Here is a 72089-nt window from a genome sequence, read left to right on the forward strand (position 1 = left end):
GGACCGTTTCGTCCGGGTTTATAAATCAATGCACTGGTGTCATGTGTACTGCTGCACAAGTTGTACAGGTAACTAGTGGACTGGTGAGCCTTGCATAGTGTTCCGTCATGGACAAATTGCTGGGTTGTACTGAGGCTGGTCTGCACAGTGCTCCATAATGAGCACATAGCTCATGTGAGCTTATATATGCACGGGCTGAATCTGTGAGATAGATTAGTATCTGATATAACTCCGAATATAACTATCAAGCCTCTGGCTCGCCCATTCTGCTGTGAAAACCCAGTAATCCTGCAACATGCTGTTGATTATGTACATATCCATTTGAAAGATGGATATCTATCCCCCTTGATATGGATCAGTCAGATCTCCTTAAAATAGACACGAATGTAGCATCGACCAGGGTTATTTAATTACTGAGTTGTAATTGCTCCAATATGGGAACATTCCATAAACGCACATTTGTCAAAAAGAAAATTCAAAAAATAGATGGTGTCACATGCACTTCTCCAATCCAGGAGGAAAGAATATCCAATGTACCATTCTAACATCAATCACCGAGCGAGAGTGCAGCAGCCAGGAGAGATTTACTGCCTTACAAAATTGATGAGACCCCAGAAGAAACTCGCAAAAAGCAAATCTAAGAATCCTGGTTCTGTGAAGCAGATCACCACTCCAAAGGCCCTGAACGGGACCACAATGCCCACAGGGAACCGGCAGTACTCACTCTGCTGTAGAGTGGTGCTGGAAAAGCACAACAATTCAGGCAGCTTCCGAGGAGCAGAACTGCTATGCTTTTCCAGCACCACTCTACTCCAGAATTTGGTTTCCAGCATCTGCTGTCATTGTTTTTACCTTTACTCACTCTGCCTCCGTCATTGTAGGACTTTCGCAAAAGAGGCCTCTACACACTCAAGCCGTTCAATGATGGTTAAAAAAAAACGTTAAAGTTAAATATAAAAGAATAAAACAAAAGGATGCAGAAGGCCTCGAGAGTCCAACACTTCCTCCCCTGCCATAACACAGTAGAATCATCTAGGTAGTGAAAAGAAAGCATCATCTTCTAACAATACACTTGGAGATATTTCATTCGCCCAATAGCCATCGATATCAACATCACGTTCAGACCAAGTAATCTTTGTTGTCATGTATTTAGTGAAAAAGGGTTAACTAGAACGGTTTGTTCAGCGACCGTAATTCATGTCCGTCTCCATGGATACTAACTGTGTCACTGGAGGATTTCCCTCTTCTATAATTAAGAGGCTTCTTTAAACTTGTTATTCCATAATATCAGGGACAGCATCATCCTCAACACGTTTGCTCTCAGCAGCTATAGAGAGAGGGAGAAGAAGAGAATCTTACAACAACAGACTGGAATGTTCCAAAATGGATGAGAATCTGAGAACAACAGACTGGCCTGTTCCAAGAATGGACAGAGGTCTATCCATGGGTCTTTCTTTGATTTCTGCGGATTGGCCATGGTTAGAGTTGCGGATACAGGCCGTACTGATGATTATTCAGGCGGGTTACTACCCCGCCCTCGCAATTGTTGGTTTTCCTGGTAAGCCTATCTGTATTAATTCGATTAACGATGGTGAAGGCTTCGGTAATTTATATTTAACAGATACGTGATGTATTATCTCCAGTTTCAGTCAAAAACTCAACTTCCTGTCCATGAATTTCAGACTCTTCACTGATAATCATCTAAGAAGGAACAAGACTGTTGTGAAACTCGAGGTGAATTTCGCCCCGAACTGTTTTATGTTTTTGTATTCCCTCTGTCCTCAAACCATCCTCACCCTTCAGCTCTGCTTCAGTGATGTTGCTGACTTAACTATCGTCTACTCTTTGTTAACTTCAGGTTTTCTGGCTAGAGTTCTCCTCTGACCACCCTTCCAGTTACAAATATTTTGAACACAAACTTGCTCTTGTCTCGACAGTTACTTCGCAATAGAGACTCATATTGAGTAATAATGGAAATGGATGTGTTCTTCAGAGGCACAGGTTATGACTCTAAAGGCATTGAATCAAAACTACTACAGACAATGACAGAACATAAATTCGAATGGCAAAAAAAAGAGGAATGTAACCTAATTTCACTCTTAGAAATCATAAACCATCAGGACTGATTTAATAATTTTACTGACATCCTTTGGTAAATAATCTTCTTGCCACGTCTGGACTAAATGTGACTTCAGACCCTGAGTAATGTGTCTGTATTAATGCGATCTTGACAATTGCCTTCGCAGTTAAGAGCAATTAGGATGGCCAAAAAATGCTGCCCTTGGCGGGAATGCTGACATCTCGTGAAACAAAAATAGCGAGCGTGAAATAAACCCAGGAACTGTAATGATAGAGATCTGAAATAAAATTATCCAGCGTCTACATGCGTTGGAGAATGAATTGAAAGGAAACGAGAATGTGAGGATATTCTACCATTTTCACTTTTCCCATGTTCCTGAATATCACATCCGTTTCGGGATGCCTCTGCTTAATGTGACCCGTGTTCTCTCTGTCTCACTTCTCTGAGTGCGGTGACCAACTCCATGGGCAATGCTGGTGCTGCTTTTAAAGTTGCTGAGATACAGAGAAATGTAATGTTAAGATGTCAACTGCTTACTTGGAGAGAGGAACTGTAACTGTGGGACTGTGTGGAATGGTTATGGCTTTTTTCTCAGTGTGTAAGAAAAACTGAGGAGAGGGAGGCATTATCAACACTGAATGGGTGCATGATATATGTGAGGATTGGACCTTCTCCTGTCATTGGAAAGTCAGTGGAGGTGTTGTTGATGCATTCTCCGGTTTGTATGGTCAGCTGTTACATTAGGTTAGGGAGACTTTAGGTTCTGGCGACCCAACTTTAGAAACTGCATTTATAGAGTATCTGACTCCATATTAAACAAATGGAGCTGAGACTACACAGAAGGGAACCTCTGTAAACAACGAGGGGCAGGGCCTTGGATTATCCTCCCTGGGATTTCCAGAAACATATTTTCGAAGCTGGACCCATTCAGGTCTAAATTTTGAAACTGGTTTGGTTCAAATATTGGGTCGTCACTAAGCTGACGGCCCTCCATCAGTACAACCTTTAGGAAGAAAACAGGGGCAGGACTGTGCTGACACTCACCATGAAGTGAACTGGATTGATTCTGAGTTTTCCAGGCAGGAGTGGGTGACATGTTCATCATCGCCGACGTTCATTCCTTCGATGTATACGAGCTGACAGAAGCCATGTGGCCACTGAGACGAATGCATGTGTTCTCTCGCACCACCCCTCCCCCCAAGGAAGGCACAGAATCTATATCCAGAAATTCTACAGAACAGAGCAACGGGTAAATGAGGAACTGCAGGAAATTAGAATTAATAAGATGTATGTTTTTGAAATTCTCATTGAATTGACGATTGCTGTGTTGCTGCATCTGATGAGCTGTGTCCCAGAGTATTGTGGAGATGACAATACAGCCCGTGAAAGAATTACTGATTAGTTTTCAAAGCTAGTAAGATTGCAGAAATGATTGTGTCGAGGACAAAGCAGCGATTGCGAACAGAAATTTTTAAGCAGTGCAGAGAGGAAAAACAGAATGCTAAACAGATTAGTGTCAGCTGTGAGAAAAAATATTGGAACATTTTACAAGGAATGTGACAACAAGACACTTCTCGAAATAATGACATTTTCGGAAATTTGACGTGGTTGAATGCAGGTCAGTGGAGAATGTTAGAGCCCATGGCTCCGTTGTGGTGTAATGCATGCCGAATTGATTAAAATTTGGATAATGGGCAAAATTAAGAGAGTATTGTTGTTGTGGTACTTTTCGCCGAGCTGGGAATTTGTCTTGTGAAAGTTTTGTCCCCTGTCTAGGTGACATCGTCAGTCCTTGGGACCCTCCTGTGAAGCACTTCTGTGCTGTTTCCTACGGCATTTATAGTGGCCTGTCTCTGCCGCTTCTGGTTGTCAGTTCGAGCTGTACACTGTCGTGGCCGGTATATTGGGTCCAGGTCGATGTGTTTGTTGATAGAGTCTGTGGATGAGTGCCATGCATCTAGGAATTTCCTGGCTGTTCTCTGTTTGGCTTGCCCTATAATGGTAGTGTTGTCCCAGTCGAATTCATGTTGCTTCTCATCTGTGTGTGTGGCTACTAAGGATAGCTGGTCTTGTCGTTTCGTGGCTAGTTGGTGTTCGTGTATACGGATCGTTAACTGTCTTCCTGTTTGTCCGATGTCGTGTTTTGTGCAGTCCTTGCATGGGATTTTGTACACTACATTAGTTTTGGTCATGTTGGGTATCGGGTCCTTTGTTCTGGTGAGTTGTTGTCTGAGCGTGGCTGTTGGTTTGTGTGCTGTTATGAGTCCGATTGGTCGCAGTAGTCTGGCTGTCAGTTCAGGAATGTTCCTGATGTATGGTAGTGTGGCTAGTCCTTTGGGTTGCGGCATGTCCTCTTTCCGTTGTCTCTCCCTTAGGCATCTGTTGATGAAATTGCGAGGGTATCCGTTTTTGGCGAATACTTTGTATAGGTTTTCCTCTTCCTCTTTTTGTAGTTCTGGTGTGCTGCAGTGTGTTGTGGCCCTTTTGAATAGTGTCCTGATGCAACTTCGTTTGTGTGTGTTGGGGTGGTTGCTTTCATAGTTTAGGACTTGGTCTGTGTGTGTGGTTTTTCTGTAAACCTTTGTGGTGAATTCTCCGTTCGGTGTTCTCTGTACCATCACGTCTACGAATGGGAGTTGGTTGTCCTTTTCTTCCTCTCTCGTGAATCTGATTCCTGCGAGTGTGGAGTTGATGATCTAATGTGTGTTCTCTATTGCTGTGTTTTTAAGTATTACAAAGGTGTCATCCACATATCTGGCCCAACCACCTTTGTAATAATTAAAAACACAGAAATAGAGAACACACATTAGATCATCAACGCCACACTCACAGGAATCCGACCAACCAACTCCCATTCGTAGACGTGATGGTACAGAGAACACCGAATGGAGAATTCACCAAAAAGGTTTACAGAAAAACCACACACACAGACCAAGTCCTAAACTATGATAGCAACCACCCCAACACACACAAACCAAGTTGCATCAGGACACTATTCAAAAGGGCCACAACACACTGCAGCACACCAGAACTACAAAAAGAGGAAGAGGAAAACCTATACAAAGTATTCGCCAAAAACGGATACCCTCGCAATTTCATCAACAGATGCCTAAGGGAGAGACAACAGAACGAGGACATGCCGCAACCCAAAGGACTAGCCACACTACCATATATCAGGAACATTTCTGAACTGACAGCCAGACTACTGCGACCACTGGGACTCATAACAGCACACAAACCAACAGCCACGCTCCGACAACAACTCACCAGAACAAAGGACCCGATACCCAACATGACCAAAACTAATGTAGTGTACAAAATCCCATGCAAGGACTGCACAAAACACGACATCGGACAAACAGGAAGACAGTTAACGATCCGTATACACGAACACCAACTAGCCACGAAACGACAAGACCAGCTATCCTTAGTAGCCACACACACAGATGAGAAGCAACATGAATTCGACTGGGACAACACTACCATTATAGGGCAAGCCAAACAGAGAACAGCCAGGAAATTCCTAGAGGCATGGCACTCATCCACAGACTCTATCAACAAACACATCGACCTGGACCCAATATACCGGCCACGACAGTGTACAGCTCGAACTGACAACCAGAAGCGGCAGAGACAGGCCACTATAAATGCCGTAGGAAACAGCACAGAAGTGCTTCACAGGAGGGTCCCAAGGACTGACGATGTCACCTAGACAGGGGACGAAACGTTTGCAAGACTAATTCCCAGCTCGGCGAACAGAACCACAACAACGAGCACCCGAGCTACAAATCATTGACCAAACTTTAAGAGAGTAGTGTTTCTTTTTGCTAGACTGAAGGCTCGTGGACTGTCAGAAGAATCAGTGCTTGGGCAACAGCTGTTCCCAACTTGTAAAAATTTTTCAGATGTGAACCATAGATACAACAATGTTAATCTATATCTATTAAACGGTGAGAATTTGGGAATTGCTATTGTTCAAAAGGACCTCGATGACCTTGGTCAGAAGTCATGAAGAGAATTCATTCGGGGCACTAAGTAATTATAGCTGTAAATGATAAGTGGTCCTTCGTGCAAAATAATTAAAATATCAGAGTTAATACATCTCATTCAGTAGAAATATTTTGTTGATACGGTTTTTCGGGTACTGTGTACAGACTGAGTCTGCTTTATAAATAATAACCTCCATGTCACCGAGACAGTGCAAAGGCATTTCACCAGACTAACCCCTGGCATGATGGTAGCATGAGCAGAGAGTGCAGTAACAATGTGTTCTATCCGGAGCGCAGTGATATAAGAAGAAGTTGAAACTTGATGATTATGTACGCACACTCATTATGTCTCAAAAATACGGTGAGGAATTCCATACTTTCTGGAGGATACTGTGTTACCGATAGTTTATGTGCCTGTGCAGAGATGACAGAGAGGAACATGCTATGAATGAACGATGAACACTTTAATGCACGGTTACTGAGTGAACCTGGACTCAGTGCTACGTTGTTCAGAATCCTATAAGCAGCCACAAAAAAATTCGTCCTGAAACAGTTACCCCTTTCCATCAACTTGTGACATTCAGAGAAAACATGGGTCTGCACCCTCAGAGGTGGAAGATGTCTTTGGAATTAGTTTTGAAAAAGGCGTCATTCCCAATGTCAGAACACCATGCGACAGTTACACGTATGTACTGTGACTAATGAGGCAAGATGTAAAACATGGAGCAGTGCATCTGTGCAGTTCGTGCGCAATTAATTTGTGATGTTGAGCATCTCTGATGCCTACCTGTTCCTGTGCTGGTGACTTGAGAGGACGAATGACTTCTTTCTGCTCCTTAGTAAATGATCCCAGGTTGAAAATGGTTTCTTTCTGATCCCTTGTAATAATCACGTGGATTGAGCAGACTCCTTGTCTTCCTGTGTAACCGGCAGGAGGAATTGAATGGGCTGTTCCTCCTCTTGTCCAATAGATTTCTTGAGCTGAACGGATTCCCCATATTCTTATGAACCCAGTTTGAGGTACTGAAAGAAAACCTCCATTTACTGTGGAAATGTGAAGCCCTATTACGTCAATGTTACGGACATATTACCAGCATGGGCTTAAATATTGTCCAGGTCTTGTTGCACATGGGCACAGACTGCATCAGGAGCTGTAGGGGGTAAACTGTTCTGAAAGTTCTGTAATGTTCAGTGAGCATCCAAACTTCTTTTCAGTGTGGACTCAATACGCTGAATCCCCTGCTTGCACACAGCAGGGATTCGTAGTTGACAAGCTGGAGATGCCTGGGCTGAGGAAGCTTTCCTGAGGATCTCCTGCAGAGATGTCTTACTGCTGAGATGATTAATATTCACTGACAATTAAAATCTTCCCTTGGCTTATGAATGACTTGTAAGAGTGGAGAATTACAATGAATTCTGATGACATGCAATTTTTCTTAGGCATTTTGATGTCATCCTCAGATAAATATCAGGAACAGTCGCTCTTACCTAAGCCCTTATATTCACTTTTATTTGGCCGAGTGGTTTTCTGTGGTGAGGAAGCTCTTATGTAACAGGAAGATGCAGATGGGATGGTCAGATAGCTGATCAATTACAGATGGAATGTAACACTCAAAGGCATGTACTGATGCACTTTGGCAGAAGGAACCAGAATTGCAGCACACGAGGAAGCTCAACGGGTGCTTCTCCACACACCACTGAGTGTAACGCATCACGTTAATAGCTTAGTTAAGAAGTCACACATGACTGCAGGCATTGCCTTTATTCATCGAGATATAGTTTATAAGAGCTATACAGGATTGTATTTCGGACCGATGTATTCCCAATACATGTCAAACCTTTGTTTGTGGGAATCAATTGCAATATTTCCAAGCCTGCAGATGGCACTAATCGTTGGATTGTGAGTGAGTGTGGAGGATGTAAAAACGTTCCAAGGTGTCTGTGACAACTGGAGTGAATGGGCATAGACGTCGCAAATGAAGAACAGTTTGGGTAGATGTGAGGTTGTGCACTTTGGTAGGACCAAATGAAGGGGTGCTCACCTTTAAAAAAAAACATTGGTTGAAACATGTTTAATTGTAATGGGACTGATGATTCTTTTATTTTGTTTTCTTCTGTTGAGTCCTCCGAGATCTATTTAGGACAATGGGGTCTGAAGCTTGAATTCAATACAGGGAAGATAATTGACACACTGACCAGTATTAATAGGCCCACTAAGTGAGTAGCTGTTAAGTTGGAAAGGATCGAGACCTCCCTATACATCAGTCACTGAAAGCAATATTACAGGAGCAGAAAACAGCTCGGAAGATAAGTGTTGCGTTGACCTGCATTTCAAGGGGATTTGAGTGCAGGAGTAAGGGTATAAGCCTACAGCTGTACAGGGCCTTGGTGAGACCCCATCTCAATCACTGTGCGGTATTGTGTGCAGTTTGGGTCTCCTCACCGAATAAAGGAGAAACCTGAAATTGAGGAAAAACAGCAAAGGGTGACCCGACAGATCTCGGGGATACAAGGCTTGTTACGTGAGCAGAGCTTGGGTTGACTGGTTATGTATTCCATGAGGTTTAGGCAAATGAGTGGAGATATCAGTGAAATGTATCAGAAACCTGACAGAAAGACACATTTGGGAAGCAGGTATGATAGTTTCCCTGGTGGGAATGTCTTAAACAAGGGCCCATATTTTTAGGTAGAGCCAAGTCACTCTGCATTGACATGACAATAAATGTCTGCTCTCAGAGACCAGTGAACCTGAGAAAGTCACTCCCACCTCAGGCAGTGGAAGCCAAGGCACCGAATATGAATAAGGAATTATAGGCACTAAAAGGATGGGGAGAGAGCAGGAGTATGGTGTGGAGGTAAAGATTCAGGTATTATTTGCGGTAATTCTCCTGTAACACAGCAGATGTGTTCGCGTGCGACATTGCTGTTATAGAAAATCATGCAATATAAATAATGCGGCCTGTGGAGTAATAAAAAGGTTCTGTGAAAACTGCCAAAAATAACAGTAAAAAGCGAAACAAATCTCATAGTTAGCCTAACACAAAGGACAGCACAGTCTCTGTACATCATTACATCACATATTCTCTTGAAAGAGTGCAATAAATGTAACTCTTTAACACTGCAATCAATGACATCATTACTTTTCCTTTCACTAAGTTATTCAGCAGAATGCGCATGAGCCAATTGACGAAGTGATACTCACGTGGAGTTCCGGTTCTCCCCAAGATACTCCCTCTGGATTGAAATAAAGTTCCTTCTAGGTGTGCACTACAATTCCTCGTTACAGCCTCAGTTTCAAGGCAGAGCGGATTGTATTCCTGTTTTAGCTGAACACACAGTTTGTGCATTTTGCAAACAGAGAATCCTGAGTTGGGTATCGCTGTTCAGCTCCTGCTAGGGTTGGAATTGCGTAAGAGTGAACGACCGTTTGCTTAATAAATATACTGACTACAATTTACTATTCACGTTGCAGCCACATCGTGTAAAATGAACGCCCTTTAAATGACAACTACCTCTGTATTGAATGGGGAAGCAAGATTGATGGAGCAAAGGGACTATTACAGTTGCTACTTTTTATTTCTTGATGCAAATGAACATTGAGTGAACATTCACACTGCACATTAGAATTGCTGATGGAGACAGTGAATGGGTGACCAATAGACATGAAAATAGTAGGAAAGCAGTGCAGGTGTCCCCTGCAGTTATCACCCTCCAAAACAGGTATACCAATTTGAATAATGTGGGGGGAGATGGCTCACCAGGAGATGGCAGCAGTTGTCAAGATCATGGCAGCGTGGCGGGCACTGCTGTTCAGAAGGGCAGGAAAAGGGCTCGTAGGGTCATATTCATAGGCGATTCTATTGTGAGGGGAGTGGATAGGCGGTTTTGTGGCCGAAAACTGGACTCCCGGATGGTGTGTCGCCTCCCAGGTGCTCAGGTCAGGGATGTCACCGATCAGCTGCAGAGCATTCTAAAAGGGGATGGTGAACAGCCAGTTGTCTTGGTGCATATAGGCAACGCCGATATATGTATAAAACGAGATGAGGTCCTGAAAGAAGAATTCAGAGAGCTAGGAGAGATGTTAAAGAGGAGGACCTCAAAGGTAGTGATATCGAATTACCACCAGTGCCACGTACTAGCCAGCATAGAATGGAAAAAAAAAAGGCATGATGAACACGTGGCTTGACAGATGGTGTAGGAGGGAGGGTTCACATTTGTAGGACATTGGGACCGTTTCTGGGGAAGGTGGACTATTACAAAATGGACAGTCCACATCTGAACCAGACTGGTACCAGTGTTCTTGGGGGAGATTTTGATACTGTTGATGGGGAGGCTTTGAACTAATATGGCAGCGGACTGGGAACAAAAAGAGAAAACAAGTTGGCAGCGAGGTGGAGACTGGAGACTGCAAGAACCACGAAGATAGCATGAATAAAAGGAGGAGTAGGCAGAGAGTAGATGAGTGCAAAATAACTGGTGACCTGAAATGCATCTCCTTTAATGCAAGAAGTATAGTGTGTAAGGCAGATGAACATAGGGTTTGTATTGGTGCCTGAGAGTATGACGTTATGACAAGCATAGAGACTTGTTTGAAGGAAGGGCATGATGATTGGCAACTAAATGTTCCAGGGTATCGATGCATCAGACAGGACAGAGAGGGCAGTAAAAGTGATGGGGGCGGGCGGTGGCTGGAGTTGCATTGCTGGTCAGGGATGTGTTAAAGGAGGACACTATGGAGGTCTTGAGTAGTGAGGCATTATGGGTGGAGCTGAGAAATAAGAAGGGTGCAGTTACATTGTTGGGGTTGTATGTGAGGTAGAAGAAGAAACACGATATCAGATTATGGAAGGATGTAGAGCGATAGGGTATTAGTGATGGGAGATTTTAATTTTCCCAAAAATGACTGGGATACACTTAGCGTCAGTTGTCTTCATGGGGTAGAAATTGTACGAAGCGTCCAGGAGAGTTTTCACGAGCAGTATGTAAATATTCCGACGAGGGAAGCGGCCATATTGGACATGGTACTGGGGAACGAGCCAGGACAGGTGGTAAATATTGCGGTGGAGGATATCTTTGAGAACAGAGACCATAATTCTGTAAGTTTTAGAATAATCGTAGATAAAGTAAACTGTGGCCCTAAGGAACGATTACTAAACTGGGCCAAGGCCAGTTTTATTAAAATTATGCAGGAGCTCGGTAACGTGTTTTGGAGGCAGCTATTTAAAGGGAAGTCCACATTCGTGATGTGGGAGGCTTTCAAAGATAGTTTCAAGATAGTGCAGGATGGACATGTCCTGTTGAAGGCAAAGGATAGGACGGGCAAGATTCGTGAACCGTAGATGACTAGCCAAGAGGCAAAGGGAAGCATACACACGTTTAGGCAGCTTGGAACAGCACGGGCCCTGGAGGAAATTCGGAAGAGTAGGACAAGTCTTAAACGTGTAATCAAGCGGGATAAAATGGGTCATAAAATACATTTAGCAAGCCGAATTAAGGAGAATCACAAAGCATTTTATTCTTATATCAGAGCAAGCGGGTAACTAGAGAAATGATTGGTCCACAAAACGATAAAGAAGGAAGGCTGTGCGTCGAACCTGAGAAAATTGGCGAGATTCCAAATGATTGCTTTTCATCCGTGTTCACTGAGGAGAGGAACATGATGAATCTGGAGAATAGAGATAGGAGTTTGATTACTCTGGATCGCATTGACATAAGTAGGGAAGATGCGTTGGGTCGGCTAAAGATTATTAAGGTGGACAAATACTCAGGACACGATGGAATCGAACACAGATTGCTGAGGGAGGCGTGAAGGAAATAGTTGGGGCCCTGATAGATATTTTTGAGTCATCCTTAAATACAGTTGATGTGCCAGAACGTTGTTCATGTTGTTTCCCTGTACAACAAGGGTAGTAGGGATATTCCGGGTAACTACAGACCAGTGAGCCTTACATCCGTGCTGGAAAAGTTACTGGAGAGGTTACGGAGGGATAGGATCTATTGATATTTCGAAAAGAATGGGCTTACCAGTGATAGGCAACATGGTTTTGTGCGGGGGAGATCGTGCGTCACCAATTGAATAGAGTTTTTCGAGGAAGTGAAAAAATTGTGAAATGAAGGAAGGGCTGTTGATGTCATATGCATGTACTTTAGTAAGGCGTTTGATAAGGTTCCCAATGGTAGACTAATGGGGAAAGTGAAGTCACATGGCGTGCAGTGTGTTCTAGCTCGGTGGATAAAACCTGGTTGAGCAGCAGGAGACAGAGAGTAGGAGTTGAAGGAAGTTTCTCTAAATAAAGAAAGGTGACCAGTGGTGTTCCATAGAGGTCAGTGTCGGGGCCACTGTTGTTTGCAATATACATAAGTGATCTGGAAGAGGGCACTGTTCGTATAATCAGCAAGTTCACAGATGACACGCAGATTGGTGGATTAGCAGAAAGCATAAGGCACTGTCAGAGGGTACAGAAGGGTATGGATAGACGGGAGAGTTGGGTGGAAAAGTGTCAGGTGGATTTCGAATCAGACAAATGCGAGGTGATACGTTCAGGCAAAGTTAATTCGAGAGCGAATGATGCAATGAACGGAAGAACCTTGGGAAAAGTTGACGGGCAGAGAGGTCTGGGAGTGCAGGTCCATTGTACCCTGAAGGTTGCTGCCCAAGTGGATAGAGTAGTCAAAAAGTCATATAGTATGCTTGCCTTCGTTGGACGGGTATTGAGTAAAAGAGCTGGCAAGTTATGTTAAAACTGTACAAGACATTGGTTCGGCCACATGTAGAATATTGGGCACAGCTCTGGTCGTCACATTACCAAAACGATATGGATGCATTGGAGATAATGCAGAGTAGGTTTACGAGAATATTGCTTTGTGTGGAAGCTGTTATCTATGAAGAGAGTTTGAGAAGGTTAGGTTTATTTACATTAGAAAACAGGAGATGGGTGTCCTGATTGAGGTTTACAAAATCATAAAGGGGGCAGACATGGTGAAAAGAGATAAGCTTTTTTCCCAGGATGAAGTCTCAATAACGAGAGGTCACGCTTTCAAGGTGAGAGGTGCAAAGTTTAAGTGGGATTCACGCAGTAAGTATTTCACACAGACGGTAGTGGGCGTTTCGAACGCGTTGCCAGCAGAGGTGGTAGAAACAAGCACGTTAGCTTCATTTAAAATGCGTCGGGACAGATGCAAAAGTAGGTGGAGAGCAGAGGGGTACAGATGCTTAGGAATTGACAAGCAGTATTAGACAGTACATTCCGATCGCCTCAGGCTTGGAAGTCAGAAGGGCCTGATCCGGGCTTTAAACTTTCTTTGATCTTTCTTCTCACTAAGGGATATGTACAATGCTTGGGAAAAGTGCATTGAGGAGATCTTCGGCCATGAACCAGAATGGGGGAGACTCAGTGTGCTGAATGGCCTCCTATTTTGCCATAATTCTGTACGTTCATTTGGAAATCTTTGTAAAACTTGTCACAAGGTTTCCAATGTTAGAAAGGAAATCTCTGGAGGATCGACATTCCCCTTCTATTTTCGAATACCAAGGCTGGTGCTGGAAATGTGCCTGCATTTATCCTTTTAGAACACGGAGCAGTGTGATAGAATTCATTGTCTGGATTGGCCGTTTGAGACACCATTGAAAAGTTATCACGTGTCTGTGTGACTGGAGTAACTTTTAGGCAAGATCGGGAGAGCAGAGGTGATTAGCTTCCATGAAAGTACATTGGGGAAGCTAATCGTTTTTTAAAATCGACATTCGCTTCAAGGTCACTGTTACTGACACAATATTTTTGATCTCGATATTTTATTCATGGTTTTTAATTTCCACCAGTTGCCAGAGCATTTGCCTGTCTGGATTCGTAATCCAGTGAGAGTTCCACAACAGCACTCTGTCTACATGAGGACTTTTCGGAAACCAGACTGAGTACGTTATTTCTGTGCTGCCTGACAGCTCTGTCAAAACGAACTCCCACCAATTTGACTATCGTGCTGGCGCTGAGGGGGTGCGAAGTGGTCAAAATGTAATTATTCTACTTTTGAACGACTGGACATAGTCACATAAATTTCCACTTTGCCAGATAGAAACCAGAGTTGCAGTTGGAATTAAGCAGCTTCCCGATGCATACGGCTTGTTGTACAGCACAGGGCTTCAGTCCTATGGTACTGATGGTGTCAGGGGCCATTGGCTTTGTCGTATCAATTGTGTTCAGTTGTTTTTTCATGTCATGTGCAGTGAATCAAATTGGCTGAAGACTGGAATCTAAGTTTCACTGGGCATCATTACGAGGGTGAGGTGGATCATCGATTCAACACTTCTGGCTGAGGATAGTGCAGATACAACATTCTTGTCGTTTACACTAATGTGCAAGGTTATTCAATTATTGAGAATAGGGATATTTGTGGACCATCTCCTCCAGTGACTTGTTTAATCATCCATCACCATTTATGCCTGGATGTGAGAAGACAGGAGAGCTTTGATCTGGTCTATTGTGCTTGGGACAATTTTGCCCTCTTTATGAGATGTTAGTCCTGCTATTTGGAATGTAAGCAGTCAAATGCGGTAGCTTTCACGGCTTGTCATCAGAGTTAGGTACACATGGTTCTGACCGTGGTATGTTCACCTACACTCGTCACTGAACCACAGATCGGCTTGATGTTATATGTAGATTGACGGATTATCCTGGACTGGATTAGTGGTGCTGGAAGAGCACAGCAGTTCAGGCAGCATCCAACGAGCAGCGATTGCAGCTGGTCCTTCAGTACAACTCTGCTTCTGCTATCGTCTGCAGTCCCACATCAATATTAATAATACTCTATTCAAGCAAAATCGGAGAGGTAGATCATTACAATTATTTACAGAGGGTTATTGACCTGGAATGAAGTTCAGCGCAACGAAGATGACTAACGCGGCATAATGTGGTCATAAACTATTCGAGTTATAACATATGCAAACAGACCCTTCGGCCCAGATTGGCTATGCTCACAATGTCTATGGTTTCCGAAACTGAAGAAATCCTATTTTACTGCTTTTGGCACATGTCCCTCAAAAGCTTTCCGTTTCATGTCCCCATCCAATCGTCTTTTATATGGTGTAATTGCACTCACCTCTACCACTTTCTCTGACACATCATGACATATAAAACTGCCTTGGGAAGCAAAGAGAAACAAATGCCTCTTTGATCTTTTCTATATCTCTTCCCTCTCAACTTAATCCTATACTCTCTGGTACTGAACAGCCCACCCTGACGAAAGACCAAAGCTGTTCATCCTATCCATGGCATTCTTGATTTTTTCAACCTTTTTAAGGTTACCCCAGAACCTTCTGTGCCACCAAATCCCAGCCTATCCTTTTATTTCAAAGCATCCTTTCTGTTCATAATATCCTTGTTACAGCGGGGTGACAAGGACTCTTTTGTACAGCCGCAACCTGATGTCCCAACTCCTACACTCAATGCTCTGCTCTATAAAGGTAAACATTCTAAACGCCTTCTTCACTGCCCTACCCCCTGTGACTCGACTTGCAAGGAGCTATATAAGTGAACCCCTCTGTCTGTCTCTTAAACAACATTCTCCACAGTCCGACAGTTAACTGTCCAAATCGTTCCCTGGTTTTTCAAACAAAATGCAACACCTTATATTTATCAACATGAATCTCCATCTGCCATTCCACGGCCCACTGCGCAAGTTGTTCAAAATCTCATGATCATTTTAAATTGCCTTCTTTACTGTGCACTATTACACGAAAATAATCCTTGGTATTTATCTACGTTGTGCATTTTAAAAGTACCAGCAATTCCTGTTCTCTATTGAGGTCTCGTTTCACAACATCTTTCTTATTTGTTTCTCCAAGTTCCCTCGCTTCAATGTCTTTCTCCACAGTAAATACTGAAGTGATATATTTGTGTCAGATATCACATATTCCACAAATTCCACTGCTGTGGTCTGCATAACACACCGTGATGGATAGATGTCGAGTCCCGGTTTAGAGATCAATGCACTGCTGTGGTCAGCATACATTTCTGTGCAGGACAGATGTCTAGTCCGGGTTGATAGATCGAGCAGAAACAGGCGGTGAGGCAATGGAGCGGGCCCGATCGACTTCTTGAGATGAGTGTGAACTCAGCATGCTGGGCATTAATGGACTGTGTTGTTAAAATGTTTAATGTGTTTCTGTGTTTCTCCAATTGTGCAGTAAGGCAGAAATGTTTTATACTTCAAGTTTGTTTTTTTCGTTATTCCACAAGAATAATGCACCAAGGTAATGTACCCGGGGGCTGGGGTAACATGTGATGATTGTGAACTTTTCATTGTACTCATTTGAGTATATGCGACAATAAAGCTAGTAAAAATAATTCGCCTTCTCTGTGTCCACACACAGAAGGCTCTTTGACTTTTAACGGTGCTCTGTTCTCTACCTAAGTAGTCTTTACTCGTTAATATCATTGTGGAAACTCTTTTGATTCTCCTTAACCTGATCAGCTAAAGCTGTATCATGCCGCGTTTTTCACCTTCTGTTTTCCTTCGGTTGCCTTTCTCCACCCCGTATGCTCCTTGATGAATTCCTTGATCCCAGCTGCTTAGACCTGGTATATACCTCCTTTGTACTTTTTTTTCGTGACCAAGTTCCAAAATCCCCTGTCATGTCCAGTTCCCTACTCCTACTACCACTGTCCTTCAAAATAACAAAAACACGCTGTAGCTGAACTCTCATTATCTTGCATTTGGACGTCTCCCACTTGCTTGACATACCTCGACGTGTGAACCGCTTCCCCACTCATCTTTTGAAAATTCCTGCCTAATAACATCAAAATGGGTCTTGACCAATTTTGTAACAATGTAAAGCTTCTGGACCAGGCCTATTCTTTTCCAAAACTATTTTCGAACTAAACGAATTACAAACACTGTTCTCAACGTGTTAACACTCTCACAGCACAGTCACCTGCCCTGCATTACTTCACAAGAGGAAATACAGTTGACTGCAGTATCAGACCAGCCAAGATCTTTCTGAATAAGAAGGTCGGCAGAAGGGACAGAATGATTGCAGATTCCTGTGTGTTTATGGTTGTGTGTATGTTTGAGTGGGTGTGTGTGTATCTGTGTTTACTGCGGATTTATGTGTGTGCTTCAGTGCATTAATCTGTGTACCTCTGAAACTGCATTCCTGAGCATTTGGGTTTATGTTGTTTTGGGAGTGAATGCATTGAAATGGGGATCAAAATGCCCCTCTTCACTCTCATTCTTCATCGCTCTCACTCCCTGTTGTATTCGAAGGGATCGAATACCACCCTTTGTTGGCCACCACACACGACTGCAGAAGGCGCAGCTTTGTTTGTACAGCTATCAAAGACAGTGATTCTCTCACATTTGAATTGGATTGGCATCATTGCCACGTGCACTCTAATGAATGCAGTGAAAACTTTGTAATGTCTTCGCTTATGGCATCTAGATATAGATTCTTAAGTATTTGATACAAAATGGAAAGATAATAAATGAAAGTCATAGAGTCAAAGAGTCATAGAGATATATAGCATGGGAACACACCCTTCGGTCCAGCCTGTCCATGCCAGTTAGATATTCCAACCCAATCTCGTGCCACATGACAGCATCCGACCCATATTCCTCCAAACCCTTACGATTCATATATCTATCCAAATGCCTGTTAAATGGTGCAATTGTACCAGCCTCCACAACATCCTCTGGCAGCTGATTCCATACTAGGACCACCCTCGGTGAGATAACGTTGCCACTTAGGTCTCTTTTATATCTTTTCCCTCTCACTCTAAACCTATGCCCTCTATTTCTGGAACCCCTGACCCCAGGGACAAGACTTTGTCTATTTACCCTATCCATGCCCCCATAATTTTCTAAACATCTTTCAGGTCACCCTTCAGCCCCCGATCCTCAGCGGAAAACAGTCCCAGCCTGTTCAGCCTCTCCCTATAGCTCAATTGCTCCAACCCTTGTAACATCCTTGTAAATCCTTCAAGTTTCAGAACATCTTTCGGATAGGAAGGAGACCAAAATTGCACGACATCTTCAAACAGTGGCCTAACTAATGTCCTGTAAAGCCGCAACATAATCTTCCAACTCCTGTAAACATACTCTGACCAATTTCAAGGAGTTATGAAACTGCGCTCCAAGGTCTCTTCATTCAGCAATACTCCCTAGAACCTTACCTTTAAGTATATAAGTCCAGCTAAGATTTGCTTTCCCAAAATGCAGCACATTGCATTTATCGGAATGAAAGTCCATCTGCCAGTTCTCAGCCCATTGGCATCTGGTCAAGATCCGGTTGTAATCTGAGGTAACCCTCTTCGCCGTCCACGACACCTCCAATTTTGGTGTCATCTGCAAACTTACGAACTGTACGTCTTATGCTTGCATCCAAATCATTTACTTAAATCACAATCAGTCGAGGATCCAGCACCGATCGTTGGTGGCACTCCACTGGTCACAGTCCTCTAGTCTGAAAAAAACACCCTCCACCACCACCCTCTGTCTTCTACCTTTGAGCCAGTTCTGGATCCAAATGGCTCGTTCTCCCTGTATTCCGTGAGATCAAATCTTGCTGATCAGTCTCCCATGGGGAACCTTGTCGAACGCCTTACTGAAGTCCATACAGATTAAATCTGCTGCTCTGCCCGCATCAATAATTTTTGTTACTTGAAAAATCTCAATCAAGTTTGTGAGATGTGATTTTCATGCACAAAGCCAGTTTGACTATCCCTAATTAGTCCTTGCCTTCCCAAATACATGCACATCCTGTCCTTCAGGATTCCCTCCAACAACTTGCCCACCAGTGAGTCAGGCTATCTGGTCTATAGTTTTCCCAGGATATTCCTTACCACCCTTCTTAAACAGTGGGTCCACGTTAACTAAACTCCAGTCTTCCAGCACCTCACCTGTGACAATCAATACCGCAAATATCTCAGCAAAATGCCCAACAATCACTTCTGTAGCTTCCCACAGAGTTCTAGGTTACACCTTATCAGATCCGATTTATTCACCTTTACCCGTTTCAAGACATTCAGAAATTCCTCCTCTACAAAATGGACATTTTGCAAAATGTCACCATCTCTTTCCCTACATTCTATATCTTCCATATCCTTTTCCACAGTAAATACTGAAGCAAAATAATCAGTTAGCATCTCCCCTATTTTCTGCAGCTCCACACAAAGTCCGGCATGCTGATCTTTGAGGAGCCCGATTTTCTCTCTTGTTCCCTTTTGTAAAAAGAAACCCTTTGGAGTCTCCTTATTTGTATTTGCCAAAGCTATCTCGTCTCCCCGTTTTGCCCTTCTGATCTCCATCTTAAGTATACTCCTACTTCCTTTATACTCTTCTAAGAATTCACTCGATCTATCCTGTCTATACTTACATACGCGTCCTTATTTTTTGTAACCAAATTCTCAATATCTTTAGTCATCCAGCGTTCCCTATACCTACCAGCCTTTCCTTTCACCCTAACAGGAATATACTTCATATGGATTTTCATTTCTGAAAGTTTCCCATTTTCCAGTCGTACCTTTGATTGCAAACATCTGCCCCCAATCAGCTTTCGTAAGTTCTTGCCTAATGCCATCAAAGTTGGTCTTTCCCCAATTTAGAACTTCAACTTTTAAATCTGGTCTATCCTTTTTCATCGCTATTTTAAGTCTAGTAGAATTATGGTCGCTGGTCTCAAATTGCTCTCCCACTGACACTCAGTCACCTCACTTGCCCTTGCTTATTTCCCAAGTGTAGGTCAAGTTTTGCACCTTATCTAGTAGGTACATCCACATACTGAATCAGAAAATTGTCTTGCTCGCACTTAACAAATTCCTCTCCATCTAAACCTTTAACACTATGGCAATCCCAGTCTATGTTTGGAAAGTTAAAATACCCGACCACAACCACCCTTTTATTCTTACAGATTGCTGAGTTCTCGTTACAAGTTTGTTCCTCAATTTCCCTCTAACTATTAGTGGTCTATAATAAAATCCCAAAAAGGTGATCATCACCCTTTTTTATTTCTCATTTCCACCCAAATAACTGCCCTGGTGTATTTCCAGGAATTTCCTCCCTCAGCACAGCTGTAATGCTATCCCTTATCAAAAATGTCACTCCCCCCCTCTCTTGCCTCCCTTTGTATCCGTCCAGCAGAAGAATATAATGGAAAAGTGAACAGTCTCGGATAACGATCCCTTACATGCCATTCTGTGCCAGCAACGAGTCTCCGGACTGCACCAAGCTCAGTATCCAGAGGACACCAGGCCCGCTCTCCATAACTTACCAGTTCAGTGTCCAAACTGTGCTGAGCCCTATCTCCAGAGTGTGCCGTGTCTGACCTCTCCACTGCACTGAGCCAAATATCCATACCGGTCCGGGCCCAGATTCCAGAATCAACTGGGCTCACTCTCCACTCTGCACCGGGACATGTCTTCAGGCCCCACTGTGCCCACTCTCCAGACCGCACTAGCCCCAGTCTGCAGACTGCAGCGGACCAAGTATTCAGATCGGAACAAGACCAGTCTCCAGATTATGCTGGGCCCAGTCTCAAGACCATGCTGAACCCAGACTCCACGCCTCACCGGTCCGAGTCTACATTCCACACAGGCCTAACTCCCCAGACCAAACTGAGCCTAGTCCACAGACTGCGCTGGACCCAATGTCCAGACCGCGCCAGACACAGTCTCTGGACCACAATGGACTGAATTCTCAGACCACATTGGGTCCAGTCTCCAGACCGCACGCGGTCTCCTGGCTGTCCTGGGCTTTAAATCTCGAGACCTCATCTTCACATACTAGCCTCCAATCTGGGGCTCAACTCCTGCATTCCCGTCCGAGTAAATTCAAAACATTGAACGTTTTTGGAAGAAATAGCTCTTCAGAAAACAGTATAAAAGAAGAGACACAACGAGCTGGCAGAGCAGAGTTCCACCTGAAACTGTCCGACCCTGCCGCTATCTTTAGGACACTTCACGCTCTTTCCTTCTTCAAAGAATTCCATTGGACACCCAGAAAAGTTTGGCTGATTCCTTGCAACGCTGGTCCTGCGATATTAAAAGAATGAGATGAGCACGCCGATTGCTGGCCCAAATGCTGCCATTGGGTTTGTTTCGGGAACTTACAATCTGTTTTAACCGTACTTTGGAAGAGAACATAAAAAAAAAACCGAAATTGATAGAAATTACCCGAAAATTATCGCAGTCTCTTCCACAGTACTTCACTCAGAGTTGCCTGGGGTCAGTTGTACTGCTGTGGTCTGCATAGCTCCACGTGCTGAACAGATATCTAGCCCGATTTTATATATCAATGCACTGCTGTGGTCAGCGTACCACCCCGTTCAGGACAAATATCTAATCTGGGTTTATAGATCGATGCACTGCTATGGTCTGAATAGCTTCCCCTGCTGAACAGATATCTAATCTGTGGTGATAGATCAATGCACTCCTGTGTTTTGCATAACAGAAGATGATGGACAGATATCTAGTCCAAGTTTAAAGATCAATGCCTTGCCGTGGTCTGCACAGTTTTCCACACTGGGCAGCTTCCTGATGAAGGGCCTTTGCCAAAAACGTCGACTCTCCTGCTCCACGGACCTTGCCTGACCTGATATGTATTCCAGCACCACACTCTCGACTCTAATCTCCAAGTCTTCTGGGTTTAACTGAGCAGAGCGTGATTTATGCGTGCTCTGTGCTGAACAGCTATCTCCAATGGGTTCATGGCTTTCTCTGGTGGCAGAGATATGTGCTGTCTGACAGCGCAGTTTCACGAATGTTACTGACACTTTAACAACACAAATTTGTCCTAGGTCCAGATCTTGTTCCACATGGAAAAAGGCTGGTTCAGTAACTAAGGGGTGAGAAATTGTTCTGAACATTGGGTAGTCTTCCCCACTTATGGCCAAATGATGGGGGAAGAAATAGATAAAGCGGCTGAAGAAGTTTGTGTCGTGGAACTATCCTGTGGCTGTCCTGCAGAGATGAACAGTACTGAGAGGATTGAATCCTAACAACCACAAACATCTTCATTTGTGCTCTCAGTGACCCCAACCAGTGGGGATATTACACGTGATTCTATTAAATTCAATTGAGTTGGTCTTCCTTCGTGACAAGGAACAGGAAAATCGACGTTTTGGGCATAAGCCCTTCTGCAGGCTTATGCCCAAAACGTCGATTTTCCTGTTACTTGGATGCTGCCTGACCTGCTGCGCTTTTCCAGCAAAACATTTTCAGGTCTGATCTCCAGCATCTGCCGTCCTCATTTTCTGCTTCCTTCGTGACAGACTCAGTCAAATGCTGTCTTGATATTCGGGCCAGTCACTGTCAGATGAGCTCCTGTGTGCAGCTCTTTTTTCATATCCATAGGTAATGATGCATGGCTGGGGATTATTTTCATCTCACAGAGGGTAGTGAATGTCCGGAGTTATCTTTTGTAGACAATTGGCGGAGGTAGATCATTTCAAGCATTTAAGTTGAGGCGGATGGAACTTTGACAATCAGAGAGCGATGATGTGTGAAGAATTGGGCATTACAGTGGGGATGATACCAAGAACAGATCAGCCATGATCTTATACACTGGCAAGGCAACTTGATCGTCCGAAATACCTACTCCTGTTTCTTATGTCGTCATATTCTGTAATTGCAAAATTAATGATTGTAATTTTCCTGGACGTTCTGTTACCTAATGCTGCAGTCAGGGACACCAGATGATTTTATGAGTTATTTCTGGAAGAGTATGTGGCCTGTATTCACAGTGAATCTTGGTCTCGAAAACGACCAACAAATGAAGCACAAGCTTTAAAGAGGAGAAACTCCGACAGGCATCTTTTGTACCCCGACCTGATTTCCTAATAACATTTTGCTCCCCCACCAAACTGCGAGTGACAGTCTTGGGGAACTGCATGACACCCTGTGATACTGTGGACTAGCTATTTCGACCAATTGGGCTCTATCTGCTCCTGTGCAGGAGGATTGAGAGGCTGAATAGAATAGAAGGACAGTGGACTGAGTAGCAGGAGTGGGCGATTAGACACTTCTTTACTGTTCCACAAGAAACTAAGATCATGACTGATATGACAATGTTTTTAACAGCATTTTTCTCTCTGTTCGCCATTTTCCTTCATTGACTTGGCTGTCAAATGTATAACAAAGAAAACATTGAACCAACGTAAACACCCAGGCACCACTCACTTCTGGTGAGTAGAATTCCCACTTGAACAGCCCTTTGAGAATTTCTCATTCATGTTCTGAACACTGTTGGATGGTGACCGATGAAATTTCCAGTCCCACTACTCCACTGGTTACAACAAATTTTAAAGGGAAGAACTTCAGTATTATTGCCAATGAAATAGGTCTCATGCTGGGTCACTTTCCCGTACAATTAGATATACAGAGGCACACACACAGGCGCATACACAAAGGGAAACAGAAAAAACAGAAAGCTTTCGAGCGTTGCATAATTGCAGAACTCATAACAAATAGCCATTTACATACAGAACTGGCTCAAAGGCAGAAGACAGAAGGTGGTGGTGGAGGGTTGTTTTTCAGACTGCAGGCCTGTGACCAGTGGAGTGCCACAAGTAGCTGCCCTGGGCCCTCTACGTTTTGTCACTTACATAAATGATTTATATGCGAGCACAAGAGGTACAGTTAGTACATTTGCAGATGACAGCAAAATTGGAGGTATAGTGGACAGCGAAGGGGGTTACCTCAGACTGCAACAGGGTATGTATCATATGGGCCAATGGGCTGAGAAGTGGCAGATGGAGTTTAATTCAGATAAATGCGAGGTGCAGCATTTTGAGAAAGCAAATCTTAGCAGGACTTATACACTTAATGGTAAGGTCCGAGGGAGTGTTGCTGAATAAGGAGAGCTTGGATTAAGCTCCATAGCTCCTTGAAAGTGAATTCGCAGGTAGATAGGACCGTGAAGAAGGAGTTTGGTATGCTTTCCATTATTGGTCAGAGTATTGAGTACAGAAGTTGGGAGGTCATGTTGCGGCTGTACAGGACATTGGTTAGGCCACTGTTGGAAAATTGCGTGCAATTCTGGTCTCCTTCTTATCGGAAAGATGTTGTGAAACTTGAAATGGTTCACAAAAATGTACAAAGATGTTGCCCGGGTTGGAGGATCTGAGCTACAGGTCGAGGCTGAACAGGCTGGGGTTATTTTCCCTGGAGCATCGGAGGCTGAGGGGTGACCTTAAAGAGGTTGACAAAATTAAGAGGGGCATAGATAGGATAAATAGACTACGTCTTTTCCCTTGGGTCGGGGAGTCCAGAACGAGAGGGAATAGGTTCAGGGTGAGAGGGGAAAGATATAAAATAGACCTAAGGGCAAATGTTTTTCACGCAGAGGGTGGTACGTGTATGGAATGAGCTGCCAGAGGCTGTAATGCAGGCAGGTACAATTGCAACACTTCAGAGGCATTTGAATGGGTATATGAATAGGAAGGTTTTGGAAGGATATGGGCCGGGTGTTGGCAAGTGAGATTAGATTGGTTTGGGATATCTGATGGGCATGGATTGATCGGACTGAAGGGTCTGTTTCCATGCTGCACATCTCTATGACTCTATGACTAATTGAAAAAGTGATCGCCGGTGCCAAGTATTATTCTGTGTCTGAAGTTTTTCTGCTCGCATCAGCTTCTTGTAATGGTATTTTTTCCCACAAAATTGGATTTAACTGAATTCCCTTTGCGTCAGGCAGTGTAGCGATTCTAATGAATCCTGCATCAGTAATCCTCCACGAGTTGTAAAGATGCTTGTGAGATTTTCTTCTCACACTTTGTTGTCAGTAGGAACAAAATAAGACAGATATTGGAATAAGCTTCTGCTTCTCAGGCAGGTAATATTCTTCTCCCGCTCTGTGTTGAAATATGCAATGATATCAACTGAATACCAAACTGTATATATGTGATTTACTTTAACATTCTGTGGAACATTATTGTTGTTCGTATGCAGATGCCTCATTGCTGTTGTCCTACACAGTAGCTTTCATCAGCAGAAAAAAGTCCTCGCATTCTAAACTGATAACATGTTTGCATGCGTCTGCATTTTTTAAACAATTGGTTAATGTCTTCATTATAACTGTGTTAATTTCAATTGATCTTATTCTTTAAACTCATTTGTGTGTTTTAGTCGCTTTAACAAGCGATAATGTTACCACCTGATTTACTTTTCTGAAAATCGAGTATGTTTCAACAAAATCTCTCATCCATAATCTAAACTGATCTTTCTTCATAAAATGAGATCTTCCTTCCAGAAGGGTGGGTTGCGCTTCGGCGGGTCGGTGTGGACTTTCTCAAAGAGTAAAGGGAAACATCTTTCAAAACCTACGAAAACAATCATTTATTCAGAAATTATGTTTTCTTTCAAAGTTTACGGCATTTTACCTGCACACACTGTGTCAGATGCCTTGTCAGTAATGCCCTTTAAAGACGCAGTAAACCATTCCTACGATTTAAAGTGACACTCTTTCGAGAAACACCACCATTCCACTGACCGTCCAAATCACTTGCTGCATCTGCAGGCTTACTGTATATTATTCATGTACCAGGAACCCAAAAAAAACCTGTCTCGAAGAGTTCTCCAGTGGTCTTCCGTTTAAATTGTTTACTGCTGTTTTATGCTTCCCATCACACCAGATAACTCATTCTATGTTATTTCTCCTGAAGGCTTGCTCACCAAACTCCACGGCCTAAAATCACATTGTACATTCACCACCTCCATTTGACGACTTATTGAAGGGCCATGTTGGTTCATGAGCTAGCTGAGCTTCAATCTATAGAGTTCCCTTCATCGAAATCTTTGTTTCAGATTATTGATCTTTTTTGAATTGATAAGGAACGTCTTCACCAAGAGGGTTGTTCATCCATGGAATTCCTTCATTCGTGAACTAATTGATATGACTTCAGTATTTTTCAAAGCTAATGTATTTTTTTAACAATAAGGGGCATGGTCAGAGGAATTAAGTGATATGGTGAGACCGCGGGGAAGTAGATATAATTCTATGCAAAGATCAACCACGATCTTATTGAATGGCGCAGCAGGCTCGAAGGCCCGATAGCGTCGTCCTGCTTCTAGTTGTTATGAACTCCTGACCCACGCTGATCTCTGATGTACGCTACTAGTTACAGCTTAGCTATCTGAAAGTAAACATTTATCTCTGCTGCATATTTGCTGTGAGAGACAACGTCGCTGAACCTGTTAGGAGCTCAGGTGGTATGAATGGCCTCTTCCTGTGCTGCATAATTTACTCATTGAGGTAAATTATTTCATTCCCTTTTCTTCTAGCAGTTCAGAGAGACATACCTGTCTCCTCCCGTCTCGTTGTAATGATCCTGACCGGCGGCATGGTCCTTTAACTCTATCACAACCTCAAGGGGTGGATTGGGCGAATGGTGCATGAATTGGAGCAGCAGTTAACCATTCGATGGCACCATTCAGAAAATTCATGGCTGATCCGACTGTGTGTGGCCATTGCTAATCTGTTTGTTCCCAATAAACACTGACTCTCCCCTCCAGCAAGTACCAGTCTAGGACAACCTTGAATTTTCTCAATAAACGTCTCTTCACTGTTGCATGACGATGTGGACACCATAGATAGCACAACACCAAAGACAAATGGATATCCTTATTTCACTGCGGTTCCTTTATATTAAAAAGATATTTATCTGACATCAAATCGTCATCTCTTTTGAAACATAAGGGCAAATTAATTATGAACAGTCATAAACCATTCACCACACTAAACGTATCCAACATTGCCACTGACTCTTTCAAATCTAATATGTGTCAAACAAAGCCTCGATTGCTCTCTGCATAAGACAATATCAGATAGCATAACACCTTAAGATCATAAAGGCCATTTGGCCAATCGAGTCGATATGCCATTTAAATATGTGTTAAGATTTCTCAACATCGTTCTCCTGCCTTTACCATGCAACCCTTGATGCTCTTATTGATCAAAAAAACGTGTCTGAATTGATCCTAAAGACATTGTCTAGCGTGTCTCTGTGTGTCTGTTTGGGTGTGCATATGCCAATGTTGTCGTGTCTAATTCTCTCTGTATATTAACTTGTGAGTTTCTATATGTGTTTGCTTCAATTAGTGCGTGATATACGTATCTCTGCGTGCCACTACCTGTACGTACGTGTGTGTGTGTGTGTGTGTGTGTGTGTGTGTGTGTGTGTGTGTGTGTCTGTGTGTGTGTGTGTGTGTGTGTGTGTGTGTGTGTGTGTGTGTGTGTGTGTGTGTGTGTGTGTGCGCGTGCGTCTACCTTCATCTATTAAAGCGTATGTTAATATAGTGGAGTGTTTCAAGATGTTTGCGTCCATTTCTGTGTCTGTGAAATGAGCTAGGTACTGTTTTGGGAATGAGAGCCAGAACAGACAGTGGGATTAACGTGAAAATTGCTATTCATTGGACATTGCTTCTTATTTGGTAGGGCGTAGAAAATTTCAAATCTCCATAGGAGTTGTCCTGGTCTCCTGCATCTCGTGCCATGGTTTTTTGAACAGAGCAGGGAACGTTTTGTGTGGGAATGTATACCGGCACTCCACCACCCGAATTGGGTCTTTCTATCCTGTTACAGTCAGTTTCACCTGAAACGAGAGAAAGGGAGGGACGCAGTGATTATATGAATGGATGGCATGATATTAGTGATGGTATAGGTGTGTGTAAATGTTGAGGTGTCAGAAGTGAGTGAGTCCATAGTGTTGAATCTATGCAGTGTTCTTAGTGTAAGGGTTATGGTGAAGTAGGCAGAGAGAATTAGTGAAGATGGGTGCTGCATGCACGAGTGAGAGTGGTAGAGCATAAGCCCTGTTCAGTGGTATGTGCTAAAAAAGATATGCAGTGATTTTGAGGAAGCAGACGGAATACAGTGGCACTTACCCTCGCAGAGTGGGGAAGGTCATTCATGCTTTTCTTCTATTGCCAAGCATTTCTTCAGATCGCCTCAGTGTCGAGGTGAGCTTCACCGAATATAATGTCCAAGATACCAGCACAGACCATGTCCAACAGATTCGACAGAATTGGTTTGACTGGACAATACAAATAGCAAGGAGTAGCAAGCATTGGTGATTTCTATATTTAAACCAAAAGTGTTGTACAAATTTTGCACATGTTATGCTCTGGAAATGAGCTACACAAGTATCGTGGGTGCTGCAGTAATAAAGACTGATCTTAAGTTGCGTTTATACTGCATTAACTAAGTAACTGATAATGCTGCGAAAATTAAATCACATAAGTGCATGTGAGGTAGGGTGAATATCGTGTTGTGAACGAATGGAGAGAACAGATTATTCGGATTTGGTGTTTTGAGGTCAGAAAGACGAGTTAACAACCTGGCTGAAAGCAGTTGCTGAGGAATAGTGTCAACAACATATTGACTTTACATGACGTCTGCATAAAACATAAAATTTTTGAACATTAGAATCAAACATCGTAGAATCTCAGAGGCGAGAGGTCAAGTTGGCGGCACTGAAAGTTCATTATAATATTCAGTTGCAGACAAGCAGTAGTTATTATTAAGAGAAATACTGCACGTCTGAATGATATATACCTTAATCTAAGGTATACGCAGTAAATGAAAAGAAGGTGACTCAATGATGGTTAGCATAACAAATTAAAGACTGTATTAAATCAATGGAAGTGGCTTCAGAACAATTCCACATATTGTGGAAAACTGAGAACTCTGAAAAATCTGCGATACAGAATAGGTGGGTGAAGAAACTGCCAAACAAACCAAACAGAGAACATGAGTGTAAACGAACACGAAGCACAGAGGCTGCCTAAACCTCCGATATATATTTCAACATATAACAACATAGAACCAAGGTCAAATGTGGAAAGTTGTAAGCAGGATTGCAGAACTTATTGTGGAGAATAGGGACATGGTACAGAAAGTAACCAGTTATTTTGCACTTGTCTTCATGGAGAAACGTCCATAAAATCTCTGAGAATTACCATGTGTTCGTATGGGGCTTGTGGACGGAAAGAGGTACAGTTAATTTATGTGAGTATCAAAATATAGCTGGCTTGACGATTGATAAGTCTGACGGACCAGGTGTACTTGTTGCCAACATGTTAGAAAAATAAACAATAGAGATATTAGTTGCACTGTCAATGACTGCATTTGAGATTCCAGTACATTTTGCAAAGGCCGGCAGCCAAGCTGTCTAATGGGATATGGTAAACGTCATCCACCGTTTACAAAGAGAAGAAGAGATAATGTGGAAAACTCCAATTAACTTGACATCTCCTGAGAAATTGTCGGAATTTACGAGATATGACATGGTGTTGGATATTTAGACATTATTACAAACTTTGGAGAGAAACAGCATGGATTTTTGAAGAGAAATTATTCTTGACAAACTTCAGAATTGTTTGAATTTGCTTCTTGCAACAAAGCTTACGGAGAGCTGATGGAAGTGGTATATTTGAATTTCGAGAAGGCTTCCCACAAGAACTCATGCAATGAATTTATAAATGAAATTAACGCAAAGAGTATTTAGAGGAATGCAAGTAAGCAGAAAGTTAAAGTTAATTTTGCCCTCATGTTTGGGCATCAGAATATGGATGTAAATACATCATGAAGGAGTTACACCGACTGTAATTGCGATTGCACAAGGAGTATCTTTTTAGTGCCCCAATCTGAGAAAGAATATAGTATACACAGCGAAAGTGCAACGGAAAGATAAATCCTTCAGATGGCAAGATTGTGTGATGACGAAACTTGGACTCTTCAGTTTCAAAGAATGAGTAGTGATCACACTGAAGATTAGAAAATTCGCAAAACGTATGGCATGGTGGAAATTACCCAAATGCTTTTTTTGGCTGTTTACTCGACATTTAAGTTAAATCATGGTGGGATTGGGTGTCGAAATGTAAAATTGCAATGAGAAGGAAATTCGGAGGGGATTGACTAACACGGAGACATGGAAACCTGCTCACAGGCAAAATTAGGGAGAATATTCAGCTATTCCTGAAGAACGTCAAGTGAAATAGAATAACCAGAGGACAGGAGGGACCAATTCGTGACCTCGCAAGTCGCATCCAGTATCAACAGTAGATTGACAATAGTAATAGATGGTTGTTTGTATGACTGCATACCTGCGACCAATGGGTACTGCAAGGGTCAGTGTTGTGGCCCTGAATAATTATGGTATTTATCAATGATATAGATGTGAATGGGAGGGGGAATGGGCAGTGTGATAACTACGTTTGTGTTTGACACAATAATTTGCCGGGTGGTTGGCAGTCAGCAGGTATATCTTCTTTTTCAGGGAGCCATAGATGGGATGATCACATCGGCAGATAAATGGCAAATGGAATTGAAACCTGATAAAAATGAGTTGATGAACTTTGTGAGAAGTAATCAGGCAGGGGAGTATTCAATGAATGGCAGAACACTAGGAAGCTCAGAAGGTGCTTCTCCACATATCCCAAAATGTAACTGGGCAGGTTAAGAAGGCATCCGGCACCATAGGCGGAGCCTTCATTCAGAGTGCAATAGATTAAATGAGCTGCACAGGAGATGGTTATGACACAGATGAAATATAATGTACACTTCTGGGCACCAACAAACACGATCTGTGCAATTGCACTGGAGCGGGTGCAGACGAGATTCATCAGGATCTTCGAAGGGGTGTTTGCATATCAATTATGAAGAGTGACTGGATAAGCTCCGATTTGGACTTTGCAAAAAGTGAGTAATGCAGATGCTGGAAAAGCACAGTAGGGCAGACAGCATCCGAGGAGCAGGAGAGTCGTCCTTTCACGCAAAAGCCTGATGGAGGCTGATGAAGTCCTTTCTCATGAAGGCCGTTTGCCCAAAATGTCGACTCTCCTGCTTCTCTGATTCTGCCTGACCTGCTTTGCTTATCCAGTACCACACTCTCGACTTGTGTACTTTAGAGCAGGGAAGGCTAATGGGGACGTGATTCAGACCAATAAGATTATGGGGAACATTGACAGGGTGGAGAGACAGCAGTTGTTGCTTTCAGTCAAAGGGCAAAGAACAGGGAAGAATCATTTTGAAATTGGGATTTAAAGATAATTTGATGATAGTAATTCACGCAGAGGGTGTTAGCTTCTGCAATTCTCTTCCTGAGATAATAATTGTTGTGGGTCGCCTCACACCATTAAAACGTAATTATGTGTACATTTGAAGTGTTAAAACATTCACGGCTGCTGCCGTCATAATGGAAAATAGGACTAATGCAGATCGTGCTGTATATCTGTCAATATAGTATCCATACATCTATGATTGTATAACATTAGAAGGACAATCATTTAGCCTTTTAAGACGGGAATTATTGAGTTTCTGGAGAGTACATTAACAATAGTTATACGAATGAACTTTAATACCTTCTGAATGAATACCAATGAGGACCGTAAGAGAAAACAAGTGCAGCTTCCTTCAGTATAAAACTGGAGCATAGAGAATGGAAAACAATGAAATTCTAGAACTATGATGCAACTACATCAGTTTTGTCTTCGCAGAAGAAAACATTTAAAATGAATATTTCCAGAAATAGTAAGATACCAAGTTTGTTGAGAAAAAAGATAATGCAATGAAGTCAGTAACGAAACTGTTTTGGGAAATTATTGGGTCTGAAATTAACCGGGGCAGACAAATTCAAGGACGATTTATGATATCAGAATCATATTTGAGAAACCAATTGGTAAATGCATTATGGCGAATTAATGGTGACAATATATTTGGATTTTCAAAGATATTTGATGGAGTCACAAACTGTGTGTGATAAGTAAAAGCACGTGGAGTCATGGATATTGAAGGCATGTAAGAAAATGGTTTTTGGAGTATACTGCACTTGGTCATACGGCAGCGATCAGTCCTTGAACACGCACTATTCATAAAGCTTATCAAACAAATGTTTGAGGAAATCAAATGCAATATGTCCAAGTCTACTGACAGCTAAAAACTGGGTTTGTCAATGGTCAGGAGAATGCTCTGGCCAAGTGGAGTCAATGTGCAAGTGTATGGCAGGTACAGATCAATTAGCAGACATCTGGCATTGTGTATTTTTTCGGCATACAAAGCACTGAAGTGGAACACTTGCAAAGTGATTTGTTGTTTATTATGGATCTACAGCTACTTATGTCCCTTTCTTTCATTTTGTTCTGCGCAGACCTTTGAGGTCCATGCAGGGCAGTGAGTGCTGAAGCTAGAAGTCAATATTGAAAATAATGTTGGTGCGTCAATCTGTATACAGAGACCGCCAAGTGGATAGACACAATTTTGAAAATGGATCTGAATGTCATAGTGTATTACTTATTGAAAACAACACTGCAAGATAAATGGGGTGACGATAATGATTTCAAAAATAATCATGTTCAAGATTAGGGTTATCGAGCTGGTAATGTACGGGTGTGAACTAATTTCAATGTTCTACAGTATTGTGGCAGTGATGGTTCCCTGATCTAATAAAGAAGGCATTTCCTCTGGAGGAAGACAGCTAAATATTATCAGTCTGATCTTTGTGATGACGGTTTCGTTCAATGAGACGTCATTTGGGCCTGTATTCGTTGAGGATCAGGAAAATGCGAGATCTTAATCAAACATTTAAAACTTTGTCAGGATAGTTAGAATGGAAGCAAGGATCATGATTTCCCTGGCGAGATATCTAAAAAAAACCAGAGGTCACAGACTTGGATATGAGCAGATAACTTTGCATTTAGCTGATAAAAAATGGCTTCACTCAAAGACGGGTGAACATAAGGAATTATCTGCCACATAAGACTGTGGAACCAAGATACTGAAAATAAAGTAGAGTCAAGTCGACAGATCTATCGAAACTTAACAGATGGGAAGAGAAGAGGAGTACTGTATGAAGCTAAGGGGTCTGCCATCATTTTATTGAATTCGGGAGCACGTTCAATGGACTTAAAGTTTGACTGCAGTTCCTTATTTTTTTTATTCCCATAGTTAATCGCATTAACGGACATACAAAGTCCATTGAAAGAATGCTCAGCCATGAATTGAAATGGGTGTATAGGTTGAAAGATATTCCCGTTCTCCTTTTACTGTGAGATTTGAAGGAAAGCTCTGTAAACCTTGTCCCAAGGTCTCACATGTTGACAAGGAGACCGCAGTCTAATTATATACAATAGAACATACCACATCAACCAATACAGCGTAGTACAGGCCCTCCAGCCCTCAATGTTGCACCGACGTTTGTAAACGATCTGAAACCCATCGAACCAACACTATCCCATTTTCATCTGTACATTTATCCGATTACCATTCAAATACCTGTTAATTTGTCGAGGCTACTCCTGTTGCAGGGAGGGCATTCCACGCCCTTACTACTCTATCATCCCTCAAGTTAAAGCTATGCCCCTCGTTCCAGCCGTCATGATCCGAGGAAAAACCTCTTCACGCTACCCAATCCACTCATCATCTTATCTGTTGTCACCGTATCATTTTCTTCTCTCCGACGAAAAGACCCTCAATTCCCTCAGCCTTTCCTCATAAGACCATATCTCCATGCCAGGCAACATCCTGCTTAATCCCCTCTGCACCATTTCCAATGCTTCGATGTCCTTCCCAGAATGCACTGACAATATATTATACGCAATAATGCAAATGAGACCGCAACCAGAGCTTGTACAGTTGAGATATGTCATCATAGCTCCGAAACTCAATCATTCAACAAGAAAAATCGAACACATCATACAACTTCTGAACAACGTTATCAATCTAGATGGAAACGTTTAGGGATCTGTGCATATGGACACAGAATTCTCTCTGCTCATTTTCAGGACCAAGAATCTTAATATTAGCTTCGAGCTGTAAATTCCTGTTCTCCTTCCAAATTGAAAAACTCATACTCTTCCACATTAGTCTCCATTTAACAATTTCTGGTGCCAGCTCTGCGTCCTATCTATGTCCCTCTGCAAGCTGCAACATCCTTCCGCATTGTTCACAACTCCACCGAACTGAGTGCCATATAAACATTTCATAAACCATCCTTCCACACCCTCAATCACGTCAGTTATCAGAAATGACGAACAGCTGTGGCAACAAAACAGATCTGTGCAGTCCACCACAAGTAACTTAACTCCAGGATAAACATTTCCAATCAGTTAGTCAATTTCCGATCCCAATCGTTAACAGATCCTCAATCACATTCCTCTGTACTTTATGAAATAGCCTAACATGCTGAAACTTATCAAACGCTTTACCGAAATCCACATATACCGTATCAACTGCTTTACTCTAATCCGACTGTTTGGTAACCCTCTCAAATAACTCAATAGGTTTTGTAAGGCACCACCTACCCTTCACAAAACGGTGTTGGTTCTCCCTAACCAAATGATTCATTTCTGGGTGACTATAAATCCTATCATATATGATCCTTTCCAAGAATTTACCCCCAAGTGAAGTCAGCCTCACTGGTTTATCATTACCAGGGCTGCCTTTACTCCCCTTCTTGAACAAGGGGACAGTATTCGCTATTCCCCGGCATCTGGCACTATTCCTGCCGATATTTATTGCATAATGCTTAAATCCAAAGGCTCTACAATCTCCCCCCTCCCCACAGCTTCGCAGAAACTCCGAAGTAAAGTCCCATTTGGCATGGGGGATTATTTATTGTCACACGCTCCAGAGTCGCTAACGCCTCATCCTTATGAACTTCAATCCGATCTAGTCTAATTGTCTGTGCTTCAGTATTCTCATTGACAACATACATTGCCTCTTACTGCTTGTATACTAACGAAGGTGAATGATCTCTTCCTGTCCCTGCAACACAATAGAGAGGCTGAAACATCTCTGCCTCTCCCCTTCAACAGATCTGAATAGATTGACTAACACAACAATCCGTAGACAATGAGCAGACATTAAAATCATCTGATGGAGATTGCTCCCTTCTCAGTTACAGAAACATAAACGGCACAATGTACTCCAGTTGTCCTCACAGTAAAACCTCATACAGTTGCCGTAACACGGTGGATTGAACAACTACCTTTGCAAAACCTACCAACATTCCATAATTCCACCTCTTCAAATGGTAACAGGATAGTTTGGGCTGAATGGCCTTGTGCAATCTTTCTCTGCCAGGCACATAGATACAAAATTGCTTCTCCCTATTTCTCAACGGCAGTCTCAATGCTCTGAATGATGCTGCAAGTTTTTGAAATTATTTGACAAGGGGCAATTTTCAATAGTACTACGACTCAGCGTGAAATCTTTGGTTAATTTAAACAAGACACACAGCAAAGCTCACCTCGCCACGTAATCTGTCAAAGATTGAGTGACAAAGAACTACCGAAATCCCACGAATTAAAGAAAAAGTAATAATTTATTCTTTAAATTCAAGTTAAAAAATGCTTACAACATTGTAAACCTCCTTTGGTATATTTATCTACCTCCCAAACTGCAACAATATTATGAAGCAAGAAAGTTCTCCACTCCGATAAATTTTAACAAAAAAAAAATCAACATTCAAACCCAGCTAGCTTTCGGTCGTCCCTTCGTGTCTTGCTCTCCAGATTTTCCTGTCTCATTTTCGTCGGTCTTCTGCTTCTCAGATTTCATATGAACACTTTCCTTTCAGAGAGTCGTTCCGCGGACACAGCCTGTTTGTGCTCTTTGCCGCTCTCTTGAACTATCCAAAATGCCTGATTTTATAACCCAATAACATCGAACTGGCTCGTTGGTTTGTTGTCATTAAAACAGTAATATTCAAATTCATTCACAGTTGTGTATCTTGGAGCATAATTTATACTCTCTGGCTGGATTTGAATTTGTTGTGTAACATATCAACTACGCTCAGCAATTTGTTTCAGAACCATATCATACATCTTTAATGTTTCAGTGCACGCTGTGCTTTTCGTGGACTGTGCCAGCTTTCACTCTCCTTAAAGTACAATACACACCTCCAAATTCATAACACCTTCCATCATAACGAAAAGATGTCCGAATTTTTTTCTATTCCTTAATGATATTACCATGACATACATATGACTTTAGTCAAAGTTCATCTTAAATTCTTCCAACGTACATATAAAACATTGAATAGACCCTAATCCCATCCATAATGTATCAGTAAAATGCGCGATAATGCATTTAGTGTTATATTCGTACAACCCGCAAGATGTACGATTTGTAACTAAACGTTTATAATATAATGCCTCAACTAAATGCTCTCGTATTATTGTTTTTAAAGCGTTCTAAGAATCTAAGCAGATTGTAGTCTGTGTACACATCCGTCTCCGGCACACTGTTTGTTACATAACGTTCCAACAGTTTAAGGACAGGACCAAACTCATTGCCTGTTTTCCACCGTTGAGTATTTCCTCTGCTGGGTGTTGAGGTTTTTTGTAGAAGTAACTTACTGACAGTTCAATTCCAGCATCAACTTTCTGTAGCAATACAGCTCTAACTCCTAAGTCACTAACATCGATGGCTTTCAAAAATATTGATGTATTTCGGTGGTTAATACTGTTTTTAAACTGTCTAATGCCTCCTGGCATTGTTCTGTCCGACGAAATTTTCTGTTCTCCTTCAACACATCTGGTCATAGTGTCCCGACCCTGCTGATGTTTTGAGCAAAGGTTCGAAAGATTCCGTTGAGTCCCAAAAATCAAAGTAACATTTTCTTTGAGTTTGGGCGTGGAAATTTCTCGATTCCCTTCTTCTTTGCATTCCTTGGAGTCAACCGACCTTGACCAATGTTATGTCCCAAGAACGTCACCTCTGCTTTCCCGAATTCAGTTTTGTTAAAGATTATTAACAGATTTGCTTCTCTTAATCAGTCCAAATGCTCTGGCAACTGGAGATGGAGAGGAAGGACGGAACATAATCTAAGAATATCGGACTGGAATGTTGCAACAATGTATCGGAGATTACCCAGGAATAATTGGTTTCTTTCTACATAACAGCAGATGTCATTAGCAGTGTAGCTGAAATTTCGACTTTAAATGTTTCAAAATGTTTACTGCCCTGTCCAGGCTATCGTTGATGTTCCTGGTGAATCTCGGTTTCCACGTATTACTTCGACAAATCATGTTCAACTGCATTCCAGTTATTTTCAGATCCTCTACTCTGCTTGCCAATGTTATTATCATTCTGATACTTTGAAACCAGGTCTCCACTTCACAAACCAGTTCGAACAGCATCAGTGACTTTGTTCAATTACTCTTTTCCTCTTCGTTCCTGGAAGTGTCTTGTTTCAGCTGTGAACCACCATTCATTGTATTACGGTCATTTAAATATTTGGAGCACTGAGTTCACTCTCTTCTTTTTTATTACAAACTTAACTTTCTCCGTATGACTTCATCTAATGTCTGGGCACTATCTGAGTCTGAAACAGATGAATCACATGTGTGATAATCCGTTTGCCATGAGCTGAATCCTGACACTGTACCGTGACCAATAAAAATTTTAACTTCTGACACATCCAGACTATATGTCACTGGCTGAAACCATCTGTTATTCGAAATATGAGGTGCGAAATACAGATTCACGATGGAGCAAGTGAGGACTGCAGATGCTGGAGATCAGAGCTGAAAATGTGTTGCTGGAAAAGCGCAGCAGGTCAGGCAGCATTCAAGGACCAGGAGAATCGACGTTTCGGGCATGAGCCCTCCTTCAGGAAGGGCTCACGATTCACGATGCCAATAATTTGCTGTTGTAAACATTCCCAATTCGAAATCTGCAGAAAGAATATTGATGCAATACTACCATCTCACAAAAAAATCCCATCAATCGTCATTACAGTCCACACTGATGTAGTTATATTATTTTTCAGACGGACAATGCCCTTCTTTTAATATTCCAAAGCAAGTCTTTCAATCTATCAATGAAACAACCCTCACTCGATCTCTTTCGCATGTCCAAAACACTGCCAGTTGTTAAGTTTAAACTGATTTCTTACATGTGTGTTTTCTTTCAAACAATGACTTTCACATCTAACCAATCCATCACACACACACACACACACACACACACACACACACACACACACACACACACACACACACACACACAGTCTCTCTCTCTCTCTCTCTCTCTCTCTCTCTCTCTCTCTCTTCTGCCTTGAACGGGTACAGTGCAGATATAGATACATAAATGTTCATGAGCTCTATTTAGTGGCGCCTGCAGTATGGGTTACAAATTTTCCCAGCTTGGCAGTCATTATTTGAAAGTATGATCGCAAACCACTGGCAAAGACTTCCAATACTCCACATGCTGGCTAGATAGTCCTGTTAACTGATCAAAGCATTGGCATGGTGTCAAACGCTGCATATGCTTGGCTGTCATTCAATCAATCAATGAAACAACCCTCACTCAATCTCTTTCACTTGTCTAAACCCCTGCCAGTTATTAAGTTTAACCTGCCTTCTTGATGGCGTCTATGGTGATTCTATAAGGACTTTTGAGAACTTGACGTAACGGACCATTTCAACTGATCGTGCAATGTTCTTATTCAATTTTGCGTTCTTGTGATTGTCACCCTCCAACGGCTTCACTTCCTCAGTTATTCTTACTTCCCTGTCTCCTTTCCTAATTTTCCACAACAAATCATCGATTGGTGAATTGTCTATATGCGTCTTAATTGTGAATATCCCTCTGCATCTTTACATTATCTTGGCTTTTGACTCATTGTTACATTGAGTACTGGAGTTATGAAGATCAGAAACAATGCAATGGTGTGTGTCAGGCTGTTGACGCAGTTCCTCGTGTTTCCCATGTGTTTAGCATCTTCAGCAGGGAAGTTTCTGTAGCTTTGTCTCACGTCTTTGAAACTTCGTCTGTGCCTGTCAACTGCATGCCTGTGCTTTTCCCTCTCAACCGATCGTGCAGTCAGGAACACGAGGAAGCTTCTCGGTCATTCTTTGTAAAGGACGAGGCATCTAACTTTCCACGGAACACCTACTGACCGACTCCAGGTATTGAAACATTAGTGGAAATATAGGGAATGTTTTACTAGAGTTTGCACTGTGAACTGCTTCAGACATTCGCCTATACCTGAGGGTTTGCTGACCCTACTCAGGGCAGAGCATAGGGACAGTAGTGATAGCATCTGGGATTTCACCGCGAAGAACAAATGGAGCAGAGGCATCAGAGGGAAAGTTGTGCAACCACGGAGTGAGTGCATGTAAGGGGTGAGTGAGGGATAGGAATGAGGAGTGTGGACCAACCAAATCGGGTTTTCCCAGAAAATGGTTAATTAGAAATTGTAAACTTTTCACGAAAAGTACATATATGCAGATCGATTGCAGGATATGTTGCACTGGAGGGGTTACTCAGACCAGTTCAGATATAAGAGTTTGCCAAGTTCAGATTACTAACTACACCGAAGTGTGAACATTGTGTGAGATGACCCTGAACGCAGACTAGCGTCAATTCCTTCAATGCAACCTGCAGCTTCACACCAGGGGTACGACGTGGTTCCAGTTTTGTTAAGATAACAGAATTATTCATCATCCATGATCCTGAACTTCCCAGGTAGGAGACGGTACATACCCTCATTTTCCAGTCCGTCAAAGATGATGTATTTATCATGTGATGAAGGACATTTATATCAGTTGGTGCTCGCTCAGGAGGGAACTGCCAAATGTATACTTTGTTTCCAAGTTTAGTGTGATTTGCAATCCTGTGCAAGGCTTCGCACGGCCCCATATCAATGTGGTGTGATTGAGGAAGGAACTCTCACGCTATTGTTGTTGGACAGTGACAATGCACGGCAATCAATTTGATGAATACAATCTGTCTGGGCAGCAGCCACAATCTTTTTCGTGTAAATCAGTCAGCTGTTCCCATCTTCGGGCCTCCACTTAGAAATAAATGGTGGCATCTCGGATAAAGAAAAACCCTTTGATGCACAAATTAAAACAACCTCCCGCGTCACCACTTACCACCGCCCTCAACAATGTCAAAATTTCCTGTGTGTACTGAGAGCGAAGGGGCCACTGGGAACATCAGTGAACAGACCAACAGGAATGGAGCGCAACACTTTCAATGTCTGAACTGGTGGGAATAGACGCTTCAGCACAATCTGTTACACTAAGTCCTGTAATTTACTTCTCCATTTTTCTGATCTTCTGCTTGCCATTCTTGATGAAAAATTGACAGGTTCACATTAATTCACATCGTGGTCCATATGCCAATTTGCTGCTCATCAACTGAACATGTATCTATCCATTTAAAAACTCTCTACGTCCTCCTGATAATTTAATTTCATACTTCCTGTGGTGTCTTCGTCAAATTTAGTTGCTATACAATTTGCTTCTGCTCTTTCAAATTATTGATACAGATTGCAAATACGTGGAGACCTCACGCTGATCACTGTCTGACTGCACTGATGTATGTTCTGTCAAACTGACTAAGATTGAATTAGCCCTAATGGCTGCTTCTGGTTTAATAAACAATCTTTCCCCAATTCCTGTAAAGCACATTTGATGGACTGCATGTTCCAGAAAAAGATATCTGAAAATAAGAACGACGAGCTATTCAGCACCTCGAGCCTGCTCCCCCATTTGATGCAATCATGCTTGAGCTCATGTCAGTTTCAAAACCACGTAGCTGTTATTTGTCCAGAACCTTCATTTATTTAGTGTCCTAGCAGGGCCTGATCCCGACCATAGTCAATTCCACAGATTCATCCATATTTCACAGAAGTAATTTCTCATCATCCTGTATTAAATATGCTATACTCTATCCAAAACCTAACATCTCTTGTTCTAGATTCCCCCACGTTGAGAAACATTCTCTGTATGTCTGCATTGTCAGTCTTCTTTTGCATCATACTGTTACAACACGGCGGTTAACTCTTCTGTTAATTAAACCAATCACCCAGAAAAGTTCACCTCGGCTTAAAATCTGTTAAAGTATGAGCGATATAGAACTCCTAAATTCCACGATTTAACATGAAAAGTGGACAGTAATCGACAAGTATTCATAGCCGTAAGCGCCGTTTGCTTAACTGCTCATTATCAACCTCCTGCTCTATAATAAAATGCTATTTCAATAATACACTCACTAAAATTTATCAACTTAATTTCAAAACCACACTGTGGCTGTAGCCTTCAGTGTCTTTTGGCTTCAAACTTGGGATCTCCTTGGGCCGTCTTCTTTCGTATTGCTGCCAACAAGTTTTATGTGAAAATGTATCTTTGATGGAATGTTTCCTAATTTCTTTAGTCTTCTGTTCAATTTTCAAAATGCCTTCATTATTGTATGGCCAGCATCAGATTGTCACATTGGTTTAATGTTGGCAGAACAAGCAATTCAAACTCGATTGCATTTTAGTATCCTGAGACATAAGTTAAACCTATTGGTATAAACTCAAATTGTTGTCACAACAGCAAGCGACTCTGGTGTCCATTTCACAGCCAAATATTGCTTATTTTCAAAGCTCCAGTACACTCTGAGACTGTGCACTAGTTCATATCACAGGGGCTTGTAATCTCTCGGCTTGGAAAAACATTCACTTTCTCTTAAGTACCGTGACTTCAACTTCAGAACACCCCACACCTTAAGAAAAAAATGAACCATTATAATGAAAAGACGATTTTGGTTCTCTTCTAAGTCCTAATCCCATTACATGAAATACATCTGTCTTTTATCCAAGTTCATAATCGTTTTTGCTTACTGACGTCGGACTCTGTCCAATCTTATCCATATATTCTTTCTTTAAATCCATTATAATGCATCTTCCGTCTCATTTGTACTAATCACAAAATGTACAACTTCTAAATTAAACGTTCGTAATATATGATGCCAACAAAATAGTCTCATATATTTCTGTTTAAGTCTTTCCATGAATGTAAGACGATTGTGTTCGGCATGCACAACTCTCTCTCTCTAACACGTTTCATCACATAAAAGACAAATTGTTGGAAGACCAGTACCAAACTGTAAAAGTATGTTTCGATTGTAGAGCATTTTCTCTTGTGGGCGTTGTATTTCTTTCAAAAATAGCCAAGTGGCCGGTGAAATCCATTAATATATTCCTGGAGCGGTACAGCTGCAACTCGTATATCTCTCGTATCAATTTCAACTTTGAAGGGTTTCAAAACTTGCTGTAGCTCAACCTGTTGCTGTGGTCAATATTGATTTTAAATTCTCAAATGTCTCTTGTCATAGTTCTGTTCTTTTTTTTATGTTTGTCTTTAATGAATCTGTCAGCGGTTCCAAGGTGCTGCGGAAGTTTAGAATGAACACCTGGTAGAGACTGTCTAATGAAAAAAAAAATCAAAGTATCTCTTTTTTCGAGGTTTCATCGTGGACATTCCAAAATGCATTTTTTGTCGTGTTTCGTTGTATTCAACATTCCACGATTGAATGTATTTCCCTGGGAATGAGTATCCAGCCAAATGATCTCTCTTAGAACCTCGTCGGTGTCATCTATTTTTATGTTCCGCTCTCTTCTTTCAAAGTTACTGTGTTTCATTCTTTCAAACTCAACATAGTTCAGACTTGGTCCATTCTTTCTGTTTCTGAACTGCTGCATATCCGTTTCTGGTTGAAATTCACACGCACACAAAATTGCCTGTTTGACAAATGCATAATCTCTACACTGTGCACCTGTCAGCGGTGCGTATATCCCATTTTCTCTGTCGACCAGATTAGTCTCAATAAGGATTACGCACAATTTTCGTGACCACTCCATCTGCCCTGCTATTTGTCAAATTGAATAAAACACGATTGGGCATCTATTCATCAGCATTTGTCAACGTTTTGACATATTTGGATGTATCACTAAATCCTCTCTTCATCTACACCCTGAAACCTTTACTTTACTGACTAAATTGAAATTCAAGTGATCTCTCTCTTTCTCCCTGCCTTCCTCTCTCTCTGTTTGATAAGGTAAGAACTTTTCTCCCTTTATTTTTCCTTTCTCTCTCTTTCTCCCCTCTTATTTTCTCTGTCTCTTTCTTTATCTTAACCTTCTAACTCAATATGCATCAATTATTATTGAAGGTTTTCATTCTAATTCCACTGTATGTGTCCCTTTCTTTGATATATCTACGCGCTTGATCAACAATCTTACAATTTCAGCTTTTCTTTCGCCCCTGATTTAAACCAATGCCAACCGATTTCCTTATTCTAAATATTTGCCCTTCCTCTGATTTTCTAAATTTTCTAAGAAACTTTTGGCAGCATCTTCAAACCACAGACCCTCCTTCACAATCTTAAGAGCCTATTCCCTCAATTTTAATTTATAACCACAGGATACCGACATTAAATGAACATCTGTCTTATGTAAACAAGTAGAGCACTAACTGCCAATTGTTTAAGTATGCTGGGGAGTGCCGTATCACACATCTACTCAAATCTGTCCGCATTTTAAACTGGATCTGTCGAAAGCCGTTCACATTTCGGACTTGAGCCGCCCGTTTTATGGCATGTCGGGGAAACTCTCTGTGACTTAATCCAAACGCCCAAGAAAGCTCACCTCGCCTCGTAATCTGTTAAAATATGAGTGACGGAGAACTCCCAATTTACGCTGTTTAAACAAATGTATGCTTTATCTCAAAAATTGAACATTAAACAGCGACTATGTGGAACTCTCAATCCCTTTCTCTTAACTTCTTATTGCCTGCCCTCAACTTGATAGCAATATGCTATTCCAATAAGACCGATATTGAAATTATGAAAAATTACTTTCCAAACGACACAGCGGATGTTATCTTCGGTATCTTTCTTCTTCTGGCTGCGGAACCCCCGGGTTGTCTTCTTTCTTTTTAATGCCAGTTTAATTCATATGGATAGGTACCTTCAGTAGCAAGTGTTTCCTATCTTCTTGTATCTGTGTTGATGTTGATTGGTTTTTCTCCAATTTTCAAAGTTCCTCATTATTCTATCCTCAGCATATTATCCTCTCATTTATGTGAAGTTAGCAAAAAGAAAAAAATACAATCTCGATTGGGTTTTATTATATTATACCATAATATAAACTGATTGGTTAAATCTAACGGTGGTCAACACAGCGGCAAACTCAGGTATCCATCTCCTAGTCAAATGTTACGCACTTTCAATTTTCCAGTACTCTTTTAGATGGCATCCAGTCAGACCACAGGTGAGTGTTATCGCCCCGTTCACAACTGCATTCACTCTCTCTTAAAGATATAGTATACGCCTTCAAGTTCATAACATTACATACCTCAGTTATGTCTGCTCACAATCTTCAATATTCCGTAGAGTACAGGATTGAACTGCTACACCTCTCCTCAAAAAACAGCCCCTTACCCCTGAAACCGATCTCTCTACTGTCTGCAATGCAACTAGGTCCCTCCTCATCAATGCTGTAGACAGTACTCCCGCTGCAGTCTCCTTCATGCCTTGCATATTTGAACCGACTTCCCTACTGCATTTTTTTTTCTTTCTGAATGAATGTGACAATTCTGTTTGCTTTCCTTTTTTGTTATTTCTGAGCCAGCATGCTAGTTTCCTATAATTGATGGACAAGGACATTCAGATCCTTATGCAACGGCGGTCTCTTAAATTTCACTTCATTTTGATAACAAGCTTCCTTTTTATTCATCTGAATAATATGGATGACATAATGCTGCGAAATTTCGGCTCCTTCACCAAATTTGTAGAATCCTGATTACTTCCTTGCAACTAAGCTATTCAGAGACATCGGAAAATTTGATTACATCATAATCAGCTCATGATACTGAACCGTCTCTTCTCACGTCCCAGAACTTGGGTGGAGGAAGTAATTGTATTCTCCTGTTCCCATACAACAGAAAACTTGGTATGAAATATCTCCTTTGTTCCTTTAAAAAACTATAATGTGCCTTCCTATCCTCCTCCAAGTCCTATTCGAAAGGCTGAATGGTCTGAATGGCGTTCTCAAATTCGAGTGCAAAAATCTCTAGTGACTTTGTGGCCTCTAATATTTCCTGTGTTATATAACTGAGCAGGTTCATTAGACTCATCATGATGCTCCATAACACGGTATTGGCGCTGCATACCCTACTCTACTGTCAGCGGCTTCAGTCATTTTTCATATCATTTTTCATTCTTATAAACCTCAAATGCGTTTTGGATCAAACTGTTTATCTTTTCCTTATACGTTAACACTTCAGTTTTTGGAGTCAGTCAAGTGAAACATTGCTGAGCTGTTGCCAATGCAACAATTTAGCGTCATCAAAGTGGAAACACAATTGTGTGATATGCCCTGCATGAGAGCTCAAAGAAACACTGTATAGCCAAAGCAACACTTTCTAAATGTATTACTTGTTCCCAATTAGTGATAGAGTCATAGAAATGTACAGCATGGAAACAGGCACTTCGGACCAACCTGTCCACGCCGATCAGATATCCCAAACCAATCTCGTCCCATCTGCCACCATTTGGCCCATATCGCTCCAAACCCTTCCTATTCATAAACCCATCCCAATGCCCCTTCAATGTTGCAATTGTACCACATCCTCTGGCAGCTCATTCCATACACATACCACCCTCTGCGTGAAAAAAAGTTGAGCCTTAGGTCTCTTTTATCTCCTCCTAAACCCATGCCCTCTGGGTCTGGACTCTACGATCCCAGGAAAAGACTTTGTTTAATTACCCAATCCACACCCCTCATAATTTTTTAAACAACTATAAGGTCACCCCTCAGCCTCCGACGCTCCAGGGAGGACAGCTCCAGCCTGTTCAGCCTCTCCTTGTAGCTCATATCCTCCAACTCTTGCAACATCCTTGTAAATGTTTTCTGAACCCTTTCAAGTTTCACAACATCTTTCCAATAGTAAGCAGACTAGAATTGCACGCAATATTCCTACAGAGGCCTAACCAATGTCCTGCACACGCGCAACATGACCTCCCAACTCCTGCAAGAATGTGAGGACTGCAGATGCTGGAGTACCAGAGTTGAAAAATGTGGTGCTGGAAAAACACAGCAGGCCAGGCAGCATCCGAGGAGCAGGAAAATCGACGTTTCAGGCATAAGTCCTGAAGATTTTTCAACTCCCAACTCCTGTGCTCAATACTCTGACTGACAAAATAAAGCATATCAAACACCTTCCTCACTATCCTGTCTACCTGAGACTCCACTTTCAAGGAGTTATAAACCAGCTGTCCAAGGTTTCTTGGTTCAGCAACACTCCCTCGGACATTACCATTTCGTGTATAAGTCCTGAAAAGATTTTCTTTCCCAAAATGCAGCAGCAATTAATACTGAGCCTGAGACTCGACCTATGTGACACTTGAAGGGGGGAGAAAAAGGATTTTCCATTTAAGTTGGAGATGACGACTTCTTCCTCTCCCGGAAGGTTATGAATGTTTGAAACACTTTTGCTAGAGAACGGTGAAAACAACACTGAATATTCCTGAGGCCGAGGCTTTCACTCGGGTCAAATGGAATCGCTGTGGGGGTGGAGAAATATGGAACTGACACGACAAAAATTTCCTCCATTCACTTCTTGAATAGTGGAGCAAGGTCAAGGACCAGAATAAAACCTACTCATGTACATTATTGGCGTATTCGTATATTTGCCACACGCAAACACTTCTCTTGTTTCTGTTGATGGCCTGGGTAAGACCCGCTCAAAACATTTCAAGAATACCCAGACCCTAACTTTGCGAATTGTTTTAAGCAGGTGTGCAGTGCATATTCCTGGCATGATGCAGTTGGTCAAAGCACTTTGGGCAAAACAGAAAATGATTTATTTACAGCATGATGCAATGGAACACCAACTAAAGAGAGTCCAATATAAAATGACTGAAAATCTGAAAACTCAACATTTTAACTCAGTTTAATGATGCAGTTCCAAGCAATTGCAATAAGCCCCATAATCAAGCCTTGGGAAAAATATGAAAAAAAAACAAACACAGGCTCTGATAGGAGAGATCTCAGAGAGAAAGGGTCGGGATGGATTTGCTTCTTAGAGACAAGCAACATCAATACAGACTGACTGCCTTCAGTGAGCAGCCAGACTGCTAAACCCCAGATTAAACCATGCCATAAAAGCTGAGCTGGGAGACATGTCAACTCACATTTCAGTATAAAAGTGTATTCGTTTTTGTTAGAAAAAAGGCAACCTGAATGTTCGATGCCTGATGAAGTATCTTTTAGCTATACTCACAATGACCCTAAAACACTCCCAAACAGTCAGCTTGGCAAAGCTGCGTTTATGACTTCTCTGGAAAAAGAAGAACCTTGTTGAAGGTGCATCATCACACATTGTGATCTGACTGAACTTTTCTTGCGCTGGGGTCACAATTGCAAGGATGAATAATCTCTACGTTTCCTTATGAATTCAGTTAAAATCGTTGAAGTATGCACTTCCGCTGATTTCAACCAAGTTTGAGAAAATAAATAGTCTCCTGCTACTCCTGTGTAATGGCATTTAGTGGCAGCAAGACCTCCAGCTTTTCTCACTCTTTGATCTCCATAGGGCTTAATGCTTGTTCCTGGTTTCAGAGAACATTTTCAAGCGTTTGAATGACTTCCTTGCTTTTTGTTATGATTCAACTAATACGTTGATAACTTCCGAATATTTCCATGTGTCGTAATTTGCAATTGAATTCACTCTTGCAGTCCTTTCAGTCCAGGCCTGTGGTATTAATAACTTGCTGTCGTGTTATATACAAGGCTCGAGAGGCTGAATTACCTCCTCTTGTTCCTGAGTAGTGTACCCGAGGGTTTGAATGGCCGTATTTTGAGCCGACATTACAGACTATAGAAGCCGAATAGCCTCATTCTCTACCTATGTAAATAGCCCGAGAGGCTGAACAGCTTCCTCCTGTACATGCGCAACAGGATCGTGACGTTGAATTTCCTCCTTCTATGTATTTGTAAATGACTTCCTCCAGTTCCTGTATAAAAGACGTAAGTGTCTTACCGGCCACCGACTGCTGTTTGTAATAGAACCAAAGCCTTAATGGGCTCCTCCTCTTCCTTTGTAACAGGCATGAGATCCTGATGTTCTCTACCTGTTCCTGTCTGACCCAGTCGAAAGGCCAATGGCTGAGTGATTTTCTCTGTACCACACACGAGAGGTTGAATGCCTCTTCACTTTCCTGTTTAACGCACTTCAGAGGCTGAAGGTTCTCATTTTTCTCGACTGCAAAATACTCAATTGGCCGAATGGCACCCCACTGCTCCTGTGTAATAGACTCACGAGGCTGAATGCCCTCTTCTTCTTCATTTTTAACTGCCTGGAGTCAACGAATGCACTCCTGATCCCGTGCAAATTTATTTAGAGGCTGAATGGCCTCCTCCTGATTCGTTATCACTGAGTCAAGAGGCTCCACAGCGTCTTTCTGTTACATTTTAGCAGGATTGAGAAGTTGAATGAACAAACGAGATTGTTGTTAAGTATTTCATCAGTCAGAATGCCGGTTTTGATTTTTTAACATGTAATCTCCAGAATTTCTTTCAACCAGGAACACTAAAATCAACTTTCAGCCTACGATGAAAGAATATACTCGTGTAGTCAAAAGAATGATCAAGATTGTTGATGTGGTCGTCCTGAGTACACGACACACTTTTTTGCCCCATACGTCTCACTTCGGCAACTTCGACTGCCTTCCAAAGATGCGCAAATCCCAAACAAAGAGATTTCCCATCGTATCATTTAATAGCATTCTTTGTGAGAACGTCTCCGACTATGTCGAGCCCATCTTGAAACCGACGGTACAGGGGGGCGCCAGCTTCTTTTGCAACACGACAGATTTGCTATAGAAACTTCACACCCACAGACTACACAAACGAAGAACATTCCTCGTCATAATTTATGTTTTGGCCATCTGCACCAGCATCCTCCTTGACAACGATATCGCTGAAATAGACTCAGGACTCAAAACCAACAAGTACTAATCTCCCAGTGAAATCCTACAAACAATTCGCTTCACCTTCGAACAGAGCATCTAAACCTTCGACAGCCAATGCTTCATCCAGACACATAGAGCGGCATGGGACCACGTTTACAGTCCCAAATGCCAAATGGTCATGCACAATGTCGAAAAAGACGTAATGCTGCACAGGGCCTCCCATCAACGAGACACACCAGATCCATAGACGACACTTTATCCATCTGAACACATGGTGAGGAGGGCCTGAATCAACGACATTGCGGGAAAACAAGTTCCATCCCACCACACATTTAACACGTCCTACTGTTTAGAATCAATATCATTCTTCGACATAAGCATCTTTCTCAAGAACGAACAACTCAGTCCCTCACTCTACAGCAGGCCTATGGATAACCTCAAGATGTCGTACTTCTCGAGCTACTATTTTAAACATCAATTTAAAAAGCCTTGCTCTACGGGCAAGCCGTATGCTCACTCAGAACTGTACAGGTGAGGAGGAAAGTGGCGAACAACTGAAGGTGCTGAAGGAAGCTGACATAGAGCTGGACGTGATACTGATCACAGGTTCTGGTATGCCGCAATGGAAAACTGTAATGGTCCCTTAAAAAACAGATACTGGACAGGACTGATAGTGTCCACTTTGTCATCCAGTACTTCCCGGGAGTGGAGGGACCATGCCATGTACTTTGCAGTCTGCAATATATTGTCGATGACATTGAGCATCTCGACAAGATCTTCCCTGTATCTTCACTTCTTGCCTTTAATCAATTGCAAAACCTTTAAAAGATCATTGTTCAAGCAAACTGTCCAGCCATCAGGCAACGGGACACCTCAATACCACACACTGTGCCACGGCAAACCTTGATAGACAAGACTGATTAACGCTCTTTCCTCAAGAATCCCCTTTGTTACTTCACCAAAAAAAAACTCGATCATGTTAATGAGACATAATTTCGTACGCACAAACCCATTTCGACTATCCCGAATCAGTCCTTTCATTTGCAGAAACATGTACATCTCTTCCTAAGGTGGAATGTGAAGAGTTCTTTCTCCAGGTGGTCAAATTTTGGCGGTGGAGGAGGCCAAGGAACTGCATATCCTTGATAGTGTGTGGCAGTTTGACTTTGAATTCCTACAGTGTGGAAACAGGTCATCGGCCCAACAAGTCCACACCATCACTCCGAACCGGACCCCATGGAAACCCATTCCTGTAAGCTATATTTAGAACTGACTACTGCAGCATGCCTGCACATCCCTAAAAACTCCGGGCAAATTAACACGGCCAATTAACCGAACCTGCACATCTTCGGGTTGTGGGAGAAAACCGGAACACCTGGAGGAAACCCGCATTCAGGCAGTCACTGAAAGCTGGAATTGAACCATGGTCCCTGGCACCGTAAGGAAGCAATGATAACCACCGAGCCACCATGCCAACCGAGGGAGATTTGTAGTTTAAATCCATTGGGCGGTTGGGTTAGTTGATCCTTTTGTCCCAGAGATATTATCTGAAACGGTCCATAAGTTGGCATCCTGTCTCCCAAATGTCGAGGAGTCCACATCGGGATCGACGGGCACAAATGTGTGGAGCTGCAAGGAAATTTATACCAGATGTGAAATGATCTTTAGGGCCTTGGGCAGAGGTGTGGGGGAAATATGGCTATCGGTTTTGCACTTCCTGTGGTGGCATTTGAAGGTGCCAGGAGTGGTGGGTAGGCTGGTGAGGGAGTGGGGGTGGGGAGCGGAGGGACCTGACAAGGGAGCAGCAGAGGAAATGGTCTCTCCGGAAACCTGATAGTTATGGGCAGGGAAATATATCCCTGATGGTGGTGTCCGACTGTAGGTGGAAGAAACGGCGAAGGATGATGCGTGTTGTCTGCTGCTGGTTGCGGTGGATGGTACTCTGACATTGTTTTGGAGGGAGAGGTAGTTTGGGTTTTTCAAGAGTGGAGACTTATCGAGGCGATGCGCTGGAAGGCATTATCCACCTTTTTCGAGAGGAAAATTTGATCTTTGAAGAAGGAGGCCGTCTGGGAATTTCTTGTTGGAATCGGTCATCCTGGGAGCAGACGCTACGGAAGTGACGGAATTCAGAATAAGAGATGGCATTTTACAGGAGGCAGGGTGGGTGCGTGTATATTCCAGGGAGCTGTGGGTGTCAGTGAGCTACAAGATGCAAAGTTGAGTCTGTGATCATTGATGGAGTTGGAGAGGACCAGGAAGGGATTGGGGAAAAGTGTCTGAGATGGTGCAAGTGAATTTGCGGTCGGGGTGCAATATGATGGTGAAGTTTATGAACTGTGTGGCGCCGATAAAGTCATCAAGATAGCGGAGGGAAAGGTTGGTTATTGTGCTGGTATACCTTCAGAAGATTTCCTGGAACACTATGTACCAGACATTGTATAACTGACATTACCCAGAACATTCTGTTCTCAACATTGTACAAAGGAATTTTTCCAGAAAAGTCTGTGAAGAACGTTGCACAACTGCCATTGCCAGGAATATCCTGCTCCCGATATTCTATCACTGAAATTCCCCGAAACATTCTCTGACCAACATTGCATAAAAGACATTCCCTGGGATATTTTGTACTCAACATTCTACAATGTCATTTCCCGGAACATACTGTACTAAACATTCGAAAACTGACATTCTCCGTCATATTCTAAACCCGTCATTGTGTAGCTGACGTTCCCTGGAACATTTTGTCCCTGACATTACATGCGAAGGGCTGGACTTCAGTGAATTGAGCAAACGATAAGATCTCGAGGGAAGAGATCCAGTTCCAGGGAGAAGGAGATCATGTTCCGATGTACCCTCAGGCAGTTAAAATGCTTAATACTCTTACCAACAATTTAGCTGAAAAGACAGAATTTTCGGAACTCCATTTGTCTTCAAGGAGCTTCGAGAGAGCACGCAGAACAGAAACGTTTTCACTCACCATATTCGGAACTGGAAGGAAGTGACTTGTGTCTGCTTTCGGGTGATTGATTGTGTGGGAATATTCCAGAAAACGCCTGTTGTTATGGATATGTCTCTGTGTGTTTGGGGAGGGAGGCTCTTTTCTGTTTTACGAAGTATTTTTGCCAGCAATTCAGACTTTCGGTATTGTTATTCGACATCAAATTATTTTCATAACTCTCTAAATACGGTGACACATTTGATAATTTCACTGGGCCCTCTGTCAAACTGGACACTTTGTCTCCAGGCTAATGTATAATGTGTTTGTTTTTCTTCCTCACAGTTAATGTAGTGACCATCTACGTTCTGCTTTATAAAGATTGTGAATTGTCTCCATGTGTCAGACGATACCTAGGGGCCATGGCAGTGGCGGATCTACTGGTCATTATCCTCGACCTTATAATGAGACACATTCCCATTGTTTATAATGAAACTTTTTATTTCCTGGAGTCCATCCCCGTGTGTAATATCCACGCCGTCCTGCTTTATGCAGCTACTGACTGTTCTGTCTGGTTCACCGTCACTTTCACTTTTGATCGATTTGTGGCCATTTGATGCCAGAATCTGAAAAATAAATATTGCAGTGAGAACACGGCGGCTGTGGTTCTGGGAACAGTGACTGTACTGAGTTGTTTAAAGAATATTTTCTGGTATTTTATGCTCTCAACTCGGTATCAGCTGGGGCACACACCCTGGTTTTGTGTGGCAGCAATCGGTGTTTATGACTCCCTTGTCTGGATCACAACTGAGTTCGTCCATAATATTCTCACCCCGACTCTGCCATTTTTCCTGATTGTATTGCTCAATGTTTTCACCGTCAGATACATTGCAGTGACCAGCAAAGCCCGCAGAAGACTCCGGGCTCACACAAATGTGGACCATCGTTCTGACACCGAAATGAGAAATCGAAAGAAGTCCATGATTTTACTGTTTGTTATCTCAGCCAATTTCATTCTGTTATGGTCAATATTAATGGTGTATTTTGTATGGTACCGAATGTGGTACATCGTAGATATCCCTGTATACCTTCATAACTTTGTGCGTGAATTGGGCTTCATGCTGCAGCTCCTCAGTTGCTGCACAAACACCGCGATTTATGCCTTGACACAGTCTAAGTTCAGAAAGCAGTTGAAGAACGTGCTGAAGTACCCCCTTACCCAAATTTATCAATCGATCAAAGTCACTCGTTAATCAACCCATCCTGGATTTTCGAATTTCAGTTCAACATTTCAGTGATGAATTGGTACGTTGCTATGGTAACAGGCTGGTTTTTTCCAACCTTATCGCACAGCAGGGTTACTGGGACACACTTCAATATCTCTCTCTGCCCAGGGGCCAGTTATGAAAGGAACCATCCCACTTACTGTATCGATCCCATGAATTTGTAAACAATAAAAGCCTTCATTAAGAAGCGCCGAGCAGCAGAGTGAACAATATTGTTGTTTGACTTTGTGTTGACTAAACTGAACTGATCTTCAGGGAAGGAGAGGGGATTGGGCCTGATCTCAGGAGTTGAGTTTAAATCACCCAGTCCTTGCTATCACCACTGGCTACCCCCACCATTACATGGACTACGACACAGATCATCTATCGACCCCGTTATCCCATCTCTACTCAACAAAGTCCGCCTGTCTCTCTCTCTCTCGCTGTGTCTAACCCTGTCTCTCTCTCGCTCGATCACTCGTTCTCTCCCTTCGCCGTTTCTTACACCTTATTTCTCCCTCTCTCTCTGCACAATCTCTCTTTCTCTTCCTCTCCCTTTCACTTGCCGTCTTCAAATCTGTCTCTTTTCTGTCGTACATGCCACAGTTTCTCCACCGGAGTGCACACTTCTCTGTCTGTGAGAGGGACGGAAGGTGAGAGAGCGAGAGAGAGAGAGGGACAGGATAAGAGAGAGATGGGAGAGAGTTGGGGTTGGGAGAGTGGCGGGTGGAAGAGTGTGAGGTTGGTAGAGCATTGGAGAGAAAATATGGGTGGAGGGAGGGATCGATTTGTGGAGAGTGGAGACAGGCACGGAAACAGTGTGGGAGAGAAGGGAAAAGAGGGAAATGCTGAGGGGTGAGAGGTTGGAATGGGGAGAGAAAGTGGGAGGATGTAGAGAGAGGGGAGAGAGAAGGCAGCGGGAAGAGGAAGGCTTGGGAGATATGGAGAGGGAGGGAGAAAGGGAGGGAAATGGAAGAGAGTGATAAATTGGAGGGAGAGACGGAGGGAGGGCAGAGAGAGAGATGAAGGGGCAGGAGAGAGATAGTGTGAGAGGGAGTAGGGAGAGTGAGGGAATGGGGCGTGGTAAAGAGTGTGAGAGGAGAGCGCGAAAGGGGAGAGAGAGGGAGGAGAAGGAAGAGGGAGAGAAATTTGTGGTGAAGAGTAAGGAGAGGTAGAGTGTGCGGGAGAGACCGTGAACGAGAAGACAGAGATTGAAGAGGACAGGAGTCCGCGAGCGGCAGGGTGGGTTTGAGAGAGATAGCGACAGGAGAGAGAGACAGTGAGGAAGAACAGAGACGTACGGAAGTGGAGAGAGAGAGCGGGAAGGGAGGCGGAGAATGATTGTGGGACGGAAAGGGGAGAGAGTGGAAGAGAAGAAACAGGAGAGAGAGGGAGAGATGAAGGTCGAGGAGGAAGGAATTGAGAAATGGGAGGAGAATAGGGAGAGGTCGGAGCCAGAGTGGGAGAGAGATGGATGAGAGAGGGGAAGAAATAAAGTGAAAAGAACGCTCCAGGATGAAGTGAGGAGGAGAGAAAGTGGGTAAGGGGCTGATGGGGAGAGAGAGGGAGGTAAGAGACAGGAATAGAGGTAGCAGAGAGGATGTGGTGTGGAGAGAGGGAGGCGGGGAGAGAGAACGGGGAGTGAAAAGACAGAGGTGGGTAGAACGACAGCGATAGGAAGAGAGTGAGGGAAGAGAGTGCCATGCAGTTAGATAGAGGGAGGCAGGTGAAAGGGAGACTGAAGTGAAAGTGAGAGAGACAGACATACAGACAGACAGAGTGGGGAGATAAAGAGAGGTGTGGAGAGAGAGGGTGGAGAGAGAGACAGTTTGAAAGAGAGGAGCGTAAGTGCAAGAGTGAGGGAATGAGAGGGAGAGAGAGACGATGTAGAGTGTGGGAGGCGGGAAAGGTAAAGAATGTGGAGGGTGTGTATTCTTGGGAGACATGGGGAGAGAGACAGTGTGATGGGGAATGAGCGAGAGAAAGAGAGCGAGAGGGAGGGATGTAGCGCAAGAAAAATGCAGATAAGAAGAGAGACAGGTGGTGGAATGAGAGGGAGAGATAGACAGAGAAGGGAGAGTGATGGCGGCGGTTAGGTAGTGGGAACTGAGTTGGAAAGGGAGAGACAGACGGGTTGAGGGAGAGATGGAGAGGGAGAGGAGCAGACCGAGCGAGAGAGAGAGAAAGAAGAGAGAGCGCTGTGAGGAGAGATTGGGAAGAGAAAGAGGGAGGGGAGAGAGAGAGATTCAGGGTGGAGGAGAAGAGGAATGGGAGGAATGGGAGACGAGACGGATGGGGGAAGGGACAGAGCGAGAGAGTGGGGAGAGAGTGGGAAGAGAGTGAGGAAAGGCAGAGATTGAGAGGCGGAGCAGGAGAGTGAGAGCGTGAGGGACGGTAAGAGAGATAAGGATGTTGGGAGACCGTTTGAATGAGGAAGAGATATAATGAGGAAGGAGGAATAGAGAGGGGGATTTGTGAGAGACAGAACGAGAAAGACTGGTGTAATAGAAAGGTGTCGAAGGATAACGAGAGAAATAAGGACTGTGGGAGAGTTAGAGCTAGACAGAGGTACAGGGGAGAATTAGTAAAGGGAAGAGAGAGAAATGGAAGACGTGAGAGAAAGGGTGGCAGCATGGGAGACAGGGGTATAAGAAAGATAGAGAGGAGGGAACTGAAAGCAAGAGACAGGGGGAGGAGGGCGAAAGAGAAGGAGGAGAGAAAGAGCAAGGAAGAGGGAAAGAGAGTTTGGTGGGAGAGACAGTGAGAGGGCGGAGTGAGAGATTGACAGGAACGACGAAACAGAGGCATGGTGTGAGACAAAGAGTGAGAGATCTGTACATAGTGACAGAGAGGCGGGGGAGAGAGAGGGAAAATAGTTGAGAGAGAGGGCGGGAGGATGGGAGAGAGAGGTATAAGCACATAAAGAAAGGGAAGAGGTATGAGAGCCCGAGAGAGAGTGGGGTGGAGAGAAAGGCCGCCAGAGAATGTGTTGAGAGAGAGCGCAGGAGGGATGAAGGCAAAAGGTGAGGAGGAGCAAGGCGGTGGTTGCAAAAATGGAAGGGGGAGAGGGGGGAAAGCGATATGTGAGGGAGAGAGGGACGAGGATAGATAGAGGGAGGGGAGACAGTGAGGGCGAGGGAGGCAGGAGAGACAATTTGGGGAGAGACAGAGTGCGGGGAAAGTGGAGATCAAGCGAGAGAGCGCGGGGAGAGAGAGTGAAGAGGCGAGAGAAAGAGAGTAAGGGTGAGGGAGAGAGGGATATGGTTCAGTAAGGGAGAGAGGGATTTGAAAACAGAAAGGGGGAATGAGAGAAAGGAATGTGAGGAGTGAAAGAGATGGGTGGGTAAATCGGTTTGAGTTCTAGGGGAGACAGAGAGGAGGGGGAGGCAGAGATGGAGAGGAAACAGCGATCCAGAGAGCAGCAGAGATAGAGAGCGAGCTGGGTCAGAGAGAAGAGAGGGAGTGGGAGACAAAGATAGTGGGAGTGGGGAGAGATGGAGCGAAAGAGTTTGAGTGTGTTGAGAGAGTGATGTGAGGAGGGAGAGAAAGAGGGAGAGGAAAGCTGGGGGAAGAGAGAGAGAAGTGTAGAGACAGAGAGAGGGGTGATGGGGCAGAAAGAGACAGGGAAGGATGAGGGAGAAAGAGGCAGACAGGACAGAGTAGAAGAGAGAGAGGGAGGAGTAGAAATGGAGACAGAGAGGAGCGAATGGAAAGGGTGAGAGGGGAGGAGACAGAGGAGCAAGAGACGCGTTGAGAGAGGGGGAGGAAGAAAGAGAAAGGGGGGGTTGAAAGTGAGATTGGGCGGTGGCAGAGAAGGTGAGGAGGGGAGAGCGAGGAAGGGGACAGAGAGGGAGAGGTACAGCGTGAGATATGGAGGGACGAGGGAGAGAGGGTGGAGAGAAAGACAACAAGAGAGACAGAGCAGTTTGGAGACAGAGAGGGCCACAGAGATTGTTGAGAGAGACAGCAGTGGGATTGAGAGAGGGGGAGACTGAGGGAGAGAAGAGACAGAGCGAGGGTGGAGAGACAAGGAGAGGACGAGTGAGGGGGAGGGGAAAGAAAAGGAAGGTGATGGAGAGAAGTAGGCCTGGGATGAAGAGAGGGAGGATGCTGAGGAGAGGAGAAGGGGATAACAGAGAGAGATGGAAGCTCGAGACAGCGATATGGGGAGAGAGAGAAAGAGTGAGGAAGCTAAGGGAGGATTCGGGCTACAGAAAGCTGGGTAGAGAGAGTGAAGAGGGAGCGAGAAAGAGATGGAGAGAAGAATGAGAGAGACGGAAGAACAAGGAGGGTGGGGGAGAGAGAGAAGGGGACACAGGTAGGGAGAACGAAAGAGCAAGTGAGTAAGTGAGTGAGAGTGGTGGGTATAGCGACAGTAAGGCTGCCACGAGAGAGATCGAGGGTGGATGGAGCTGAATAAAGGGAGAGATAGGATTGTGGGAGCTGTGTAGTCTGTGCAGGCTTTTAATCTATGGCTCTATAAATAGACACGATGCCTTCGGTACCTTACACCTTCTTTAACTTGTCCATGAGCCTGTCCATTCACTTCAGGAATCCGTGGAGAATCGCCTTCTCAGCTGGTTAATGAGCTGCCATTCTTTGAGTACTCGCCGCCTCGTTCCTTCTTCCTCAGTGAATGACTTCATATATAATGGAGTTACATTTCATCCGCCATTGAACTGCCAGTCTGACCATTGCATCCATATATTCCTCTTTCGTAATGGCTGTGAGGATACCCTTGACAACTCCCTTTGCAGGGAATGCGCGAATGTACTTATTACACTCCCCATTCACATTCCTCTCTACATCATTCCGAAATACCACAAATAATGAGGAACACAGCGCTGATCCGTGTCGCAGACCAGGAGGCATTGTTCCCCTGCTCAAAAATGGATTCAAATACGACCCACTGCACAAAAATATTTTCGAATGTAATGTGTTAAAATGGTCATATTATTATGATATTTAACTTTTTTTATCTGTTTCCTATTTGGGGTTTTGTCAAAGTCCTTTTCAAGTGAACTATTTAAGCGAGTATCTCAAACAAATTTAATCAAATTTGTTGCACATAGCAACCGTTTACGTTATGATCACTATTACTGTTCAAAACTTGCCTCGAAATGGGAATCTTTTATCTCCTTTCCGGAGTTCCTCCAATACATTCCTGAGCAATGATTTGATACTCACTTCTCTATGGTTATCTATTACATCTCTGATATATTTCCCATTCAGTGGAACCACATTAATTATTGTTTGTTTCTCTGGAAGGTCCCGTGACTATTTTGTTACACTTGACGTATGCTTAGAATATACTGGGATTCGCCCTCAGCTTGCCTGCCAACAGTTCTCTAGGTCCTGTGATAGACAATCTCCTCCATGTGATTTTTCTAAGTTTCACTGCGATTACATCTCATTCCTTGAAACTGTTGACAACAGTCCGAGTTCACTCATCAGACAATCTTGGCATCTGAGGGATTAATCTGGAGAAATGCACGGAGCAAATTTAGTCAGGATATGATGCTTTGCATCACGACACCAAAGCTGTACACACACACCAGATACAGTCTCATCAACACGGTGTTATTGTTGCAATACGTGGTTACTTTGAATCGGATCAGATGCTGATATCTTTACTGCAAACAACAAATAGTCGGGATCACAGCCGGTCAGATAGTATCCATGGAAAGAGAGAAAAATAATATTGCAATCGAGACAACATTTCATCACCTGCATGCTGAAATTCCCTTGAAATGGATTCAGACATAATTTTAAACTTCCAATTTTTAGGTGCTGCTCCGAATGCCCTTACATTCTGAGTATCAAATATCACATTCTTTATAATAAATTCCTTCTAGTTTATGAAAGGTTAAATGGTCTGTAGTTCTCCATTGTCCCACTTCTGCCTTTTTTGCACAAATGGAATGCATTTTTTAATCTTCGAAAGTGATAAGAAGAATAAATTGATTGGCAACACAATCGGTAGATATATTGCTCCTTCCTGCGAAATTCATCATTACTCAATCTTCCAGATACTAACATGCCACTGAAATGCATGCTTTCCGGGTTTAGTTGCAAATGTCCCATGATCCCGTGGTTTTTCCGAGAGATTTTCTGTATCTTTCTCTGGGAGACGTGTTATAACTCACGCAAACATCTTTTCATATATTCAAAGCCTGGAAAGTATTTTTAACGTTTGTATGAGTGTCTGATTCATCAAGCTTGTACGTTCCTAGGCTCAGTGAGATGGATGCAACTTCAGCAGATGTCCTCGCACCTGATAGTGCATTCGTTCCACTATGGGAATTTTCTTCTCTTACAGGCATTTATTCACATACTACGACTTGCTGATCAACTATTAAGCAGCACTGTCCAGACGATATGTGACTGGGGCTCGTGATTGGGCTGAGTGTCCACTTGCTCATTGTCGGGCAATGAACTTTACCGAATTGTCAAATGATTGTAACCTACACAACCACTCAGCTCTCTCTATATGGTCGGAGTGACTTTTGACCATAAGGTCGCCTTGTCTCTCCCCTTGAACACATGAATAAACAGTCAATAACTCAAGATTTGTGTGGCACAGGTTATTGTTCCGTGAAATTGGACCGCGACAAGCGAGCCACCCACAGCATAATATTACCCCAGTTCTCACAGTTGGAGACGTCTGCAGGACTTCTATTACACGAGGTTTTTGGACCTGAAACTTTTATTTTCTCCTTTTATTTGCAACCTCCCTGAGTCGGTGATTTTGCTTTAACTTGAAAAGGGAGATGAGAATTCTTCCCTTAAACAATGGGGTTGAGTTTTGAGTTGAGAAGTGAGAGGCGGTTTCCTCCCTGAAGATACGTGGTTCTGTGTTTTCTTTACTATTACGGGATTGTGTTTTGGTTGAAGAAGGTAAACGACGTTTTGTCCCTGAGCCTACGATGTTATGTGTTTTTATTTCACTAATACGAGGTTGTGTTTGAGTTTAGAAGGCGTACACGGTTCCTCATTGTATATACGGGTTCCTGCTTTGTTTTCTCGCCACAACACAGGGGAGTTTCCCTAAGGTGCCTGCCAGATTGTTTCTCTTTTGGCTGTGGTTCCAGAGACTTTTTTTCATTTTGTTTTGATCCCGCAGGATAGTTTTCTTTTTCCTCTTACAAACATTGAGCTTCGGGATACGGCCTGTGGCAAGAGGGATTGTTTTTGGACGGTTTCATAAAACTCCCCCAGCATTTTGTCCTTTGAGGCGACTAGCATGAGTAAGGAGCTCGGTTCCCTATTAAGTACGGGCTGTTCTGAATCTCTGAAGCAATCTTGGGTTGAAGGAGACTTCGCCACACTTTGTTTTTAATTCGGCGGTGTTTGCATTGCGTTGTCGGGAGGGATCCCGATATTTGTTGTCTGAATCTGTTTCTCTGTTGTATCTGTTTTGGCTTGTCATGCTTTGCTGTTTTGTCTTGTTTCTCTGTTCGGCTTTGGCCTGTTTGTTTTGGTCTTTGTCCTTTGCTTCCTGTTTTTATTTTCTTCCATTCCAGGATAATGGAATCGCTGAATTCTAAATGAAGGAGGATTCCTGCCGGCAGGGACAAATGAAACTAATCTCGCCGATCATAGTCTATTTGCGTCTCGAGGAAAAGACAGAAGCGTCGTGGTATATCTGCTCCAATCAAGGCAATAGATATCCTGGTCCTTCCAGGTCACCGGCCGATAATCTTTGAGAGATGAAGTATAGAGGGCATTTGCTCTTTGTCCCATTCAAAAATAAAAAGGAAAGCTCGCCAGGGACAAAATGCTCCGAGACAGGCTAATACAATTCTCGCTAATCGGCCACAAGATATTGGCGTGATTACTGAATGGGATCCTAATTTCCGGAACGAAAGTGATGCTGAGAGCATCTTAGGCTTTTCAAAAATAGTTTTTAAAGATTTGGTGGATCCAGGGTTATGACAGGTGAAACCCCGTTTGATAAGCCCTAGACACAATCTCAGGTTTGCAGCATGTTCCTACATGCCCTGATCCGTTAGAGTGTCCAATCTGATTTTTAATTGGCTTAACAAATCTGCTGTAATTCCAGTTGCTTACTTCAGAATTTAATGAATTTGGGCAATTTTTGGGCAACATTGGGCAATTATTAAATGCTCAGTTGTATTTCCCCTGGATGTTGGACACACGTAGATGCACGAACAACTTGCCATGCTCATTCTGTTAGAATTGCAAACGAAACTGCTGGGATGTTTTAGATTTTGGTTTAGCAGCCATGTGTCACAGCCATGATTTATGAGTCTGAGCTCCCCAACTTGAATATTCTGGATTGCGACTGCCTCATTACCCTTATAATCATCATTAGATTTAAAATAATAATGGAAAAGGATAGATCAGGTCTAAAAGTTGAAGTTCTAAATTGGAGAAAGGCAAATTTGGACGGCATTAGGCAAGAACTTTCGAAAGCTGATTGGGGGCAAACGTTCGCTGGTAAAGTGACGGCTGGAAAATGGGAAGCCTTCAGAAACAGAAATAACGGGAACCCAGAAAAAGTATCTTCCTGTTGGGGTGAAAGGAAAGGCTGGTATGGAAAGGGAATGCTGGTAGGTATAGGAAAACCTAAAGAAATTGAGGTTTAGTTGAAGAAAAAGAAGAAAGCAAATGTAAATTATACACTGGAGAGATCGAGTGGTTCCTTAGAAGAGCATAAATAAAACAGGAGCCAACTTAAGAGGGAAATCAGGAGGGCAAAAGGGAGACATGAGATAGCTTTGGCAAATAGAATTAAGGAGAATCCAAAGAGATTTTATAAATATATAAAGGACCAAAGGCTACCTGGGGAAAGAATAGCGCCCCCCAAAAATCAGCAATGCGGCCTTTGTGTGGGGCCGCAGAAAATACGGGAGATACTAAATGAGTATTTTGCATCAGTATTTACTGTAGAAAAGGATATGGAAAATATCGAGATAGAGAAATGGATGGAGACATCTTGCAAAATGTCCATATTACAGAGGAGGAAGTGCTGGAATCTTGAAATACATAAAGGTGGGTAAATCCCAACGATCTGATCAGGTGTACCCTCGAGCTCTGTGGGAAGCTGGAGAAGTGATTGCTGCGCCTCTTGCTGAGAAGTTCTTACCATCGATAGCCACAGATGAGGTGTCACAAGTTTGGAGGTTGGCTAACGTGGTGTCAGTGTTAATGAAGGGTGATAAGGACAAGCCAGGGAACTATAGACCAATGAGCCTGAAGTCGGTGGTTGGCAAGTTGTTGGAGAAAATCCTGAGGAACAGGCTGTTTCTGTATTTGGAAAGGCAAGGACGGATTAGGGATCCTCATCATGGCTTTGTGCATGGGAAATCATGTCTCACAAAATTGATTGAGGGTTTTGAGGAAGCAACAAAGAGGATTGATGCGGGAAGAGCGGTAGATGTGATCTATGTGGACTTCAGTAAAGCGCTCAACAAAGCTTTCCATGGGAGACTGATTTGCAAGGTTAGTTCTCACGGAATACGGGGAGAAATAGCCAGTTGGATACAGAACTGGCTGAAAGGTAGAAGACAGAGGATGGTTTTGGAGGTTTGTTATTCAGAGTGGAGGCTAGTGACCAGTGCAGTGCCACAATGATCGGAGCTGGGTCTTCTACTTTTTGTAATTTACATAAATGATTTTAATGCGAGCATAAGAGGTACAGTCAGTAAGTTTGCAGATGACAAAAAAATTGGAGGTGCAGTGGACAACGAAGTGGGTTACTTCTGATTGCAACAAGACCTTGACCAGATGGGTCAATGCGCTGAGAAGTGGCTGATTGAATTTAATTCAGATAAATGTTAGATGCTGTATTTTGGAAAAGCAAATTTTCGCAGGACTTTTGCGCTTAATGGTCAGTTCCGAGGGAGTGTGTTGCTGAACAACGAGACCTTGGAGTGCAGTTTCATTGCTCCTTGAAAGTGGAGTCGCAGGTTCGATAGGCTAGTGAAGAAGGTGTTTTTATGCTTTCCTTTATTGGTCAGAGTATTGAGTACAGGAGTTGGGAGATCATGTTTCGGCTGTACAGGACATTGGTTAGGGCACTGTTGGAATATTGCGTAGAATTCTTGTCTCCTTCCTATCGGAAAGGTGTTGTGAAACGTGAAAGCGTTGAGAAACGATCGACAAGAATGTTGCCTGGGTTGGATGATTTGAGCTACAGGGAGAGGCTGAACAGGCTGGGACTGTTTTCCCTGGAGCGTCGGAGGCTGAGTGGTGACCTTATAGAGATTTACAGAATTATGAGGGGCATGGATAGGATAAATTGGCAAAGTCTTTTCCCTGGGGTAGGGGGAGTCCAGAACAAGAGGGTTTAGCATGAGAGGGGAAAAGTATAAAAGAGACCTGCGGGGTAACTTTTTCACGCAGAGGGTGGTACGTGTATGGAATGAGCTTCCAGCGGAACTGCTCGTGGCTGGTACAATTGCAAGATTTGAAAGGCGTTTGAATGCGTATATGAATAAGAAGAGTTTGGAGGGCTATGGGCCGGGTGCTGATAGGTGAGTCTAGGTTGGGTTGGGATATCCGGTCAGCAGAGACGGGTTGGACCACAGAGTCTGTTTCAATGCTGTACATCTCTATGACTTTTTGAATCTATGAAAGCGGGCACACGTTTTAATGCAGCTGCAGTCATTTCACAGCTGTTAACATTATAAATGAGCAATTACTGGTCAGAATTACTGAAGGTTTCTCATCTGGGATTTATATTAACGGATTAGCACCAGATAATTATAATGGACTGCAGTGTTGGAAACTGTGCGAGTTTTAGATTTTCATATTGAATGTTGAATAATTGAATTTGCATTGGTTACTTTTGAAGTGTCTTCATCACTTGTTTAGTTTCCACCTTTGAATTACCGTTAATCATTTATTTCATTTTCTTTTCAGAATCAATTGTACTGGCCATGAATCACAAAATCACAATTATTTGGCAGGGTTGATTGGTTTTATTTCTTTATACATTGTCAGTGATCTATGTCCTCGCGTAATTTGAAATTCTGTTGCATTCATTCATTGTTAACTAAAGAATGGAAAGATACCTTACCGGCCATTTGAAAGAATTCTGCAGTGATAGGGCGATAGAGATATGTTTACCAGATGGAACTCGCACAAGCTTGGAGATGTTCTTAGCTGACCTTGAATGGGTCGAAACAAAATTTTTAAAAAAATGGGAAACAGTGTAAGGCCACTAAGGCTGAGGAATATACAAACATTGTTAAAGAGGAGAAAGTAGGTAGTACAGATGCTGTAGATAATGGCCAAGAGTAAACTGCTGAGAAAAGCACAGCAGGTCAGGCAGAATCCGAGGAGCTGGAAAGTTGATACTTTTGGCAAAAAGCCTTCATCAGGAATCAGGCTCGCCAATGCGGAGATGGACAAATAAATTGGATGGGGTGGGGCTGAGTAATTTAGCTCGAGAGTGAAATAGGTGGCAGAAGGTGAGGATAACGGTGATAGCTCGGAGGAGAGGGTGGAAGGGATAGATGGGAACAAAGATGGACAGAATGGACAGGGACTGAGAACAGTGCTGAGCTGACAGGTTGGTACTGGAGTGAGGCGGGTGGAGGGTAAATGTTCAAACTGGTGAAATCCAAATTGATGTCCTGGGGTGGGAGGGTCACGAAGCGGAATATGAGTCGTTTTTCCTTCAGGTCTCAGATGGTAAGGAACAGCTGATTGAAGAGACCCAGGACCTGCATGCTTTCGGCAGAGTGGGAGGAGGAGGTGAAGTGTTCGGCCACGGTGTGGTTAGGTTGATTGTTGCGGGTGTCCCGGAGATGATATAAAGGAAACCCCATCGGGAACAAGTGATTTAGTAAATGACATGTGTGGAAGTACATGTGGAACATTGGTGAATACTAAAGGATTTTTTTGCGGCCTTAGATGGAGTTGAGAGAGAGGTGTGGGCACAGGTTTTGCAGGTCCTGCATTGGCAGGAGAAGGGGGCGGGAGAGGACGGCGGATTGAAAGGGTGCATGATTCTGAGGAGGTAGTGTTGGAGGGAATTTTCATTACAGAATGCTGATCGGGCTGGGATGAGAAATATATCTCTGGTGGTGGTGTCCGTTTGTAGGTGACAGATATAGCGGATGGTGATGCGGAATATACGTTGAGGTGGAAGGTGAGGAACGGGATTCTGAATCTGTAGAGGTTGGATGGGTGGGTTTCTAGGGCGGAGATGCGGGATGTGGATGAGTTGCGCTAGAAGGCATCATCAGTCACGTGAGTGGGAAATTGCGTTGTTTAAAGAAATAGGCCATCTGGTATTTTTTGTGGTTTTCCTGGGATTAAATGCGGAAAAGGCAGAGGATTTTGGAATTAAAAAAAGATTTTTTACAGGAGGCAGGGGGGGATGTTGTGTCATCCAGGTAGCTGTGGGAGTTGGTGGGTTGGCAGAAAGTGTCAGTGTTCAATTGGTCAACGTTGATGGAGATGGCGAGGTCCATTAAGGGGAGAGAGGTGTCAGAAATGGTCCAGGTGAATATGACGTGCCGGTGGAATGTGTGCTGAAGTTGATGAACGTTTCAACCTCCACGTGGGAGAATGAGATTGGGCCAAAGCAGTCATCAATGTCTTGGAGGAAAATGTCTGCAGTGTTGCGGGTGAAAGACTGTTCCATGTCACCGATAAAAGGGAGGCATAGCTCGGGCACGGACGGGTGACCACGGCTACCACTTTCGTCTGGAGGAAGTGGGAGCATTCGAAGGGAGAAATTGTTGAGTGTGAGGGCCAGTTCACCCAAGGGAATAAGACTGTCAGTGGAAGGTTACTGATGGAGTTGTCAGGAGAGGAAGAAATGGAGCCCTTGATGTCCTGGTCATGGCGGGTGGAAGTTTATAGGTACTGTATGTCCATGGTGAAGATGAAGCGTTGGGGGGCAGGGAAACGGAAATCTTGGAGGAGCTACAGGGCGTTAGTGGCATCCCAAACATGAGGGGCGTTCCTGTCCCTGAGTAGCGGGGGTGGGGGTGTTGGGGAAATGGAAATATCGAGGTGTTTGGAGATGTATCGTTGGGGCATGATGAGATGAGATGAGGTGACAGGGCACCGGAGGTGGTCAGGCTTGTAGATCTTCCATATGGGTTTGACTCGGGTAGTGAGCAGTTCCCGAAGCGTTGGAAGCTGTGGCTGGGAGATCCCCTGATGTGATGAGGTTGCGTACGGTCTGGGAGATAATCGTTTGGTGCTGGGAGTGAGCTCGTGGTCGAATGGGCTGTAGGAGGAGGTGTCTTTAAGTTGGTCCCTGGCTTCAGCAGTGTAGAGGTCAGTGCACCAAACTACCACTGAACCTCCGTCTCTGCTGGTTTGATGATGAGTTTAACATCGGAGCAAAGGGAGTGGTGGACTGGGATTTGTGAGCGTAAGACCTTGGAGTGCGGAAGTGTGTGGACAGGTTGAGGCTGTGAATATCTCGTCGTCATTTCAAAGTAAAATGCTCGAGGGCAGGAAACAAGTGGGTATGGTTTGAGCAGGGAGATGGAGTGTTTTGTAGGTGGGTTATGGGGTCTTGGATGGTGGGTAGGAGTCTTCGTTGAAAAAGTGAGCTCAGAGGCAGACATCGCAGCAGTGTTTGACGTCACATCAATATTGAATTCGTTGGTATGTGAAGGGATGGGAATAAAGATACGGCCTATACTAATGATTGTTTGTTTGCTCTCAGTGAGGGAGAGATCTGGAAAGAAAGTGAAAACTTGGGAGGGCTCGGGGCCAGATCCTGGAATGGGGCTGGATCTGCGAGGGGCGGGGGGGGAGACTGTAACTGGGGTGGGCTGAGTATTGGGGTACTGGGATTCATGACATTTGGGAAGTGATGCTCATCCAGGGGTTCGGGGGGCAGTGGTGTTGACAGTGATGACCACTGCCATGGACGCTATGAGGGCAGACAAACGCCCCCACAATTGCTACAAGGGCCAGAAAACTGTTGCCATCATCATCCCGAGGGCCAGACAGCTGCCTCCGTTATCGATCCGAGAGCCACAGAGTTGCAACCACGATCGGGATGAGGGCCAGAGAAATGCCGTCGTGATCGCAATGAGGTCCAGAAAACCACTGCTGTGACCACAACGAGGGCCAGAATCCGCTACCACAACCATTACGAGGGCCAGAGAACTGCCACCGCTATTGTTATGAGGGACAGACAACCGCTGCCCTGAACGTGATGAGGGCCACAGAATCACCACTGCAAATGTTACGAAGGCCAGAGAACACCACTGCCCCAGCGATGCCTGTCTCTGTCGGTCAATGGATCATACCATCTCTCGTCGTTACACCGTCACCTCTCTCCACATTATCCTCCGCGACATTGATGATTGCGTCGGCGCCACCTTGTCCTCCCACGAGGTGGTTGAACGTTCATTAAATTCACCAACACATTCCACAACACCTTCAATTCATCTGGACAATATCTGATACCACTCTCCTTTTCCTGGATCACACCATCTCCACCGACGGTGACCAACCAAACACTGACATTTTCCACAAACCCTCAGACTCCCGGAGCTACCTGGAGTAAAGGTCCTCCTACCCTGCCTCCTGCACAAATGCTATGCTTTATTCCCAACTGCTCTTCCTCCACCGCATCTGCGTCAGGAGGACAGGTTCCACCACAGAACATACCAGATGGCCTCTTTCTTTTAAAAAAAAACAATTTTCCTACCCACTTTGGCGATGATTCCCTCCAGTTGATCTCAACCACATCCCCTATCTCCACCCTCGAAACCCGCCCTCCAACCACTCACGTTCTCAGAACCAACCTCCTTATACATCCCATCATCCTCAATTATTTTTGCCAACTGCAAACGGACTACACCACCAAAGATATAATTCCCTCCACAAATATATCTGCTTTCCATAAAGACTATTCCCTCCACAACATTGTCAGAATCACGCCTGCATAAAAAGCCACCCACACCTTGCAACACCTTCTTTTGCCACCTCAGGAGTTGCAAAACCTGCGACCACACCTTCCCACTCACCTCCTTCTCCGCCAAAAAGGAGTCTGCCTCATTCATCAATGTTCCACCTACTCATCAACACATGTCTTTTCTACTCTGTTGGTCCTGATGTGATCTCCTCCACACTGGGGAGACAGGATGCGATATTTAGAGGGTGTCAGATCACACCTCTGGGATATTCGCATCAATCAATCTGACCACCCTCCGGCCAATAGTTCAACTCTCCCTTGAAATCTGTAGGGGACATGCAGATCATAGGCCTGCTCCATCGTCAATCCCTCACCACGCGACGGCTGGAGGAAGAACGCCTCATCTTCTGCGTTGGGGTGCTTCAGCGTTCCAAGGGACATCCTTTTAGTGATTCTGGTTTGTCCAAACAGCCTGGCAGTTATTAAAATCTTCGACTCACGCTGAGGTAACTGATGCAGTCTCGAAAGGAAACGAGCTGGTAGTCGCTACTTCCAAGCAGGCAAAATGACACTCCAAACTTTTCGTCGCATTGGTTGTCCAGCAAAACATGGTTAGAGACAAGGTAAGGACGGGCAATTCAGAACTACATTAGCTACAGTAATCACAGTGGAAGCCCCTGCTGAATTTCACAACCTATGGCTTCAAATCGGGTTTTCCCTCGATTCTCAAACCATAATGTGTGTGGGCACTGCTGGAAATTTTGTGTTCCTTATTCGCTGATGCCTGTTCCAGTTGATTTACTCACTCACGTGCGAGAAGAGTGAATAGTCAATACTTTGTTACAAACTTGGTGGCACCTAGATGTTCACAAAGCGGCTGAATAAAGAGCTGAAGAATGACTGATTTGTCGAAAAAAGACAAATGCTGTAAAGGGAATGTCCTGTTTTGATGAACCACTTCCTTGCGTCCTGGGACATTTACTCGTCTCCAACTTGCATTGATATAATTACATTACATAGATTTTTATGAATGTAGTCTAATAATAGCAAATGTTTGAGTAGATAAATGAAAACAATCCTACCGACTGACGATGCAACGACAATAATATTGAACAATTGGGAAATACCTGCATCAGTTAATCAAAACACTTCAAAGTTTATTTTCACATGTACGCCAAGCCAAATAATTAGGACCGGGACCAATTGGAGCCTTGGTGAAAAGGTCTGTGCCTTGGCGTGCTGGTCATCTGTACTTCAGGCAAGGTCAGTTGGAGGCCTAAAAGGATACACGCGATGCAATGCAAAAGAGTGTGAAACCCCGGAGGAAGACCAGAAGGTCCTGAAGAGATACCGGTTCAGCCTCCTTCCGTGAATGGCTCAGCCTGATCTCTCTGCCTTTCGCGACATTCTTTATTTTCTTTCTTTCACGAACTGTGATTAATTGGGGCACAACAGATAACCTGATAACCTCCAAAAAACAGGTGTCACATACTTTAGTTTGTGCACAAAATATCAAGAACTCTAGCTGATGGGCATACACCCATATCCCCATCCGGTCCAAATTCGCACCATTGAGCCAGTATCGAATTTGAGCGACTTGCAGCTTTCCCTTGCATTTGAAACTTCTGGACAAAAGATCGAAGTAAATCTACACATAATCCCATGTTTGATTCAGTTCACTGTTGTCACCCACCTCTCCAGCGCACTCACAGGTGCCCCGATTTCTCCTTCCTGATGAAACCCCCGATGATGATTCCCAGTCCGTGCAGCCTTCTGCCCCTTTCCTTTCTGAACCTGAGGATGATCTATCCGATCGCTAACCTCCACCCCTGAAAGTCACCCGGCTCTGAGTATAGACCTCATTTTGCTGACACCTCCAATCTGTTCTGCCTAAAAAGTGCTTTGGGATTATGAAAGAAAATTTTAGCAGATGTGACACAACATGTCTGTGGAAGCCATTTTTACACAAAGCAAACATTGCAGAAAGATTCCAACTGCTGACCCTACTGACGGAAACTGAGCTGTTCTATTGGATTTGATTCAAACGCAATTTTCATGGAAACAGCCTTCTAAATCTCTTTTAAACCCTCCACAACCTAAAATATCCTCAATATAACACGGTAACCAATACTTGTCATAGTACTCCCGGAGATGCCTCACCATTGTCCTGTCCAACCTTAACATGATGCCCCAATTCCTATGACCGAAGATCTGAGCAATTACAGCAAGCAGGCCAAATGCCTACTTAACCTTCTTAAATGCTATTGCGATTCGTGAGACTTGGTTGACCAAAGGTTATTTTTAGCATCTAAATATCCTCAGGTATCGATGCTTCAGGCGGGAAGTAAAGGGAGGCAAACGGGATTGAGAAGCATATGTCAACGGATTTTGACATGATGTCGCAGTAAAAGCGTGGTGGCGATAGGGGATCTTAGTTTTCCAGATTGGTTGGTATTTACGTAGCGGTGGAGGTATGGATGGAGATGAATTTGTACGGAGCATCCAGTAGTGTTCTCTATCGCAGTATGTAACTCGTCCAACTTGCGAAGGGGCTGCAATGAACCTGGTTTTGGGAAATGAGTCTGGCCAGTTGTTTGAAGTTTCAGTCGGGAATTACTTTGGGAATATTGGTCACAATACCATCAGATTTACAATACTTATGGACAAAGACCAGTGTGGACCAAATTGAAGCTGCTAAATTGGGAGATATCCAATAATACCAAAACTCGGGATGAGATGGAGAAAATAGATTGGGAGCAGCCGTTTGGAGGTAATTCCGTATTTGAATGTGAGAGGTCTTTTCAAACGAGTTTAATTCGAGTTGAGGAGAGATAGGTTACTGTGAAAATGATGGATAGAAATGACAAGATTAGGGAACAATGGATGATAGGTGAAATTGTTGCGTTAGCTTAGAGGAAAAACGAAGCGTGTACAGGGTTTAGGCGGCTGAAGACAGACAAAGGTTTGTAAAAATATCGGGAATGTATGACCACCTGAAACGACGAATTAAGAAGTCTAAAGGGGGCCATGAGACATGCACGTTTAAGGAAAATCTCAATCCTTTTTACTCATATAAAAGTAAAAAGCGTGCAATTAGATTAAGGATTGGCTCAACCAGGGCAAAGCAAGATTGTTATATTTGGAGTCAGTCGAAATGCATGTGATTCTTAATGAGTACATTGCATCGTTTCTCATCGGGGAGAGGGGAATGTCGGATGTTAAGGTGAGGAATAGATTTTGATTACTCTCGAGCAAGTCGGCATTAGAAAGGAGGAAATGTTAGTATTCTGAAAGGCATGATTGTGGACACATGCGGAGGTCCGGATGGGATCTATCCCAGGTTAATGAGAGACCAAAGAGAGGAAAAGGCTGTGGTTTTTACATATATTTTTCCCAGCCTTCTTTAACACGGGTGTGGTCCGAAGAACTGGAGAATTTATAATATTGCCCCTTGTTAAAGAAGGAAACAGGAATGATCCAAGAAATTATTAACCGGTGAGTCTGATGTCAATGGTAGGGAAGCTGCTGGCTGAGATACTGAAGGGTAGGATCTATTACCATTTGGAGGAAAATAGGCTTATCAGTGTAAGGCGACATGTTATTTTGCAGAGGATGTCATGTCTTACAAACTTAATAGAATTCTTTGAGGAAGTGACAAAGTTAATGTCGAGGGAAGGGCTGCAAATATCATGTAAGTGGACTTCAGTATGGCGCTTGATCTCATTCCCTGGTGGACAAGGCCAATTCGCATGGGGTCAAGCGTGTAATAGCTCAATCGACAGAGAAATGGAATGGAAACATGAGCCAGAAACGAATAGTGGAATCGAGTTACTCAAAATGGAGAACTGTGACTAATAATGTCCCACAGGGGTTGGTGCTGGGACCACTTTTTTTTTGATGTACGTACATTTTTTTGGAGAAAGATATAAGCTGCCTGACTAGCAAGTTTCCAGATGACATTAAAACTGAGGGAGTAGCAAATAGTGAAGAAGTCTTTTAGAGAACACAGAAGAAAGTGAGGACTGCAGATGCTGCAGGTCAGAGTCGCGAGTGTGTTGCTGGGGAAGCAAGGCAGTTCAGGCAGCATTCGAGGAGCAGGAGAATCTATGTTTCCAGCATTAGCCCGTCATCAGGATTGAGGCTTGTGGGCCGGATACTGAGAGATGAAAATGAGAGGGTGGTATTGGGGACAAGGTGGCTGAGAAAGAGACAGGTG

Source organism: Chiloscyllium punctatum, chromosome 35, assembly GCF_047496795.1.
Source record: "Chiloscyllium punctatum isolate Juve2018m chromosome 35, sChiPun1.3, whole genome shotgun sequence".
NCBI classification, from domain to species: domain Eukaryota; kingdom Metazoa; phylum Chordata; class Chondrichthyes; order Orectolobiformes; family Hemiscylliidae; genus Chiloscyllium; species Chiloscyllium punctatum.